This window comes from Solanum verrucosum, unplaced genomic scaffold (genome assembly GCF_900185275.1).
Source record: "Solanum verrucosum unplaced genomic scaffold, falcon-dt-bn FXZP01000118.1, whole genome shotgun sequence".
Lineage (NCBI taxonomy): Eukaryota > Viridiplantae > Streptophyta > Magnoliopsida > Solanales > Solanaceae > Solanum > Solanum verrucosum.
In genome coordinates, this window is record NW_026020568.1 from 709,122 (window position 1) to 781,210 (window position 72,089).

At 37.7% G+C, this 72,089-nt stretch overlaps 5 protein-coding genes and 1 long non-coding RNA gene across 6 annotated transcripts; 3 read left to right on the forward strand and 3 right to left on the reverse strand.

Moving 5' to 3' along the window:
- Positions 1 to 22,534: 22,534 nt before the first annotated feature.
- On the forward strand, positions 22,535 to 23,368 carry LOC125810448 (proline-rich receptor-like protein kinase PERK10). The gene has a single exon (XM_049489927.1). The coding sequence runs from the start codon at positions 22,535 to 22,537 to the stop codon at positions 23,366 to 23,368; it is 834 nt and encodes a 277-aa protein (XP_049345884.1).
- Positions 23,369 to 26,546: 3,178 nt separating this feature from the next.
- Positions 26,547 to 26,959, reverse strand: LOC125810543 (uncharacterized). Its single transcript, XR_007441874.1, has 3 exons — positions 26,917 to 26,959; positions 26,711 to 26,851; positions 26,547 to 26,560 (listed from the first exon to the last, which is right to left on the reverse strand). It is a non-coding gene; the product is annotated as an uncharacterized LOC125810543 (long non-coding RNA).
- A 6,799-nt stretch (positions 26,960 to 33,758) lies between these two features.
- LOC125810530 (pectinesterase-like) lies at positions 33,759 to 35,699 on the forward strand. Its single transcript, XM_049490002.1, has one exon. The coding sequence runs from the start codon at positions 33,878 to 33,880 to the stop codon at positions 35,678 to 35,680; it is 1,803 nt and encodes a 600-aa protein (XP_049345959.1). The 5' UTR covers positions 33,759 to 33,877; the 3' UTR covers positions 35,681 to 35,699.
- Positions 35,700 to 38,559: 2,860 nt separating this feature from the next.
- On the reverse strand, positions 38,560 to 41,790 carry LOC125810533 (uncharacterized). The gene is made up of 4 exons (XM_049490006.1): positions 41,500 to 41,790; positions 40,579 to 41,153; positions 39,242 to 39,757; positions 38,560 to 38,822 (listed from the first exon to the last, which is right to left on the reverse strand). Exons 1-4 carry the CDS (start codon positions 41,729 to 41,731, stop codon positions 38,694 to 38,696), a joined length of 1,452 nt encoding a protein of 483 aa, XP_049345963.1. The 5' UTR covers positions 41,732 to 41,790; the 3' UTR covers positions 38,560 to 38,693.
- An 8,662-nt stretch (positions 41,791 to 50,452) lies between these two features.
- Positions 50,453 to 52,283, forward strand: LOC125810540 (acyl transferase 4). The gene is made up of 3 exons (XM_049490017.1): positions 50,453 to 50,997; positions 51,101 to 51,566; positions 51,692 to 52,283. Exons 1-3 carry the CDS (start codon positions 50,542 to 50,544, stop codon positions 52,204 to 52,206), a joined length of 1,437 nt encoding a protein of 478 aa, XP_049345974.1. The 5' UTR covers positions 50,453 to 50,541; the 3' UTR covers positions 52,207 to 52,283.
- Positions 52,284 to 52,827: 544 nt separating this feature from the next.
- On the reverse strand, positions 52,828 to 61,821 carry LOC125810542 (uncharacterized). Its single transcript, XM_049490019.1, has 8 exons — positions 61,647 to 61,821; positions 61,498 to 61,572; positions 60,868 to 60,925; positions 60,700 to 60,755; positions 55,535 to 55,597; positions 55,068 to 55,131; positions 54,060 to 54,064; positions 52,828 to 53,178 (listed from the first exon to the last, which is right to left on the reverse strand). The coding sequence occupies exons 1-8, from the start codon at positions 61,704 to 61,706 to the stop codon at positions 52,876 to 52,878; spliced, it is 684 nt and encodes a 227-aa protein (XP_049345976.1). The 5' UTR covers positions 61,707 to 61,821; the 3' UTR covers positions 52,828 to 52,875.
- Positions 61,822 to 72,089: the final 10,268 nt, after the last annotated feature.

The window sequence follows — 72,089 nt, forward strand, 5'->3', positions numbered from 1 at the left end:
AGTTAGATATATCGATACCATGGCCGAATCGAGATCACAGCTACAAAGGTGGAGAAGAAGATAGATACATATTATAAATAATTAATCAAAATGTATTTCATTAATTTTTTATGATAGTTTAGATAAATATTCTTAATAATTTTGATATAAAAATATAAAATTGGGATAATTTAAATGTATTTTTGATCGTGCTAGTCAGCTACCATAAGAAGTCAATATTTCCGGCAGTATTTGATCCCCCAATCAGTGCATGATTTCTATGGCCTTCCATTCACTGTGTGTCATGCGTGATTATGGATAAAAAATTAGCTAATGACTCGATTAAAAGTTAAAAATTGATTCTCCAATTTATTTTTTATTTTATTTTAATTTGTTTAAATTTAATTAATTTAAATTTTGGAATTATTTGAGATTAATATATACCACAAATTAATTCATGAAAAATTATGTTAATACATTTTTTTATTTTTTATTTTGATATATCATATTTTAATTAATTTTTATTTGATGATTAAATCAATTATAAGAGCACAAATCAAGAAATTTAAAAATAACTACCAATATTAGCCAATATAATATTAAATATGTATATCTTTTATGTATTATAATTAATATACAAAAAATATTTTTGCTGACTTATTTCCTTTTTTTATGAGTTCTTTAAGTATATGATACATGATCAAATATTGACCGACTTATGTGTTGACCTTGACCATCTTGTCATAAAACATTTATTGAGAGTAAATATATTTTCCATAACGAAGGATAAGATGAGCCAGCAAAGAATAGGATAATAAATACTACTTCCTTAGTTTATTATTAATTTTACTGTAAGGAACAATAGTTAGTATGAATATTTTTTAATTATAATATTTATATTAAGTATTTTTATTTTATGTTTTACTGTAAGGAACAATAGTTAGTATGAATAATTTTTAATTATAATATTTATATTAAGTATTTTTTATTTTATTCTATATTAAGTAACTTTTAATCCTACTTATCAAAAATATTTAAGGAAAAACAAGTAATTATTATTGAGGGCAAAATATATATATATATATATATATATATATTACGCTAAAGCCTAAAAGTAATAAATAAAGATAGAAAAAATGTTTTTGATATATAGAGTAGACAAGTAAAAGTGAATGTAAATGGAATAGTGGAACATATAGTAAGGGCCCTTTTGAATATGTAACATGGAATCATACTTGAAATTGTTTTGAGATTGAAGGTTTGTCTAGCATATAATTTGAATTTTTTGAGTTGAGTTCTTTCTCAGAAATATAAAAATCTCACAAATTGTGAAATCTTTTAATATTTTCTCATTTTTTATAAAATTTTACCAATGTGTAAACTATAGTTTATAAACAAAATATCGAAATCATAAAGTGCCACATTGATAAATTGCATACCTCCATGTTTCTTTAATTTGACAAATAAATGTTTGTGGTTACAAAGTTTCAAAACACATACTTTTGTAAAAAATCACTAGTCAATAATAATAGTAACTAGTTATTCTTTGATATAATTTTTGGGTAACTTTCACAAATCCATTACATTAGAAGCTAATTATTTAGCTTCACGTTATTTTGTAATATTACGTTTTCTTATCATGATATGGGCCTTGTATACATGTATCTACCTCTTTCAGATACATTTATTCGAGATATATATAAGACAAATATGATGATCACATAATTTTTGACCCTTCCCGAGTTTCATCCCATTTTCAATTTTAAATATCTATTTTAAAATTTAATCTTTATTTCAGTTTTGTTTCAAAAAAAATTTAGCAGATTTTACTTAGAAAATTGAAAACCACAAAAATAGTTATTCTTAAGATAATACTTTTATTTTTTAAGAATAGAAAAATTACAAAAATATATTTCTTTAGATTTTTTTAATATTTAATATTAAAAAAAAATGTAAAAAACGATTCAAGAATATGAAATTTACCCTACCCACCCCTGTAGATGAGGAATCATTTGATTTTTTTGATGTATCTCATTCTCTGATATGTGCCGCAATTCCTCCGCGGTAACGGTACGCTTCAAGCACTATGGCATCCCTGTACATAACTTCAAAACGAAGTGCTCTTCCAGCCGGAGTATTTTGACCATACTTTCGATTCAATTTCGCCTTCCCATAATTGCGAATGAGACACTGGAATTTTGCAATTTGATTCAGAGGAAATAAATCCCTCTATCAACAATTCTCATTACAGTCTCTACCTTCTTTGGTACAAACGGCACAAACACCTCCGCCATCCATTCCTTTTCTTTTTCTTTTTAAGATTTGCTTAGTATCTCAAAAAAGAAAACACAAAAAAGAGCCAATAATTTTTTGCCACTTGACAAAGATTATATTGTTTATATAAAAAAAAAACTTTTTGTCACACCACTCACAAAATGGTTAGACCTTTTATAAAGAAATTTTGACTACAGAAGAATATTTTTGATCTTTAATTTTGTTCTTGATTTATTAAATTCATATTATTTTGGTGCTTCCTCCTAAAATTAGTCCAAATCTTCTTCTTTATATTTGTCATGTTGATCAAATGTGGTGGAAATTCTTTTCGGAGTTAATCTTATTCCTGTTTATTGTGTTGGGGCATTATGATGAAGTGTTATATTATTTTTAAGTGATCAAGAATGTTATAAATGAAAATTAGTGAGCTATTGAGATTAAAGATTAAAGGTGTGAATTATTGATTAGATAGTGGATTTTACTTTTAGACTAAGAATTAACTGAAATCCATATTAATTGATAAAAAACAGCATAACTTTGCTATTTCTTTACTATTAATGAGCAAACCTAAAAGTCAAGTTTATCTGGAATTTAGTAATATATTGATAAATAATGGGTTTAAGACTTAAAAATATTTTAGATGCTTTAAAAAAATACTACTGTTGAAGGTGCTATTGTGCTCTTGGTATTTACATCATTTTGTGATAAATTTATTAGCAAGAAAATTCAATAAGTATAGTTAGCAAATGAGAAGATCACATGTTTATTTGGAAATAAGTTTGAGTAGTTGGTTGCATATTTACACGTTGAGTATTTAATTTTTCTTTGTAATAATTCTTGTTGGATGTTTAATTATGGACAATTGTAAAATATTGAATTGTTGTCGAAGGCTTTAAGTTGAATAAATGTTTCAAATACTAAGCTTCAGTGAGAGGGGTGTTTTTAAATTACTTAATCAAGTAGAGGGTTGTTTTTAAGGTTGTCTATAGTTGGGGGACTAAATTAATAATTCATGCCAAGTTTAGGGATGCTTTCAATATTTATATCTAAATAAAATAATAGGGTCGTGTTTACGCATCTTGATTCAGATCTCCTTAAAATGATAATCTTTGATTCAACAAATGAGTAGGCTTAAATTTAGAATGTGATACATATGAGAGATCATATTTATGAGTCTTAATTTGTGTATGTCGAAGCTGAGGTTGCCACTTGGTGTCTTAGTTAAGAGTCTAGGGGAGGACCTAAGGGAGTTGTGGGTTCGGACGAACAAGTAGCTTTTCCGTAAATCATGTTTTTGTATTAGAAAATTATATATATTAACTTGTGAACCATCTAACAAAATTGATTGATGGCCTAGTGGTAAGGAAAAGGTTATGAAAATACTTTCCACACTTCTGTTGTGCGTGCAAACCCTACTATCAACAAATTATTATTATTTTTATATAAAAAAAAACATGATTTTCTCTTAACCTTGGATTCGCCAGTCCTAAAATTTTGAACTCCAAACTTGTAATTCTGGCTCCTCCTCTACTTAAGAGTTAAGACAAATAAAATTCAACAATTAAAACAAACCATAGGCAAACATTTAACCAAGTTTAATTTAAGTAAAATATAAGTTAATAAAACAACCGTGTTAGAACCAGGAGACTCAGGGGGGTGCCTCATGCCTTCCCCTGGGTCAACAAATTTTCTTACACGAGAACAATAAAAAGAGTCATATTCTTTTTATTAGGGATTAAAAAATGTGACTTGGAACATCATAACACAATTCCAAGTGACGACTCTGTACAAACTATAATCCCAATTCAAAATCATCACTTCAATTGGAAAAAACCCTTCATCTTCTTTGAAGATCGTGGAAAAAGGGGCGTGACAGATACATATCAATTAGTGTCTAATTAAATGATATAACTAAAAGTCATTAATTAAGAAATGTTTATGATTAAGGGATATAACTGAAAGTATTAATTAAGGAGAAAATCATGCTTATAACAACTTTAGAGGGTATAACATATCATAACTCCTAAAAGAAAATCAAAACAATCAACATCCTTCTTTTTATAGGCCATTCAACAAAGTTTAGATTTCTCAACTCAAAAACAATCTACACTTAAAATAGATTCATTAAATTTTATGTATATTTTGTCAGATATATGTGCACATAATTAGATACGTTGATAAATAAATAATGTGCCAAATACATGCTTTGTCTTGTATAAGAACTCTTACTCAGATACAAATATATATTTTATCAAATACATATTACTTAGTCAGATAATTAATAAAAACTAGATACATTATGTCTTTAACTCAGAAGCATGAACACTTGATCATATTCATCAACTCTAATTCATATATATACCTATAGATACATATACACTTAATTAGATACAATTAAAACAATTAAATATATATAATTTTAACTCGATAATGTGTCAAATACATCAATAATATATTAGGTACATGCGTAAATCTCCACTCATTATTTTCACAAATAATTATTCATTTTTACGAAAAAGCATACATAATTTTTGAAAAGAAAGATTACAATCCCACTGAACTGCAAAGAAAAATTTCATAGTAATCTTGAAGGAGCCATGTGTGAAAAGATTACTTGGGAGGAGACAACTTTGGATAAATTGATGTCATAGCCATTGCCATGACATCTTGGTTCCATGCTTATGAGGTATTTTGGGGGTTTTAAGGGGAAGAAATTGGAGAGAAAGTGGGTTGATTTGGAGTAAGAGATTAAATTATGGAGATAATTGAGTGGGCAACACTTTATTTTAGGTTAATTTTAAAGAGTGAACTATCTCAATGTAACTAATGTCAAAACAGGTACATAATCAATAAACAGTGGGATAATATCTAATTATTTGAAAGCATAGATTAAATTAATAGATATAATATGTATGCATATATGTATGTTTAATCATATAGTTTTTCCATAATTCTTTCATATGATACCTACAATTTTTTTACATCGAGCACAATTTTTTTACAAAATTAAAATAATAGGTCTTTTTAACGAAATATAATTTTTTAGATCAATCAAATTTCACATTTATTAAAAAATTAAAATTATAATTTGAAATCTCAAATCATATGTTCTGGAGAATTTTAAATTATGATTCTGATCACACATCTAAATATTAATTTGAAATCATAACTTTATATAGCATGTGTTACCCAAGTTAGTAATAGGTCAACACATGTATGTCCCTCATATTTTCCCGGTGCTTCATTTTACTCCAAAAAAGAAGTTTTAATGGAACGACATTAATTTGATTAACAATAATAATTACACCTTGAATTCACATTAATTGAGATCCCACTATAGGAGTACGTTTTGGGCTTAATTTTGGACGTATTAACAAAGGTTCTCCAAAATTTCAAATGAACCTAATTTAAGCAAATTATCATGAGTCATGACTAAACCTTAAATTATGCTAGTATAATTAGTGTCGGCAAATATCACTAAACTTGATATATTTATTATATGCACACTTAAAATACGAAAAGTCTTAATTTTAAAAAAATTTTTTTTTTTTGGTAAAATTAGAGCTTTCATTTATAACCAAAAACATGTACAATTTGAGTTCCAGCAGCCTAGACAAGCTGCTCCTACATACAACCAGCTAATTCACCAACATTTACAAAAAAAAAAGAGAATCTTATGAAATTCAACTAGGATATTGTGTTACTCTCTGCAAACACTCCCTCCATGCTATACTATTTCTCCCTCTTATATGTATGTGTATCACTATATCCTTAATGATCACTTCAGAGAGGAAAGGTTTTTGTTGGAATCGAATGAAATTTCTAGCTTGCCACACCTCATGCACAGTCATTGCAAACAGACAGCTAGTTATCTCAGCTTGACCTCCTCATCTTCTAGCAACTTGGCTCATCCAGAGGCGTATCTAGAGGGGGTGCCGTGGGTTCACGTGAACCCATGCTCTCCTCTCTAGATCATGTATAGTAGTGTTATATTTTTTTAAAAATATTTAAATATAAATATGTGAACCCATGTTGAAAGTATATCATATAATACTGCGATGATGATTGGGTGCACCTCTCTAAGTGAGGATATAAATTTAAATCTTATATCTATCTTGTCTCTGTGAGTAACACCTTTCCAAGTGGTTATCGGTTACACTTTAGACGTTTCAGCTAATTTTGCTTTTGTTTTTTTCCTTTAATCTTTCAAAATTTTCAAGTGTGTTACATTGAAAATTCCTAAAAATTTAACATTGTAATTTTTTTGTATAATTAAATCAAATGTGTATATTAAAATTTAAAACTAGTAGTATTATACATTTTGAACCTATAATTTTTAAAATTTAATGGTTCATATACGAACAAAAAGTCAAATTGATCAGATTTATATTTAAAATATATTTTTTTGTAATCGTGCACCCATCTAGCCGAAATCCTGGATACGCCTCTGGGCTCATCCACTTCACCTCATTTTTCCAGTCTTGTAGTTGTCTGTTATACCCCATCCATTGTAGCAACCTCCTCCATATCCTCCTAGTCACATCACATTCAAAGAATAAATATGAGAATGTTTCTAGGTGTTGCCCACATAAGGAACAATCAGGGGGGAACATTAATACCAAACTTTTGCAATCTCTCAATTGTTGCCAAACGTTTATGTATAGCCAGCCACAAGTTAAACTTGTATCTAGGATGTATCTTTGGATGCAGAACAAGATGTTTCCAAGTCACTTTGGGATGAACATGCAATAGGTTGACATACATTTTATGGACTGAAAATTTCCCTCCCTGCTGGACATTTCCAAGTTGTTGATGTATTGTTCCATGGCTTTGTAGTTGAGTGATCAATTGTTGTCTAGATTCCAATACCTTTCTCACCAACCAGGAAGCTGTTTTGGGGATTTGGACTTGGGTAATATCACCCTTCTTGATATAATAACTGTGCACCCATTGAACCCAAAGACAATTCTTTTTCCTGTTGATATCCCATAGTAGCTTAGAATTGCAGCTAAGTTCCAAATACATAGATTCACTATATTTAGTCCACCTGCAGCCCCTGGCAGGCACACATTAGACCAAGCCACCAAAGCTTTCTTGGACACTGTCACTGCACCTGTCCTAGTTGCATTCTACCAGCATATGACAATAACTTGGCAGACCAACAAGTAAATTTAGATGTTATCTTCTCAATGAGGGGCAAATAGGCAGCAACAATCAATTTCTTTGAAGAGAGAGGTACACCAAGGTACCTAAAAGGTAGAGTACCCACACTGAACCCCAATGCTTCTACAATGTCTTGCTTTGTTTGATCACTTACTCCACCAATATATATATGGAACTTTTATCAGTGTTAGCTTGTAATCCAGATGCCTTGGAAAACTTCATGAAGGCATCATACATTAATTTGATAGACACAATGTCAGCCCTGCAATACATCAACAGATCATCAGCAAAACAAATGTGTATGTTGTTCAACTTTTCACATTTAGATGATAGTTGAAATCCCATTTAGAGTCAGTTGGTTAAGCTCTTTTCCTAGGTATTCCATAGCCAAGACAAAGAGATAACGGGACATAGGATCCCATTGTCTAATGCCCCTTTGTGCTGGAAAAGGGGCCGTGAGTCCACCATTCATTAACAAGGAATAAGAGACAGTAGACACACAAGTCATAATCCAGTGCACAAATTTAGCAAGAAATCCCAAATCACTTAGCAGCTTCTCTAAAAATCCCCATTCCAAAGTGTCATAAGCCTTTCTCAGGTCCACTTTGAGCACACATCTAGGGGATATCCACTTCCTATTATAACTTTTGAATATTTCATGGCTGACCATGATGTTATCCACTATACTTCTTCCTTCAACAAATGCTTATTGAGCTTTACTCACCAACCCTGAAATCACTAACTTCATTCTCCTTGTAAGAACTTTGGAAATGATTTTGTATAAAGTGGTGCAGCAAGCTATAGGCCTGTAATCTTTCACTTTTGTAGGTGCTGGAATTTTAGGAATCAGTGTTACAACTGTGACATTGATAGCAGGATACAGATTGCCAGTCTAAAAAAGTGCTTAACAACAGCAATAACATCATTTTGGACCATATCCCAGTTTTTGGTGAAAATTTCAATTGGATATCCATCAACACCTAGAGCTTTATCTTTGGGCATCTCTTTAATAGCCTCCAAAATTTCTGCTGTGGTGACCTCTTTAATAAGGTCTCTCTGTTGTGCTATGGAAAGGCATTCTCCATCTATAACCACCTTAGTATTTAGACATGTCAATGCAGATGCTCTAGTCCCCATCAACCCCTTGAAAACAGAAAGAAACTCATCCTCAATTAGATTAGGTTCTGTCAGCTTGTTTCCTGCTTCATTATAAATGAATGAGATGGTATTATAGCTGGTTCTAATCTTTCACTGAGCATGAAAGTATTTGGTATTGGAGTCCCCATGATCTATCCATGTTGCCCTAGATTTTTGTCTTATTACAAGCTCCTTAATATCTATTAAGATTTTCTTCTCCTGCTCTATGATACTTTGATCCAAGTTACTTGTTTGCAGGTTTGTTTGTAAGATATCTAGTTGTTCCCTCAACACATTCAACTTTTGTTTATACGAGGCCATGTATGCATTCATCCCTTTGCTTTGATATTTGTATTTCTTAAGTTTCTTCCATATCTGCTTCATTGTACACTCCCTAGTACTTTCATCCCAAGCCTTATTCAGAGTTGCATCAAAATCAGGATGTTCCATCACATTAGTATAGAATCTAAAGACTCTAGGATGAATGTTATGATGCTGTCTACACTTAATCAATATTGGAGAGTGGTTAGATACTGAAGGATTCAAAAAATCAGCTTCCACATGACCAAATTGTTGTAGCCACTGCATAGTCCCAAAAGCCCAATCAATTATACTATAGACCATTTTATCACTTGCCTGTTTGTTACACCAAGTATAATGCCACCCAGTAGCTCTAATATTTGTTAGTTGCAGATGATCTATTGCATTCTGAAACCCTTGTGTCTCCTATTGTGTAACAGGGGATCCCAATCTATCTTCTGAGCTCAAGACACTGTTAAAGTCTCCACATACAACCCAAAGAAGCTGTTGTTGCAATGTGATCTGCATAATATCCTGCCACAATATCTCTCTCCTCTTCAAGTCATTCTTTGCATACACAATAGTAACATATAATCTAATCTGCACCCTCGGATCTTCCACTAAACATATATATATATTGTTCATGCACCTTGATGATTTGCACTTTCAGATGATCTTTCCATAAAATCCAGATTCTGCCATTACTGTCACCACCATTATAATTATGTGCATTTAGCCATCCTGGAGCAATTTTCCTTCTTATTTGGGGTGCTTTATGTTCCTTGACCCTTGTTTCCAAACAACCAAACATATCTACTCTATGTTTTTTCAGAAATAGTTTGATCTCCTTCTGTTTATGGCCTTGGTTAAGGCCTCTAATATTCTAAGTAGAGATGATCATGTGGGAAGGAATGGCATGTAGTTGCCAGCACTCTTTCTACCTTTTTGCATCTGATCATCTAGTGTACTGTCATGACATTCCTGCACAAGTGTCTTCCCACTCCCTTGTCTAGGCTCAATTTCAGTAGCTGCATATGTGTTCTCCACCACATGTTGCTTCCCACTCCTTTGTCCAGGATAATTCTCAGTAGGTGTTGCTTCTGTACAGATAATGTCCTCAATATGTTGCCTCTCATTCCTTCCAGGACTAGGCTCATTTATAGGTTGTGTCACCATTGCATTTTCATTTGCTTCATCACTGTTGCTGGTATCCTTTTTCTAATTCTGAACAGGTATCCATTTAGTAACCATCCTTCTTCTTTTACTTTCTTTTCTCTTACCCTTCCCTTAGTTCATGTTCATTCCTTCTAATTCAGTCTTGTCTCTTATTCCATCTGGGCATGTGTAAACCAACATTCATTTTCCATATGTCCCAGTTTAATACAATTATTACAAAATTTGGGTCTCCATTCATATTCAATAGGTTGGTTCCAAGGCCCAGAAGGGGTTTCAACAACAATAGTATCTGGTAGGACTTTCAAAATATCCACCTCAATCAGTACCTTCGCATATGAAATTTTCTCAGCTTTAGTAGTAAATCCATTCGTAACCAATGGAATCCCAATAGCACTAGCAACCTTGCTCAATGCCGTAACAGACCAGTATCCAACAGGTAATCTGGGAAATTTTACCCAAATTGGAATCTGACTAAACATATCAGCATCGAGTTCAAAATCCACATCCCAATTCCTCAAAATCATGGGTCTGTTTCCATAGAAATAAGGTCTAGCCTGCATTACTTCCTCATTTTCAACTATATTACGAAATTTAAAAACATAATATCCATCATCATGATATAGTACCTGGGGTTGTTCAACAAAACCCCATACCTTCTTGACATACTCTATCATTTGCAGCTCATACGGGTTATCTCCAATTATATATCCAATTAAAGCTGTTTCCCATTCCTTAATTTGTACGCAAATATATCCTCTTCCTCAATTGTCATAGTAAGTACACCATCTTTAAGCATAGGAGGAATAAAGTTCAAAGTCTTACCATTGTTGCGGTTGCCTTTAGCAGAATCTCCTGCTGGAGTAGGTTGTTTAGACGTTTCAGCATCAGAAAATTATAGTCGCCTCTTCGGAGAGTCTTTCCCATCTGCATTCTCCAAGTGAATTTCATCTTCCACACTACTATCTTCATTCTCTACAATCGCACGAAATTTTGGGGGGGGGGGGAGGGGGGGGTAAGAAGCTCCCAAAAGTAAGCGGATTCAGCTGATGAGCTTCACTAGTAGCAGGGGTAACTATTTTTGGTGTTTGTGTATGAGTTGTTTGACGGCGGCGAGTCATCGGAAAGCACTCTCAATGCACAGTTGCTGCCTTGCTATTGTGCGCTGAGAGCCCTAAAATCAGTGCTAAAGTGCGCCTACGAAAAGTCTTAATTATCTCTCAAACATGAATTTTTAATATTATTTACCCTCCTAAACTATAATAAGTGTTAATTATCTCATTAAACATGAATTTTTGAAACTATTTACCCCCTATTATAAAACATGGCACAAAAATATTACTCAGTCCAATTTATATGATCCATTTTTCTTTTTAGTCAATCACAAAAAGAATGACATTTTATACTACGGACATGGCTTCATAGACTCCCTAGGATTCTTGAACTTTGTGCTCTGATACCAAGTTTGTCACTCCCTGAGCCTACACCTTGGGCGGGACTGGCACTCGAGAACCATTGCTAGCCCCTAGCGAACCCTTGGCCTAGCTAGACTCTCAGCGGAAGACTTTAAGCATTAATAAGAGAAATCAAATGCAACTTTACTCAACTGTCTCAAAATAAACTTAGATGTTTTAGAAACAAACATTCAACTAGCCAAAGTGGCAACTTAAGTCTTATAACAAAACAACTGAAATGCAAAGACTAAAGAACTATAGCTATCTGTCTATGAAGCTTCTAATACTATGAGGGATGTCGGGACAAGACCCTGATCATCCTAACAACTGAAATACTGAAACAACATAAAAAGGGATCATTCGAAAAGTACGGAGGCTCACCAACTGACTCTGAATGCTCAACTGGATCAATGAAGCGCTGGCTGCTAATCCGGTTACCTGTATCTGCATGATGTCAGTACATTTAATGTACGAGCATGCGAGGGAAAAGCTAAACATGACATAAGCTTGAACTGAATTTTGAAAGAAACACTTACCTCAACTTTACTCAACTCATGGATACTCAACTCAATGCTAATTCAACCATAAAGATGTAGTTTATGTAAACCATTTAAAACAGTAGATAACATCTCAAAATATTGAAAAATGCAATAATATCTCAGTTGTATATAAGAATACAAAAATAAACTCTGTTTAGGAGATTCTCTAACTGACAACCATCACTATGAGCTATGTGATGATACAACGTCTCGCCTACGATGTCAGAACTGTCCTATAACTTGCCCGGATATAGAACGCCTCAACTAAGTGGATCCACTAGCCTATGCTTAAAATCATTAAAGAATCATCTAAAAAGTATGATCTTTTCTATCCACGTTGGCTACATGGTTTATGGAGACTTGAGTTATTATGAACTCGTCCCCATATCAGTGCTCAATACTACTTCCAAAATATACTCAGCTCATATGTTTAAAAATATAACTCTTTCTCTGTGGTTTGAGATAATTACTCAAAAACTAGCTAAAAAATTCTCTTGGAAATCGTTATTTCCTCTTTTGTTTAGATGTGAAAACATTTACTCTTTGGGAATACTTAGTTCCCACATAATCTTTTAAGAAAAAAAGAACAATCTTACTCTTACTCAACTCAATGCTCAAAGTCTTAAAACAAGTTTAAAACATTTGTAAAAGACTTTTGAAAAGACTTTAAGAACTCTCTGGACTTAGCTCTTAACTTTCCTTGAATTTGAATTTATGGATTCAAGATTATGATTCAGATTTATTGATGATTTCTAGATGTTTAGAAGTCATTTAAAGTAGTTAGAATCGATAGGAAGTGTTAGTACACTTTAGAAGGACTTAGACGGGCTAAACGACGACGCATTGCTGGCGCCCCCACTGCTTGCCCGGGGCGCCAGCCCCTAAAGTACATAGACTACTTTGTGGCGCACTTCTGGCGCGCCGCGCCAGACCTCCCTTATGCAACCCTATTGCGTCCAAATCACACACACAAGTGCACGTGGTCGTTCAAGTATTAAAGTGGATCTTTTTAAGAGCCGGGTATCGTACCCACAAGGACTTACACTTAGAATTACTTGACTTCTCTAACTTTCAGCTAAACACAAGGGTATTCTAGATTTCCAAAGTGATTTAGTTTCTACTTCTAAGATTATAACAAAATGTAACAAAAGTGATTCAATTTCAAGGGTTTAAAAATAGTGATTGGGTAAAGTCCAGAGCTGTTCCTGCAATTAATATCATTCAAATGGGCATTTATCAATTATCGAATCAATGAATCACATGGTTAAATGTATGATCATGGTCTCCCGACCTCTAATCGCCTACGATAAATAACACCCTAACTATATCACTGAGCGGGGATATGATGGATTAAGTACCGAGCATTACGATTTCTTCTTGTATGGTGACCCAAGCATGGTTTCTAGGTATATCTCTATCCTAGATACAAATTAACCCTAGTTATTTAGAATTAATCATACGCCTTATGTCCCACGTTCTATCCTCTTATTCCTCTCCCAAGATTAATTTGGATAATGTATATAATGGTGATCAGTCACGAAATACTTCAAGCAAGAACATAAGAAAGATTCATATGATAATTAACATTAACCCAATAACAAAATCAATAAATTACAATCATCCTATAGCCACAGCCCTAGAACTAGGGTATTTAGCTACTCATGATCCAAGAATCGATCAAACAATGTTCAAATAACATAAAAAGATCGAAAGGAAAAGAGTTTAGGAAAGAACCTTAAAAATGGTGAAAACATTCTCCAAGTCGTTGTTCTTCAAAACCCAGAAAAAGAATAATTAATAAAATAAAATAATAACTTATTTATACTAAAAGTCGAAATGGCCAAAAACTGGAGCATAGGGCGCAACACGGAAAGGCTTTAAATATTTGATTTCAGGCACAATAGCCTTCTCCGCGACACGGACACTCCATGGAGTGCTCTGCCTCTAACTCACTCGCGAATAAAATAACAACCCTTCTCCGCAACGCGGAGAGTACATAGAGGGCTCTGCTTACTGTTGACTCTCATGAGTTAATTTAAGACCCCCTCTCCGCGATGCGGAGAAGATACGACAATGCCTTTGATCTTCTTTTCTTCCCTCTTTCTTCCATGCTTCTCTTTGCCTTTAATCTTCTGTGTTCCCCCATTGTCCATTTTCGTGCTCGTTTCTCCTCTTAAGCTTACCTACACAACTAATCATGTTGGTTAGCTCATAAACAAATAAAAGATTTGATAAAACTATAAACGAACACATATTGAATTCAAACTAAGCTTAAATGCGGGGATAATTAGCTTTCTAGGCATATAAATATTCCTAAGATCAAACCCAAACGAATTTTTCAACTTTTTTTTTTTAATTTTAATTCGACTAAATTCGATTCCTTTTATCATTTTCTCTTTAGATTTGGTTACCCAATACATGTACCCAAGAATCTAACTCAAAACAACTCTTAAAATCGATAAGACTATCTCAAGAAACTCATCAATCCCATCCAAATTCAAGAACACAACTCAAGAACATCAAATCTTCAACTTTATAGGAGGGAAATACGCTGAAATTAACATGATTGGAGCGTGGGTGAACGAACCCAATGCTATGTGAACTCACATACCTCTTAGGGATCAACCCATGACTAAATCTGCAACGAAACCTTCAAGAACTTTATGAAATCTTGACCTTTTCTCCTCTTGAGTTCGTTCTCTAAAAACCCTAACGTGAAATTTGAGTGCGTAAACTGAACCAATTCAGTCTGGACCCCTAAGTAATTATTAAAAACGAAACAACTTAATTGGGTAAAGAAAAGACCAAAATATCCCTCTTAAATCTGGGTAACTTTCCTAATAGACCGACTTCAAACGAGAATATCTCTCTCATACGAGCTCGAAAATTAGCAAACTCAGTGGCATTGGAAAGATGATTCCAAGAACTTTCATTTGATATCTTATAGCCCACCTAACTCATCCTGTACTGAGAGTTATGGTCGTTTGAAATTGACCCAAAACTCATACTTAGCATAACTTGCCAAAATTTCCAAATTTATTCTTTCCAAAAATAGTTTCTTTCTAATTCTAGTTCTTTCAAATAACGAGGTGTTACAATTTTTTCCTTTTTCATACTTGTGTTATGCTTTATTTTGGTGTGAGGTTGATTGGCACGGTCCTCAAAGTGTTCATAGATTTAGAGGTTTTGAGACTTTTGGGGTGATTCATATTGAGAGAGTTGACTTTGGTTAACATTTGAGAATCGAGCGTCAGATGGTGATTCTCTCAGTTTCGTTGATTTTGGAACGTCGAGTTTAGGTTAGTAGGGTGGTTAGTTTGGGTCCCAAGATTATATTGTGTAAATGATAGTTAGGATGAAACTCCTAAAATGAGACACGAGGGATTATTTTGACTAAACGATCTTTTTTTTTAGAAATATGATGATTTCATTGGTTCCATTACATGTTTTATAATCAATTTACACTATTAGATCATGTATAGTTTACGAATGGGTTTCTAGGCTCAAGACAAGGTGTTTTACAATTGTTGTTTTTCTGGACACACTGTTTTGCTGACAACTTTCTTTCTGATGAGATTTCTTTCTCATTTTTATTGTTTCACTATTTTCAATACTTTGAGAGCTTGGGCGAGTTCCTAACTCAATTCTAAATCATTTTCTACCAACTCTATCTTCTAAATTCTTCAAAATCAAAGATTTCAAAATAGGATTTTGGGGTTTTCCCCTCAAATTGGAAAGTTAGTATTTCTTTGATTTGAGACTCAATTCTTACTTGATTTTGGTTGAGTTTTCACAAAAAAACTCCTTTACAGTTGGAAATTATGATTTTCAAATAAATTTTTATTTTTACCCTTTTCAATTTTGATGAGATTTTTGGACGATTTTAATCCTAGTTTCAATTTTGATGGGTGTCTTTGGAACTACTTTGATGAGTACTTTCCATTCTTGATAGTTGAGAATCGTTTTGGGGCTTTGGATAAAGGAAAAGCACCGATTAAGTGATTTCAAGTGAAGATTTGTGACTCGATACCTGTTTGACTTATATTTCTTTCAGACTGGGTTGGTAGTTAACCATGCTTATAGACTCTGACTATGAAATGGGATCGTATATGAGATTGTAATTTTACCCATTTCAGGGATTATTTATGTTGTTTTACCTATGTGGGGCTTATTTAAGTTGTTTTCCTCGTGTGGGGGCATATGTGTTGAGGAGGTTTATATGTGTTGTTTTTCCATTGAAGAAGTCTTTTATGATACTATTGCTTTGAGAGCATGAAATTCTTGGTTTCAATTACTCCACCAGCAATGACCTCCCCCCAAATGTCATGACAATGAATATGTAAAAAAATTATTTCTCAAATTTGTGTTGGCTTGTTGTCTAATAGTCAGTTCAATATCTTTAGTCATCTAACCAGTGTATTGACTTGTTGTCCTTACTTTATAGTCAATTCATATCTAGTATCAATGAACTACATCTTCTTTTTTTTTACCTGATCATTCATTAAGAATACTTGAAATTCTTTAGTACAATTGCTCATTCGATAAATACTTCGTCTATAGTCAGATACTGACTATGTTCACCTATGTAATTCTGAGATCTGTTTCAAGTCGTTCCATTTTATAAGGGAGAGTAGAATAAAAAAGAAGAAAGCACCTTGATTTAAGTACTTTTTCCATTGGTTGAAGTGCTGCCAAAATAAACTTGAAATTCAATTGTTTTCCACATTAGAGAAAGTGGTTGATCTTTCTTGACTATTTCGTGTTATTTTAAAATACCAGCACATAGCCGTTAAGTAATCCATATCAACATCTCTGCTGGGAATTAAAATCGAATACATTGTGTCAAAGCTAAATCCTTCCATTTTGAATAGAAATTAATAAGCGAAGAAATCCATAATTGCAAATCTGTATCTACCACATACTAAGTAGTCACCATGAAGAACATTACCTTAATTCAAGCATAGTAGCATAATCCCCTTCTCTTGTCCGTAATTAAACATCCCACTACCCCAATCAAGTAATCTTTTCTTAGAATCATATTTCAGCTCTTTACTCAACCTTGATGACCTATAAGCAAAAAAGTAGATAGTGTTAACTTCTTTACTCAACAAGATGCTCTAGCTCTTCATCATCAAATTTGTTCTTTTGTTGCCCTTCTAGTTTTAGAAGATCCTCACTTATGTTGTATCATGTATGTTTCAAATTAATTACCTCTTCGCTCATCTTGGCAACAACTTTATCAGGGCAGATATAAAATCAGTCAATTTGTACCATAAGTTTCATTCCATACAAAATTTCATAAATAGACTATTCCAATTGTCAGCAATTGCCAGAAACACAAATCTTAGAGAAACAACTTTAACAAAAAAAAAGATATAACATTCAGAGTTTACCGTTGGAGATTTCGGCACTTTTCACAATAGCCTAGATGAAAGGGAATGAAACACTTCCTTGTCATTAAAAGAAAAAACGTAACTTCCTTTCCTTTGAAGGAAAAGGGACACATGTTACAATATATAATTCACTGTGTACACATGTTTGACTCAAGAATTGATAAAGTTAATAATATTTGACGATATAAAACAGTTGCAACAACATTTTGGAGGATCCAAGCAACATAAGTCAGGTCGTGGATATAACACAATCTTTACATTTCAAAATTACCTTCATTAGTTGATGGATTCAGGTTCTTGGTGCTTTACTTTTAAAAAAAAAAAATGATAAGAGACTTGCATCTTTTCATGCCAAGTTGACAACTATTTATTGGGAAAGGGAACAATAACATAAATAACTATTCAGATAGTTATGCACTGAATGGTTTCCTGACAATTGAGATCTGGAAGGGGGATTTATTAACATCGGCACTGTTAATTAATTTCTAAACTTAAACATCTTATATGAGTTCAAGATAAAGTACAATCAGATTATGAACTTGCAATACTTGAGAAACAAAAATCCCTTCATAGTTAAGGAATGCCAACCCGACCTCTTTCATTTAACCGAAGGTAAAATGTATTACAAGAATACAATACTTTGGAGAGAACAAACAACACAAAAATTTGGTTCTATGTCAGCCCTTTCCTTAGGGGAGTTGGGACAAAAGAATGGTTGGGACAACAAACATTTATCTCCAAATTCGATAGATATAGCTTGATCGTATACTTCATTACAAGTTTACAACTATATGATTCAGAGCCGATACAGAGTGTCATTCATATTTTGATCCCTTTAACTTTCATATTCGAGTTGGTACTCTACATATTAGATGCAAAGTTCCCTCTATAACATTTTGGAACAGTCATTTGAGTATCAAAAAGTAATCCAAGTTCCTTCCTTACTATTATTAATCAGTTTTATTTAAAAATACAGATAATTTTATAAGTTATGCAAACATAGAAAATATAGATCAATAGAAAACCAACAGAAAATGTACGAAAATGGGAAATCATGCTTACTGTAAAGATATCTTGATGCTTTAACCGAAGCAACCTCAGAGGTAAACTGCTTCCCCAGAAAAGTAGCCAAGTCTCCATATTCTTCAGGTAGGCTTATGAGTTTAATAGCCAAATTTCCTGTGCTTGTACATTCTATTATGCCTTCCCGAAGCAAACTTGTTTCCTATATAAAATTGTGACATATCGACTCTCCATTCCATGGAGTTAAGGGGTCTAGATGTGCAAAACACAGAGAGTTCACCATTAAGACAACAGATTTAGTTATATAATGCAAAGGTTGAGAAAATTGAAATCTTTAAAATCATAAGCAAAACTAAAACATGAGCAAATAAAAAAAAAATCTGAGGGCAAAGAGCTCACTCAATACATGTTAACATGAGAAGTGGTACAAGACAACACCAGATCTATTGTACAATTCTAAACATTCATGGAATTTAAAGGAGTACACAAAATTCAAATTTTACTTAATAATGTAAACAAAATATAATTTTTCTAGCTAAGACATTTTTTTAAACAAGTGGTGAACGTCAAATATCCTTCAATAGAAAAACCACATATGCTTACACTATTAAATCTCGCTACAAATAAAAAATGAAGATAAGAAGAATGATCAGATCATTTAAGTGTATAGCAACTTAATATGTTTGAACAAATGATTGCATGTTTAGTCTCCTCCTAGTGTGGTAGGGTCGATGAACTTGTAACAAAAAAGAAAATACACATCCTGCGCAAACACTTGTTCAAAAGGCAGAAGAATTGAATGGCGAAACGAGGGGCAGGGAAGGAATGGAAAATTGTCAAAGATGATATTTGTTGACAGAACGATGGGCTAAATAGCGAGATTAATTCTTTGAGCCAGGCTGAATTTCTAACAACACTTTTCCCCCTCTTCCTTACTCTAGGGTAATCTTCTTTTATGGAAGCACCCCTGTCCAAAAACAAAGAATTTTAGCCCATATCTGATCCATTCATTCTGCAAGTAGGGAGGATCCAAAGTGTTGCCTTATCCTACATCCAGTTGCTAGACATTTTATTGGCCTGATCATTCTCTCATTCACTAGTAGGCAGCGATAGGACTGTAGCTTAGAACATAAGCAATACCTCACATAATATTATTCTTAAGAGATTGAATGCCTGTGGAGTTGGAAGATATGACAGAATTTTCTAGAGTGTTCTCCAATTGTTGAGCCACCTTGCACTAACCTCGACAATGCACCAACACAAGAATCTGATAATTCTACCTACCTACCTCAATCATCCTAGGAATATCCTTATGCTAAAGGGAAGAAATTATCACTAACATGGTGCCTCTATTAGTTGGAGGTTTTTCTTCCTAAGTTTAAATATCGACTCAGAACTACAAAATATATTTTGAACAAGAAAAAGAAAGAAGCAGTAAACCAACGAAGGAATGCACTAACTTTCATTAACGAACACATACATACACCCAAAAGGATAACAACTACTAAACAAAGTATTGGAATAGAAGTAGATAGTACAGTTAGAGATTTTGAAGTTCAGTTCATACAAAAGGGAATGGAAATGATAAAAATTGAAATAAATAAATAAAATATAGTGAAAGATGATTTATATAGCTTACCAAACACGAAGATTGCTGATGACCGAATCTGTCTTTTCTCTTTTGAATTTTTGTCAAACACCTCAGCCATCCCTTATAAGTTTCAAAAAAATTATCCTAATGTAGCTAGGGCATAGGCTTCCAAGCTCATCTTGATCACTTTGCCTACTTTGCTGTGTCATCTCATTCTCCCTTAATATATAATGTGAGGGGAAAGAAAGTTTCAACCTATGGAAAAAGAAAGATGGAGTATGTGCATTGCCCTTGAAGATGAGCATATTTACTACATTGCCATTGGTCGTCCATGGCTTGGCATTTCTATATAGTAGAAATATGCTCTGGACCGATCGTCTGAATCTGTATTGTCGTCTTTTGCTCCTCCGGTTGTTGAACAATTGGCTAAGAATTTTTATGGTTATAAACACTGTTTGTGAAAGTATTTCCATAGAAAACGAAAACACTAAAGTTAAGCACCCCTCCCCCTCAAGGTTCCGTGCCTTGAGGACATCCCCCGAGCCCCCTACCCCGAGACCCGCTTCTCCCACCTCGAGGCACCGGCACGCTTCGAGGCCCACCACCCCATCCCCCGCCTCGAGGTCCACACCCTCGCCTTGAGGCACCGCTCCCTGAGGCCCGCCCCACCCCGCCTCAAGGCACCGCACCCCGAGGACCCCCTACGCACGCCTCCGGCCTCAAGGCACCGCACCTCGGGGACCCCCTACCCCAAACTCCAGCCTCGAGGCACCGCACAACAAGGTCTCTCTACCTCTCGTCTCTCGCCTCGAGGTATCGCTCCCTGAGGCACCTCGCGTCTCCCGCCTCGAGACACCGCTCCCCGAGGCACCCCCCACCCCCGCCTCGAGGTCCACACCCTTGCCTTGAGGCACCGCTCCCTGAGGCCCGCCCCACCCCGCCTCAAGGCACCGCACCCCGAGGACCCCCTACGCACGCCTCCGGCCTCAAGGCACCGCACCTCGGGGACCCCCTACCCCAAACTCCAGCCTCGAGGCACCGCACAACAAGGTCTCTCTACCTCTCGTCTCTCGCCTCGAGGTATTGTTCCCTGAGGCACCTCGCGTCTCCCGCCTCGAGACACCGCTCCCCGAGGCACCCCCCACCTCCCGCCTCGAGGCACCACTCCCCGAGGCACCCCCCACCTCCCGCCTCGAGGCACCCTCCCCGAGGCACCCTTCGCTTTAAGGAATCGCTCCCAGAGGCACCCCCCGCCTCCCGCCTCTAGGCACCGCTCCCCGAGCCTCCCCAATCCCCTTTCATCAAGGCACCGCTCCCCGAGCTTCCCCAATCCACTAGTGTCAAGGAACAGCTCTCCGGGACTCCCCAACCCCCTTCTAGCCCCCTCTCCCAACCCCTCCCACCCCACCGCCTCGAAGCCCCCCTCCCCCCAATTCACCGCCACAAGGCTCCGCTACCCGAAGCTTTCCCCACTCCCCGCCTCAAGGCTCCGCTCCTCGATGTTTCCCCCACCCCCCGGCCTCGAGGCTCCGCTCCCAGAGACCCCCCCTCCCACCTCGATACTCCGCACCCCGAGGCCCCCACATGCCCCCGCCTTGAGGCTCCGCTCTCCGAATCCCCTCCACTCACCCTGCATCGAGGCTACGCACCCCGAGGCTTTCTTCAACCCCCGCCTCGAGGCTCCGCACCCCGAGGCTTCCCCTATTCCCCACCTCGAGGCTCCGCACCCCGACGCTTCCCCCACTCTCCGCCTCGAGGCTCCAGTCCCCAAGGCTTCCTCTCTGTCCCCGCTTCGAGGCTCCCCCTCCCAATCCCGTCCCCAAACTCCCTTTCCCACCCCACCGCCTCGAGGCCCCCCCACTCCCTGCTTCAAGGCTCCGCTCCTCGAAGCTTCCCTCACTCCCGCTTCAAGGCTCCGCTCCCCGAAGCTTCCGCCACCTTCCGCCTCGAGGCTCCGCTCCCCGAGGCACCCCCACCCCCGCCTCAAGGCTTCGCACCCGAGGCCCCCCCACGCACTGCCTCGAGGCTACGTACCCCGGGGCCCCTCTACCCACTGCCTCGAGGCTACGCACCCCGAGTCCCTTCCACCCCACTGCCTCGAGGCTACGCACCCCGAAGCTTCCTCCACCCCCCCGCATCGAGGCTTCCCCTACTCCCCGCCTCGAGGCTCTAGACCTGGTAGCTTCCCCACGCCTTCTTCGAGGTTCCGCACCCCGACGCTTCCCCTTGTCCCTGCTTCGAGGCTCCACTCCCCGAGACTTCCCCCACCCCCCGCCTCAAAGGTCTGCGCCCCGAGGCTTACCCCACCTTCCGCCTATAATCTTCCCCACGCCTTTCTCGGGGTTTCGCACCCCGACGTTTCCCCATGTCCCTGCTTCGAGGCTCCACTCCCCGAGGCTTCCCTCACCCCCCGCCTCAAAGCTCTGCGCCCCGAGGCTTACCCCACCTTCCGCCTATAAGCTTCGCGCCCTGAGGCTTACCCCACCCTTGCCTTGACTCCCCCCCTCGATGCTTCCTCCCTGTTCCCGCTTCGAAGCTCCGCTCCCCGAGGCTTCCTTCAGCCCCCCGCCTCAGGCTTCCCTCACCTCCCCGCCTCGAGGCTTCTGCGCCTCAGGCTTCCCCCACCCCCGCCTCAAGGCTTTTGCTCCCCAAGTCTTCCCCCACCCAGGCTCCGCTCCTCGAAGCTTCCCCTACTCCCGCCTCAAGGCTCCGCTCCCCGAAGCTTCCGCCACCTCCCGCCTCGAGGCTCTGCTCCCCGAGGCACCCTCACCCCCGCCTCAAGGCTCTGCACCCGAGGCCCCCCACCCACTGCTTCGAGGCTACGTACCCGGGGCCCCTCTACCCACTGTCTCAAGGCTGCGCACCCCGAGGCCTCTCCACCAATTACCTCGAGGCTACGCACCTCGAGTCCACTCCACCCCCCTGCCTCGAGGCTCCGCACCTGGAGGTTTCCCTACGCCTCCCTCGAGGTTCCGCACCCCGACGCTTCCCCTTGTCCCTGCTTCGAGGCTCTACTCCCCGAGGCTTCCCCTACCCCCCGCCTCAAAGCTCTGCGCCCCGAGGCTTACCCCACCCTCCGCCTATAAGCTCCGCGACCTGAGGCTTACTATGCCTTGCCTTGACTCACCCCCTCGAGGCTTCCTCCATGTTCCCGCTTCGAGGCTCCGCTCCCCGAGGCTTCCCTCATTCCCCCGCCTCAGGCTTTCCTCACCCCCCTGCCACGAGGCTTCTGCGCCTCAGGCTTCCCCCACCCCCTGTCTCAAGGCTTCTGCTCCCCGAGGCTTCCCCCATCCCCCGTCTCAGGCTTCCGCTCCCCGAGGCTTCACCCACCCCTCGCCTTGAGGCTTTCACGCCCCGAGGCTTCCCCCTTGCCCCCCGCCTTGAGCATCCGCTCTATGAGGCCCCCTTTCCCCCGCCTTGAGGCTTCTGCGCCCTGAGGCTTCCTCTTTGTGCCCACTTCGAGGCTCCGCTCCCCGAGGCTTCCCCCACTTCAAGCTTCCCTCACCCCTCTGCCTCGAGGCTTCCCTCGCCTAAGGCTTTCCTCACTCCCCCGCCTTGAGGCTTCCCCCGCCTCAGGCTTTCCTCACCCCCCGCCTCGAGTCTTCTGCACCTTAGGCTTCCCCTACCCCCCGCCTCGAGGCTTTTGCTCCTCGAGGATTCCCCCACCCCTCGCCTCAGGCTTCCGCTCCGCGAGGTTTCACCCACCCCCCACCTTGAGGCTTGCGCGCCTCAAGGCTTTCCCCCTGCCCCCGCCTTGAGGCTCTGCTCCCCGAGGCCCCCCTTCCCTCGCCTAGAGGCTTTCGTGCCCCGAGGCTTCCCCCACCCCCTGCCTCGAGGCTCCGCACCCTCTATCGAGGCCCCACCGCCTTGAGGCTTTCACGCCCCAAGGCTTCTTCCTTGCCCCCCGCCTTGAGGATCCGCTCCATGAGGCCCCATTTCCCCCGCCTTGAGGCTTCTGCGCCCCGAGGCTTCCTCTCTGTGCCCGCTTCGAGGCTCCGCTCCCCGAGGCTTCCCCCGCTTCAAGCTTCCCTCACCCCCCGCCTCGAGGCTTCTGCGCCTCAGGCTTCCCCTACCCCCCGCCTCGAGGCTTTTGCTCCTCGAGGATTCCCCCACCCCTCGCCTCAGGCTTCCGCTTCCCGAGGTTTCACCTACCCCCCAACTTGAGGCTTACGCGCCTCGAGGCTTCCCCTCTGCCCCCGCCTTGAGGCTCTGCTCCCCGAGGCCCCCCTTCCCCCGCCTAGAGGCTTTCGTGCCCCGAGGCTTCCCCCACCCCCTGCCTCGAGGCTCCGCATCCTCTACCGAGGCCTCCTTGCCTGCCACAAGGCCTCGCACCCCGAGGCTTTTCCCACCCCCCCTCCGAGTCCCTCCACCCCTTGCCTCGAGGCTCTGCACCCCCTACCGAGGCCCCCCGCCTGCCTCAAGGCTTCGACCCCGAGGCTTCCCCCACCCTCTGCCTCGAGGCTCCGCACCCCTTACTGAGCCCCCCCGCCTCGAGGATCCCCACTACCCACCGAGACCCCCCTGCCACCCCACCCTGCCTCGAGGCTCCGCACCCCGAGGCTTTGCCCTCCCGCCACCGAGGCCCCACTGCCCCTGCCTGAGGCTTCCGCGCCAGAGGCTTTACCCACCCCCCGCCCCGAGGCTTCCCCCACCTCCCGCCTCGAGGTTTCCCCAGCCCTCGCCTCGAGGCTTCCCACTCCCCACTGAGACCTCCCCACCCCGCCTCAAGGCTCCGCACCCCGAGGCTTCCACCACTCTCTACCGAGTCCCCCCAGTCCCCCTTGCCTCAGGCTTCCGCATCCCGAGGCTTCCCCCACCCCCCGCCTTGGGGCTTCCTTCTCCGCGCCTTCGTCCCCTTACCTCCCACCTCGAGGCTCCGCTCCCCGAATCCCCCCTCCCCCATCGCTCCCAAGGGCCCTCCACCCCACTCCCGCCTCGAGGCACCGCACCCCGAGGTCCCCCACCCCTTCCTCTCGCCTCGAGGCACCACACCTTGAGGCCTCCCCCACCCCCCGCCTCGAGGCACCGCACCCCAAAGCACGCATCCCCGAGGCCATCCCCCACCCCCCGCCTCGAGTAACCACTCCCCGAGGCCCTTCATCACTCCCCGGCTCGAGGCACCACTCCCCTAGGCCCCCACCTCTACCCCCTACCTCGAGGCACCGAGGCCCTCCCCCACCCCTACCCTTTGCCTCGAGGCACAACACCCCAAGGCCCTCCCCCACCCCCCACCTCGAGGCACCGTATGCCTCCCGCCCTCGCCTCGACTCCATTTTCAACACCTGCATAATAGGTAAGTGTTATATGTTTTCATTAGGAAAGGTGCCACTGCAATGTTTAACTACTGTTTATGTTTTCATTAGGAAAGGTGACATAATCTGACAAGACTGAACAAGAAAAAGGTTTGGTGCTAGAATCTGAAACCATGTTTGTTTAAGTAGCTATATAGACTAACCGCTCCTTATGTGTTATGATCAATAATTATCTGATTGGACTGATCATGTACATCTTATCTCATTACATATTCTAGAATTGCAAGTGTTCAGTCTGAATGTGGAGTTTCTTCAAGTTTTAATATATGATAATAATCGTGTTCACAGTTTAATATTCATAAATATTTAATGAATATTTTAATAGTTTTAGCAAAAATTATTGGTTTATCATGAACCCGCAAGCAATTAATTGTTGGATCCATCCGAGATAAGTCCCTTTTATCTTTAAACAGAAAAATATTTATGTTCAAATTTTGAGAATGAAATCAACTTTGTTAGATGATACTTAATTTTCTAAAATATTTTTTGGTGCAAATTAATTAACTAACCCAGAAACAGATACCAATCGACACTAAGTAGAAACAAAACAAAAAGTATTCATTTTATTGTTCAACTTATGCAAAACATTAATGTTCCAGAAGAGGATTGTTGAGTGTCACAAAGTGTGGATTTTGACTCATAAAAGTGTGACCCAATTCAGCAGTTTAAGTTGACTTAGGTTTCTATATTAGGATATGATATGATCCATTACTCTAACTATCCTGATCATAGAAAATTAATTTTATACTCCTTTTGTCTATGGATCTTTACTTGTCTACTATACAAAGAAAAAGATGCCGTAAACATCGTGATGCGGTCATCATGCAAGCTACTCACCATAGCATGATCATAAGGAAAAAAATGTTAAGATCATGGCAAAAACATATGCAGTAGAGGTCAGAAGGTAGTTTCTTACGATGATGCGGTCATCATGCAAGCTACTCCAAGCAACTGTAGTCGTTGCGCCTATCCATCAATCAAATGCAGAGTGTCTGGGCCTGTACTCATTGGCAACCTATACATCAAACAAGCTCCACATCAAGGTCATCATGCAAGCTACTCCAAGCAACTTTAGTTGTTGCGCCTGTCCATCAATCAAATGCAGAGTGTCTGGGCTTGTACTCCTAGGCAACCTATACATCAAACAAGCTCCACATCAAACTAACGAATTACTGAGCTCATCGATATTTGTTCATAAGTTTCAGTATGCTGAAAATTCTATCTGCAAAAAGGCGTGGTTTTGTATTGAGAAGGGCCATATGCATTAAACCTATGGACTCTGCATCCCAGAGGATGGCAACTTAAGTTCACTCGAAATATGCATAAAATATAGATCACCACGCATAGGAGTGAGTCAATTTTACTGAAGTACCTCCGGAGATCCGTCTTCATTATAAATAGAGCTATCTGGTTGCTTTGAAGACTCATCCTTAGTACAAATGACTGGAAATTCAGCTACTGGCATCAGTAAAACTCTATTTGCTTCAGAATTATATGACGATATTTTCCCAACCTACATTAGAAGGGAACATCAAATTCACAAACAGAAGTACATAATATGATGGAGACAACTTATACCCGATAGGAGGAAACTTCAGGGGTCCAGGTTGATGATAACTCACAAGTATGCAATCACAAGACCTTCTTGCCAAATTTAAAAACTGTTTTTCTAAATACTAAAATTGTGGTCACCCAAATCAATACATCAACCACCACCCAATGTCCGGAGTTTTGGGTAGTGTAGATTGTCAATTGCTTTGTGTGAGTCTCATTAGTCTAAAGTTAGCAGCAGATATCAGTGCAGCAGATATCAGTGCAACAGATACTGAAGGCTACAGATGCATTAAAAAACAAGAACAAACCTTGGGCAGGCCAGAAGTTCTAAGTATGGAAAAAATCATGTTGGGAGCGTCAATTCCGAAAGGACCCTACAATGCGCGATCTAAATTTATTTGAGACACCAATGCAGACTCCGAACATCGGATGGAAATTTTTTTTTAGGTTGTTGATTTAGAGAGTGCAAAAGATAAATAAGAAATCATTCATTTCATCGCACTTTCTTAGTTTTCCTGAATTCTAATGAAACTAAGTTTAAGAACCCTACCACAAGAAGTGTTTGAAGAGTTAAAACCTAAGCCTAAAACAGTACTTTTATAACTAAGTTCCAACTAAAAGCCCCAAAGAAAAGCTTATTGGTGAAAGAGCAGAAAAAAGGTCACTTTTTGGAGTGTTTAGAAGAAGACTTTTTCCTTGGGATGCATTTTCCTTTTACAGCCTTCAACTCCTCCTCTTCATCTTCTTCTGTTGCTACTTCTCTTAGCCCTTCCTTTGAGCCCTACATATTAAAGTACTGTAAATACACATCCAAATATTAAAGCCTGATGACAAGTCTGTCTATTCTTACTTTTTTTCAACTTAGACATACCTTTTTCACCTAAAATAAGAAAGTTGAGACAAACTTTTACCAATGTAGTAACAAGTTTTTAAAACTATTCTACTAAAATGAATGACCTTACATTGACAAAATAGTAATCCATCAACTCCACTTTATGTGGACAATTACTATTTGCATATTCATAGGACTTTTTATCTTTTCCTTGCCATTTTTCTTAATATAGTTTAACTATTTTGAATTATTAATTAGTGTGACTTATATATTATTTATGTCATTTCTATATGATGATAACTGAGTATACTATCCATGGAGAGTAATGATCCATCTGCAAGTGGCAGGAAGAGGAATAGCAGTGATCTTAGTTACAACTTTAGATACAAGAAACAATCTTTTTCAATTTACTCACATTGCAAAACAGCTTATTAAATAAAAGGTTCATAAAACTGTGATAACTCAAAACCATCAAAAGTTGCTTAACTTCTTCTACTCATTTGTTTAAAGATAAATCTTTTCCCTAACAAATTAAGAACAGTACTAAAATCATTTAAGAAGACAAAAAGCATGAATTCATGTTAACACTGAAAATAATAATCTAGAATGCCACTGGTCCACATCATAATTGTCCGATGATCCTATGTCCGGAGAATTTTGATGTGTGGATGCTGAAAAAGCCTACGGTCTCTCAAAAGATTAAAGATTGCTGAATTTCGAAGTGATCTTTCCCTGTCTCTCCATCCCTAAGCTTCCAACGCTAGGGGTTCCTTTCTCTTGGTCGGCCTCCCTTGGAGTGGAAGGCTGCCGAGCGTTATGGGACATGGGAAAAATCAACTTCTGTTTCTGATTACTCTGGAAAAAAAAAGCTTTGGTTGACGCAATCCTATGTGTAACCCACCTCTTTAGTACATGATGAATTTAATTTCTTTTCTGCAGCAAAGCTTCTTAGAAGAGTTGGAGAAGACTGTTGCACTGTTGGCCTTTGAAGATGTATCCAACTGCCCTATTGGAGAGCTTCTGGATGTATCACAGCGGCTAAAGACCACTAGTAGCTTCATGGTATGAAATGTTATTTTTTTTATGATTAATCTTTGATTTAAAAGCTTCCAAAGCCTTTTGTAGATGCTAATATGGGCACAAAATCAGCTTGGTAAAAAAGCCATGTATCCGCGCATAAAAGATTAATCGACTGCTAAACTGGAAGATCCTCTTGTTTGAAGGATAACCAAATCTTGACCAATTGCTTGAAGATGATGTATTGTTCGTCTTTCAAGACCTATAGTTACTTTCATTTTTAATCAAATTATGGATTCTTCGATTAATGTTGTGTTTGTTTATGATCACAATGTACAGTGAACTTGTTTATCACAATAAACAAAGAATTCAACTTCCAAATATCACAATCTCGACCAAAAAACAAAAATGAAATCCCTCAGATCTTCACTTGATTTTATACAAATTGATTTGTACCCAATATCTTAAACATTAACCATTTTACCTATTTTATCCAAGAAAGAAAAACCCACCCCACAAAACACACCTACACTTTCCTTGCATACGCAAATTTACGCAAGAAACCCCATAACCAACATACAAAAAAGTGAATTATCAAACCAGTAATAAAAAAAATACAAAAAAAATAAATAAAACCCAATACTCCAATTATTTTCCTACAGTAAAAAAAAAAACAGAGAAAGACTCACAAGTTTGGAGGAAGTAGAAATCGAGTTGCGGGCAGATATAGCTATATGATTCGAGATCTGTCTGATTATGGAAGCTCCAGCATTCAATTCTCTTATCTGATTATTCTCCAACCCCGATAAATTACTTGTCTCTTTACCGCCGCACTCAAAACAGAGGAACACCTATTCTGGGTCGTCACTCATATCCTCCTTGTAATGTAAAACGATCGAAAAATTAAACCCTTATCAACTCTTCTTCAAGAAAACGAAGAAGAAGCCGTTACTCTGTAATTCAAAGAGGGCGATTTGAATTTGATTTGATGTAGGTGTTCGTTAGGAGCGGATAAGGGTTGGGCCCACTAAATAAAGTCACTAATAAGATGACACACGTAGGTAATGTGTATTGTGGGTTTAGTAATTTTCTTGTAAAGGAAGTCTATTAAAGTCAAATTATGAGTAAGCACTGAAACAACGTATTCGGTAAAATCTCACGAGTTAGCTACATTCAAAGAAGATGGTGTATACACATTGGGTAAAAATTCTGTTTAAAGTTTTGTGGGCATTTGGTCATATTTTATTGTGAAGTTTTTTAAGAAGGTAATTTTTGTTTTTAAAGTGAAAACTTATATTTGGCTATGATTTTTTTTAAATTCAACTCGAAGTTGTATTTCAAATTTGAAAACGGGTTATGGCATGTTTTCCAACTAACAGTTTACTTTTATGAATTGTATTTAAGTACATGCATGTATGATTTATATGAATATTAGTATTGTTTTAAGGGTAAATGGTCAAATATGCCCCTAAACTATTCGAAAAGGTCTAGATATACCCTCCGTTTAAAGTTTGGCTCACTCATGCCCTCGCCGTCCAACTTTTCGTCTAAATATGTCCTTATGGGCGTTAGTTGGTCTGCTGGACATATCCAGCTCATTTTCCATTTCATTAAATGCCACGTGGAATTGCCATGTCATTTTGACTTTACCACATGTCATTTATATGAAAATGGAAAGGCATCAATTATGCCCCTAAAAAATTCGAACCCAAAAACACCTAATCCAACCCATAAATCAACCCCCTCTTTTAAATAAACTACCCGACCCATTTTCAACAATTTTGTTTAAATTTTTATTTTTTTCGGTAAATCCCGAAAATTAGTAATTGATTAATGAAAAATAGGAAAAATATGAAAAAAATATAAAATTAACGCCAAAAATTCACAAATAAATATTGTAACCTTAAATTCAACAATTTTTTTAAATTTTTATTTTTTTGGGTAAATCACGAAAATGAGTAATTGATTAATAAAAAATATAAAATTAACGCCAAAAAATCACAAATAAATATAGTAACCTTGAATTCAAAAATTTCAACAATTTTTTTAAATTTTTATTTTTTTTAATAAAATACTCATTTTCGAAATTTGCCGAAAAAAATAAAAAAATTTTAAAAATTGTTGAAATTTTTTAATTCAAGGTTACTATATTTTTTTGTATTTTTTGGCGTTAATTTTATATTTTTTATTAATCAATTACTCATTTTCGGGATTTACCCAAAAAAAATAAAAATTTTAAAAAATTGTTGAATTTAAGGTTACAATATTTATTTGTGAATTTTTGGCGTTAATTTTATATATTTTTCCTATTTTTTATTAATCAATTACTAATTTTCGGGATTTATCGAAAAAATAAAAATTTAAACAAAATTATTGAAAATGGGTCGGGTAGTTTATTTAAAAGGGGGGTTGATTTATGGGTCGGATTAGGTGTTTATGAGTTCGAATTTTTTAGGGGCATAATTGATCCCTTTCCATTTTTAATATAAATGACATGTGGTAAAGTCAAAATGACATGGCAATTCCACGTGGCATTTAAAGAAATGGAAAATGAGTTGGATATGTCCAGCAGGCCAACTAACGCCCATAAGGGCATATTTAGACGAAAAGTTGGACGGCGAGGGCATGAGTGAGCCAAACGGAGGGTATATCTAGACCTTTTCGAACTTTAAACGGAGGGTATATCTAGACCTTTTCGAATAGTTTAGAGGCATATTTGACCCTTTACCCTTGTTTTAAATACTTTTTGCAAAAAATATAACTAAGCACAACTATTTTTAACTCCTCCATAAATTCTAACTAAAATAAAAAATATTTATAATCTACAACCATACGTCTACTAAGACTATTAATTAATTTGAAATGAAGTTCGTTTTTTATCCATAGATTTTGTTTCAAAATTTTGAAATTATATTTGGAGATTATTTTGAATTAGTTTTTGTTTATTAAACTAGCCACATATGAAGAAAAAAAACAAAGCTTTTTGAAGCTCATTCACAAAAAATTAAACTATATTTTCACGTTCAAACACAATTAAAAGAATAACATATTTTATGCCTTATCTCTAAGTAGTGTATTTTTCTTGATTGACAAATATTTAATGATTTTTTTTTTCATATTAGGTCTCACTTATTTGACAAAAAGTTCACAAATGTTTTCCTTCTATTTAAAAATTCATTTCTTAAAGATAGTTTTGAATAATTCATTTTAGTCAATTTACATATATTATATAAATTGAAACATATGAAGTAAAGAATATGTAATTGAAAAAAAAATTGGGACATGATGAAGTGGAAAGAAAAAAATGGATAAAGAAGAACTACCTCTTCAATAACTTTGTCACGATTCACACTGTCATGATTGGCACCCCCACAATCCACAATTCTGTATTGAGTTCGCAAAAGAAAAATTTTAAAAAAATTTGTTGTTAGTAATGGTGGAGTTTCATTGCATAAAAAATAAGTGATGTTGGTAAGTGGATTGAGATGGAAATCAAAGGTGAATTATTAGATGATTTTCGGAATTTAAATTCAGTTCCATAGAATTGGGGTAGCTGGGTCTGTCCAATTTTTCATGATGATAGAAGATAGGAAAAACTGAATGAATTCTATTTATTGAATCTACTCGAATTTACCTTCAAAGTCATTTAGAGAGCTCATTCAAGTTTGAGGCTTATTTGGAAAAATTCAATCACGCTAGCCTAAAGTCCTATCTTTCACCTCATCAACAATCATAATAGACTCTATAGTTGGATCACGCATGCTAAATACACAACGGATCAGAGGGGATAAGATGTTCCACTCATCAAAGTGTGATACACAAAGCTTCTGCCTAGAAGTAAGCTACCTTCTTTGTCACTTTCAAATCAGTTCCACGAAACTCTTATCCATTCTCCTTAAGAGATGTCGGGGGAGCAAATCCAGCTAACATTGGAATTGGAGATAATTAGGCTCGAACTGATCACTTCATTTAATTATGTGTTGTGATTAAAGGAAACCAAGTGCACATTGCTAAAAGACAGTCAAGCTAAGAAGTAAAACATAAAAAATAGATCGTACATAACAAAATATAAGACATAACGACCTTTAAGCATAGGACAAACAAAAAGTTTATTTTTAAAGTTATATACATTGGTTGTGTAAATATTTTTCTACATAATTATCTTGTACTTTGACCTATTATAAAAGGTTGGTTACTACAATTTTTTATATGTCCTCCTATATTTGTCCCAACTATTTTGCTTGTATTTTATATATTTTTTAACGTATAACATATTACTTTCCATTTAAGATATATATAGTAGGGAGGGCCAAATAACAATAAATCTTAGTGCTAAAGACCAATGTGGAGGTTCGAGTCCACTAAAAGGCATAATATTGACGATCACAATGTAAGCTCTTGAAATAGAAATACACTTATGCTTACAAAATCTTATTGATCATCTCGTCTATCTGATGAATGGAGCGCCTATTTTAAAATCGTAAATAGAGAACTAATAATTTAGTATGTCAATTGCATTCTAGGCATGATAAAAGAGGGATGAACATACTTATTAAAGAAAAAAAACAAGTGAATAAAGGGTACACAAATTTGTACGACTACATTCTAAAATATAGTTGCCTCTGTTTAAAAAATAATTTATTTTATTTTATCTAAATAGTAGTAAAATCTTTTCTATTTTTTACACGCACAAAAAAATAAATCAATATTTAATTATCATTTTTTATATTCTACAGCTTACGTTAATATCAACGTACTATTAACTACCACTAGTTTTCTATTTTAACGCTATAATTAACATTGAAATCTCTGATAAGAACATTTCTTCAAATTTAGTTACATTCAAAGCCACTCAAATAAGCATTTGAATTCTTGGTCATTCCATAATTTTAGATGGTTATATTTAGTATAACAACGTTAATTTTTCCTACATGTTCGTGTTGCCATGCAAATTAAGGTTACTAATCTCTTTCCTAATTACTATAAAAAGCTCACCTTAACATCATAATTCAATCATCTATCTTCTCTAAGTTTATTAATAAAACATCTTTCCTTTTTTCCTTGTTACAATTGATTGATAGGAAAGAGGGAAAGAGTATTATCAAAACCAAAAAAAAAAACAAAAAAAAGTTAAAAATGGTGGGGAAAATCGTGGTTTCGTTAGTATCTTTGATACTTCTAGTTGGTGTGATAGTTGGAGTTGTGGTTGTTGTGAACAAAAATGGTGATAGCAAAGAAGATGAAAGCACAAAAGTTCAAATGAAGAAAGTTCATGAGTTTTGTCAAGCTACTGAATTTAAAGATCAATGTGCTAAGTCACTTGAAAGTGTTGCTAAAAATGAGTCAGCTACAGTTCAGGATTACCTTATGGCTGCATTCCAAACCACACTTGATGAAGTGAAAAAGGGTTTGGATGAGGCTGGAAAGACTACTGTGGACAAAGAGGCTGATCCTTACAATCATATGGCTGTTGATGATTGCAAGCAGTTGCTGCAATCGGCTATCGAGGAGCTTGAAGGTGCACTCAGCTTGGTTGGTGAGACTGATGCTGAGTCAATCCATGAGTATACTCTTGATCTGTTGAATTGGATTGGAGGAGTTTACGCGTACCAAAGCATATGTCTTGATGCTATTGAAAAGCCAGAATATAAATCAGCAATTGAAAAAGGATTAGTGAATGCTACTCAGCTTACCAATAACGCTATCAGCATTGTAGCAAAGATGTCTGATGTGTTGAAATCATTCAACATTCAAATCCCGGAAGGTTTTCTGGATGGTAACAGCAACAGCTCTCCTCATCGTCGTTTGTTGGATGCAAACAAGGTTGATCAGGATGGTTACCCAACATGGTTCCCTGCTGCTGACCGTAAGCTATTGGAGAAAAGCTCCAAAGGAAAAGGAAAAGGAAAGGGAAAAGGCGGTGCTGCTCCAGGAGGAGGACCACCACTTCCCCCAGTAGGATCAGGACCATTAACTCCTCATGCAATTGTTGCCAAGGATGGAAGCGGCAAATTTAAGACTGTTCTCGATGCTATCAAGGCTTACCCAGCAAACCATCAAGGCAGATACATTGTCTACGTCAAGGCTGGTGTTTACGTTGAACAGGTCACTATTGACAAAAAGCAACCAAACGTTTTCATGTATGGTGATGGTGCAGGGAAAACCATCATTTCCTGTGACAAAAATTATGGAAAAATGAGAATCACCACCATGAATACTGCTACAGTTGGTGTTAACAGCGAGGGATTCATAGCTAAGGGAATTACATTCCGCAACACTGCTGGTCCAGATGGTGAACAAGCTGTTGCACTTAGAATCTCTGGAGACAGGGGAGCAGTATTCGACTGCAGCATAGAGGGAAACCAAGACACCTTGTACTATCAAACATTCCGTCAATTCTACCGCAACTGTGTAGTATCTGGTACCATTGATTTCATCTTTGGGATGGGATCAGCTGTGATCCAGAACAGTGAGATCATATTGAGGAGGCCTAGAGGCACTAGCAAGAACACCATCACAGCTGATGGAAGGGACGTAGAAGGCCAAATCACTGGGGTAGTACTTCAGAACTGCAAAATTGTAGCAGAACAATCACTCTTTGCAGATAGGTTCAAATACGAACACTACTTAACGCGCCCATGGAAGAAATTTTCCACCAATGTTTTCATGGAGAGTGAGATCGGTGACCTCATCAGGCCTGAGGGTTATCTGATTTGGGCGTCCGACAAGCCAAATTTTTTCGAACAGACATGTGAAGTGTATGAATATGCAAACAGAGGACCTGGTGCTAACACTAACGGAAGGAGCAAACTCTTCAAGAAGTTCAAGGTTCTTAGCCCACAGGAAGCTACTAAATACACCGTTGGCACTTTCCTTCAAGCTAATGCATGGTTGCCTGGAACCAGTGCACCTTTCTACCTTGGTCTTGGTGGAAAATAGATCATCACAAACAAACAAACATCATTTTACCTACTTCTCAACACCCCTATCTCTACATACCAATCAATATTCTTTCATTTTTTGTTGGAGAAGCTAGAGCATCCTTTTTAAAAAAAAAAACAATAACTAGGAATAATACATACTTATGTTTTTTTGTGTATGTAACCAATTCTTTTATTAATAATAAAGTCAAATTCAAATTTCAATGTTATTTCTTCTTCTTATAGTATGTATTTTTTACGGGCAATTCAGGGAGATAATAGGACCTGCTATGCCCTTGTTTCCTGCCCCTTATTTCAAACTCAAGGAAAGCCTTGATCGATATGAGAAAGATGAGAATAAATAATATGGAAAAACTAAGTTCAAGATTGGGGAAATAACACATTTGCATAGTTTAGGTATGTACTAACAATTTCACCATATATAGTTCAAAATGCAACTTTAGATTACAACTCTATAATTAAAGGGACTAACTCAAGTACCTCACCTCAACAGTTCACTAAAACTGTTCAACACTTAACTATAATCAAATACTCTACTCTACAAGAAGTCCAAACAATTCTCACAAGTTCTCTTCAAGAAGTCAAACCCACTTCTTGTTACAAACCTAGGAATTATTACAGCTCAATAATAAACCTAAAACAAATCAACAAAGACTAATAACCCAACACTTTAATTGATCAGACTTCAACATTAAATAGTTCAGACTCGAACACAACTCATGAACCCGGTTTTAGTGTTGCTGTGATGAAACCTTGTAGTTTTGCTCCAATGGTTATTGCTCTCAAGATGATGACTTTTGTGAATATGCAATAGGTGTCGCTCTGCCTTTGCTGGAAAATTCTCTCAATTTGTGACTTGCAAAAGCCCACCTTCTCTTCTTTGACTTTGTCCTTTTATAGAAGTGGATTAAGCCTCAGTAGAATCCTACTAGGAAAGAAATTAGTTTTTCCTAGAAAAATAGTCGTTTTCCTCATAGGATTTGTTTGTCTCTTTCCTTTTCCGCATAGAAGTCGTCTGCTATTTTTCGTCTCTTTATTTGACCTGGATTTCTGTTTAAAACACGTTTTCTTAATCCATTTATGTAGGTGCGAACTTTTCCCGCCTTTTTATTATATGTATGATACATGTGTGTGAACCTGGTTCATCATCAAAAGTTATTTTTAGAGCTTTGTCAGGTCATCAATAGCCCAAATATGAAATAGACAAAAATAGACATCTAACCTGAAGGGAAGTAAGCGAAAAAACAATAGGCCTAAAAGCAAGCTTGGAGTGCTAAGCTAGGAGGATGATCTATGGACTTGCAGACAAAACCTTAAGATAAGTCTTGGATCAGGGCTTGTTTCAATAGCCTTTTGGAAGAGTAAAACATCCAGCATAATGGATACTGAGTTCAGGTAGGTTATAGCTTTGGAACGAGACAGCTCGTCAGCATTGGTGCATGATTGACCATTTGGCTATCCAAGTTATGTAAAAGAACACATTTTACAGTTTTTTCTTGTCATACGAGGGCACATTTAAGTCCCAAACTTCCTGTCTGAAGCAAATCTTGCAAGTACAATAGAACTATCACTTCTTAAAGTGGAGCAACTTGCTATCATGAAACACCAGCTTTTGCCTTTCACACAGTATGGCTCTAGCCTCTAGGCTCTAAGGCATGTTAGTGCTCATATGTTTTTGTACTACTTCTGCTGACAAGAGCAGATTTCCTCATGAATGTTCCCAGAAGGAAACTGCAGGAGAGTAAACGCGTGGAAGCCATGAATCAGTTATCAGTCTACCTAAGTGTGAGGGAGTTGAGGCAATAAATGTCCATTGCTCATCCACTTCATCATTCATAGAAGGGTTGACGTTAGTATATTCTACATGCACTAGTTTAAGATATTGATTCCACATGCATAGCTCCATAATTCCATTCAAGATGGTAGCCTGAAAGTGGCTAGTTCTGCAGAAACATTACGAAATGCATTTGTTTACTTTACTTTATATCTGTCATAGGCAAAGAGTTTTTCTCATAGTAACCTTTGATTTCAAAAATACCATACAAGCATTTGATACTACACAGATATAACACAGTTTTTTCATCATGAAAGGAGTATCTGCATTACATATAAGGGCATGTTAGAATGACAGTACTGAAGGATTTTGAGCATGAATAACCTTAACTTGCAATAAAATCAGAAAGATTGAACCTGTGAGTGTGACTATTTGAAGTTCCATTAGCACTTACTACTGTCTTCCACCCTCTTCATCAATCACTTTCCATGAAATATTTTCAACCTGCCACAAACATTTAAAAAATGTTAAGCACATATTTCTCTGTACCATTATGGGTTTGTGATGGTATATAGCATGGCCTCCAGTCCTTGACAAAAATTAAATTATCAAAAAGTACAATAAAGAAGTGAAGGAAATCTCTTCTTCAAATAGCCCACCACTTCCATAGATCAATAAGTAGTTAAACTGCAGCAGTTGAATCAAATTGGCATACTGCAGGAGGGGAGGATTGCTTCATGGCCAAAGAACAAATATAATCTCCAACATGGTTTGGATTTGTTCCTTTTCTGATGCTTATAGAAACAGTATGCTTTTTTTAACAATAGACATCACAAGAAGAAGTACATAGATTTTACACTTCATGTTCATCCATAAAGTACAGAACTATCCGGTTCATTTCCAAGGTCATTGTGCTATAATTTTCATTCCACCAGAAGCAAATGCTATCAAGGGAAAGTCAACATCCAGAAAATCCATGAAAATAAAGCAAAAACAAAACAATTTTTTTTCTTCTGTTCCAGTCTCTTCTAAGTCAGGGAAATAAAGAAACAAGAGTTGCCCCCCGTCAGATGCAGATCTAGTATAGAAATATGAAGCTTTGCACAAATCGTTGTTACAATGTTACAGTTACTTGGGGTAACATAATTTGGCTACAGGTACAATATTACAGTTACTTGGTGTAACATAATTTGTCTACAGTTACAATGTTGAATGGAATGGTAACATAATTTCGGTTTTACGAGGTAAGTAAAACATCAAAATCACTCAGAGTCCATTCTGCCACTTCATCTTTGTCGCTAACAAAAATTTCTGTTCCCACATCCAGAGATGTCCATATTCTTCTAGCAGGAGGTGTACCTGGATCCTGCAGCCAAAAACAGCAAGGATGGAATCATGCAGGTTGGTTGGGCCACTTGTTATTCAATCTTTAGTGTTTGTGCATTTATGTCTCATTCAAACATGGATTTTGCACACATTTAATAAAGTTAATGTTGAAGTGTGTGACCGTCTCATCTAAAAGCTTAAGTTGTTAGAGAGAACACACTTTTATTAGTTAATTATATTCTCAACACACCCCTCACGTGCAGGCCTGATTGTTTTTCATGAGCCAAACACGTGGAGATTCTTTTTGATATGTGTTGCGTTGAGATTCGATTCCAGGACCTCTGCCTGCTTTAATACCATGTTGAAGTGTGTGACCGTCTCATTTAGAAGCTTAAGTTGTTACAGAGAACACACTTTTATTAGTTAATTATATTATCAACAGCTAACAATCCCACTTACTTGATAGAAGTAAAGTCTGCTAGAAAGGCCACCGACATCAAGCTCCCAGGTTCTTCCATCCCCAACCCAGCCGTCTCCTTGTTTGGTTGGATATCCATAGTCTGCCCATATTGGATGAGGCAGCAACTGAAGTAGCTCCTGTGCCTGGGGATTACTGTAAGGATCACATGTGCTATATGGCTTTTCCAAGTGCTCGGCATTCCCAGGTGCACAATAATAGTGATAAGCTGAATAAGGGAAGTGAGAGGTGTTATTCCTGTAGATTTTGGTATTGTTTGGTGTGATGTGGAAAGGTGGGCAGTTGCCAATATTTGTGGGGCTGCACCAAGCTGCAGTTTCTGGATTAATAATCATTTCACTGTATCTGGTAACATCAGTGATAACATCTCCATCACATGGAGCACCATTGTTCTTCCAGCAACTGCCAATATCTATCAAGTAAAACTGACTCTTGGGTCCTCCTCCTACCTTGACATCCAAGGTCAATTTGACCTTAAAATTAGGTGACTCTGGCAGCTGAAAGAAAAATAATCGTGCTGTTATCGGGAATAGCATTAATAAAATATCTTTTTCGTCTTTGTATTTTCATTTGTGACAAATGGTTTAGAAATATTCTCATTACCCAGAGACCGGCATTCTTCAAAAGACATTTTAGTAGTATCCTCAGTTCTTTGCTAATACTCAGGATAAACTATTTGTATAACTAACACCCCCTGCCTTCTACCCATCTTTTTATGGTAACTAGAGTTCCCCTGAATCATTATGAACTATTAGTACTGTCTAATGTACTCAAAACCATCTTACTAATCAACTTCCAAAAGTGACAGCAAGCAAGTGCGACCCCGGAAATGACATTAGCTTGTAAATGATAATAGGGGTTTAACTGTTGAATACCCCTCAGGTGTCTGGTGACCTACCACGGAGGTTTACAATTAAATAACCTGTTGTGCTCGAAATTTAGTGGTAAGATAAAGACATGATAAAATGACAATGGTGCCAAACAAACATTCAGGGCAGGCCTAATTTCTCTAATGTGGATATCATGTGGGTGACCTCTACTAATTCAACTTTTCCATCACTTATTTTTTCTCTTTGCTTTCTTAATCCACCTTTCATGCGGGCCATCGGAGTTGACATCACACCAAATTAATAGACAGTGTTTAAAGAATCATGATTAATAATCCTAATTGCAAATGGAACTTAAAAAGGAACTTCATGCTCCATAACAATGATGCTAGTAAAGGCAAATACAACTTGGAAGATATTTACAAGGCCTTTTATACAATTTGAATGGAGAGAATAAACACAAATTTGAGTATAAAAAACAGTGAGCTTACAATTTTTAACATTCCTCTGGTATCATAGTGGTAGCCTCCAGAGAACCCTTTAGTCGCATCAGCCCGAAGATACAACATCAGCCATGGATACAATTTGGATGTTCTGAGTTTGTGCTTAAATACCCAACCTCCTTTGCCAACTTTCTTCTCCCAAACTACCTCAAAAAAAGAACTACTACTACTACCAGCTGTAGAACCCAAATCATAAGTACCATTAAAACCTCCCATCATAGTTTCATCATCAGATAAATAAGTAGGCTGATGAAACAGTATAGGCTGATTCATACATCCCTTCCCAAAACACGGAAATCTTCCCGGCTTAAAAGGGGGCACTTTTTTCCCATTCTCTGGACAAAGACCAGATTTCGAGTCATAGTTTCCGTTCTTCAACATTATCATCCAAAATTGCCATGGCCTTGGGGTATCATCAACTTCACACAATGAACCTAGATATAATTCCTTCTCAGCAGCATACAAATCAGGATCATTCTTAGCCTTAGGACTCAGCCCAGGAAATGACTTCCCAACCCCAAGCTTATTATCAGACTCAGTTACCTTATGACTCAATGAACTCTCTGCACATCACACAACCATAACAAAAATAGCTCAAAAACCCAATAAATAGAAAAAAGGGGTTATTGCTATTTATCAATTTTTGTACAACTATAGAGCTGGTTTGGGGTTTCTAAATTTTAGGACAGAAGATTGATGGCAGAGTTTGAACCCACAACACTAGTGTGAAATGCATTTCCGCATCCCCTTTCAACTAAGCTGTCAATCAATTTTAGTCAGGGTATATTTATTTAATTTTCTAATATAAATATCGAGTCTATAAAAAGCTAATGGATTCGTCCAAACCCGAATCCCCACCTAGCTCCAGATACAAGTAATCAGAAGGAAAAGGGAAAAATGAGATTTTACCAGAAAGATCAAAGCAATCTGCAGCTCTAGGGCTACCCATTCCAGGAACTTCTTCACCAACTTCATTACAGAAATTCCAAGCTTCTAAACCTACTCTGAGTCCATCTCTTCTCATTCCCGCATCTCCGACAGCAGATGAATAACCACTATCAGCTCCTTCACAACAAATTAGAAGTACTGTCCAATTCATCGTCAACAATACCAAGATAAATAATGGAAACAAAATTTCCATGTTGCATGGACAAAAGCAAGAAACTAGTAAGAAAACTTAAAGCCCACTGTTTATGCAACCAACCAAAAAAATAAAAAGTGCTTGTGTATTTTTAGTACAGTAGTGCTTTATTTAAAGGAATTTTTTTTCACTTTTTTCCAGATTCCACAAATCACAATCTAACAATTTGAAAAATAACAAAAAAAAATAATACTATTCATGAAAAGCTAAAAATATAACTTCAATTTATATTTACGATTTTTATTTTTAATTTTCACAATAAAACATGATCAAACTGGTGAAAAATACAAAAAAGAAAAGGTAGAGAGGGCGGGAGCCGAATAAAGGAAAGGAAAGGAAAGGAAAGCGCGTAATTTAACGTTTGGCAGCTGAGAATGATAGTGACACTGACCGGCCTCAATAGAGGGTCGGTTATAACTTTAATTTTGACGCTTGTTTGGCCAATTTTTTTTTTATTACTAATAATAGAAATGCATTTTCGTTAAGTAATAAAAAAATAAATAAAAAGTGTTTTGGAATAATAGTGATTTTTATATTTATTTAAATTATTTGAAAAGTATATACAATATAAGTCTCACTAAATTAATACAGGTGAGATCATGAAATATTATTATTTTGTAAAAGTATTATTTAATTGATAAATTAATATTTATTAATTTAAAAAGTGTTTTGACATCGCAAAATTTGTTCGGGAATGAAATCTTAGAGAATGTAAATGAACCCAATTGTAAAAATGTCATTCATGAACTTGAGGTCATGATTAATCATCTCGGTTACCATAATAAAATGGACTTTAATAACTTGTTCGATGAGTGAAAATCATACATATATAGTCTCATTAACATAATAGAATCATATTTCACTTAATTGTCTTAGATATATTTGTGCTTTTAAAGAATTATTAATTTATAATATTAATGAGATCGTATATTTATAAAGAGGTCTTCTGAAAATATATTATCTTATTATCTTTATCGAAATGAGTGATTTTCTTCATTGGCCCAAATCACAACTGGAGAAAAATATTATCTGAAAAAAACTATTAATTAAGCGAATATTAATTTAGCGAGGTTTTACTATATATGAAATTTCTGTTATTAGAGACTTTAATTTATTGTAATTTTATTTAATTAAAATGTCAAGCAATACTCCCTTTGTCCTCTTTTGTTTATCAAATATATTAAACATAGTTATTGAATTTTACTTGTCTAATTATAAAATCTATTAGGTTTCAAAGATGTGAATGAAAAATGAAGAGTTATGACTTTTACAAAGAATTGTGACTTTTATGAAAATTTGTGATTTTTTCATAAGATTGTGACTTTTTCGAAGGGTTGTGATCTTTTCGATAATGCATAATAGACACCTATTCACACTATTTTTTGTTGTCTATAAATACAAGGATTTCTTCTCATTTTAAAAAAAAAACAATTTTCTATACTTTTTTCTTCTACCACTAAATCTAGCAATCCAAGTGTACTTTATTACCGTTGAGTGATTCGCTAACACCATGAGTATAGGTACTGATACATCGGTGAGTAAGATCGTTCTATCCTGGGAGGATATATTCCATTAACCTCGGGTACTTGAGGGAAATAATTTTCTTAAGGACACACTAAGCATTCAATGAGCTCGATTTTCTTCTTGAGAAAAATATTTTGTATATTATTTCTAATCTGTTTTTTATTCTATTGTTTTACTAGTTTTAATTTTCTAGTTTTGAAAATACTATTTAAACTTTGTTATTTCTTATCAAGTTCTTCAAAATTATTGTTCTAACTATTTTAGGAATACAGATTGAACAACAAAACTTAGTGATAATTTATCATTTTGTGCTTGTTTTATTCTTGTTATTGAATAATGTTATTCATTTCACAATACTTTAATGATATAATTAATAAGAGTATTATAGTAAACTTATACTTTCATTTATTTTTTTCTCTTAGAAAAATGTGTCAAAGCAATTTAACATGAATAAATAAAAATGGAGAGACGGAGTATGTTTATTACTACCTCCGTTCACTTTTAATTATTATAATTTTCTTTTTTAGAGTCAAACTATAAATTTTTTGACAATCATTTTACGATATATTTTTTTCATCATATTGATATGTACAAAATTGCATTGTATAATACTTTTCGTATAGTTTTTATAGTACTTTTCTAAAAAATAATAATAACTTTACTATCCTTAGGGGAAATTATATATTTTCAGTTTATTACTTAAAACGGAAACTAATTTTCATTACGATCCAAACACAATAATTAATTTGATCAAACATCTTGACTAAAAAAAAAACAAAATAAAAATGTTAAGCTTCCTAAAAGCGTGGCCTAGTACTACTACATGTTTGTTTAATATATGTACTACTCCATATTAGATGCAATAAATAGATATTTAAATATATCAAATATATCGTTATTAACTTGTTGGTAGTATTTTTATTTTATCTTTCAAAAAGAATATATATATATGACTTTTTTTGAAAAATTTATACCAAGCTTCATTCTATTCCAACTTGACTCATTTTGCCTAGTATCACTATCTTAATTTCTTTTATGTTGAAATTGAAAGTTTTTTTTTTGTTTGTTTTTAAGATGGAAAACGGGGCTTTTTCAAAAGTGGGATGTAATAAGAAGATTCAAATTATATTACTATATATAAATTGTTAACGTAAGAAATCTAAAGAGAATTGATTTATTAAGCTACTTATTAAAAGAAAATGTATTTCTTTATATAAGAGACTTACAAATTTATACATAAGAAATTTGAAAAAATCATTATCATATTATCTTTATTTGTTGTAAGTACTAGTTTATAGTGGTTAATCTATCTAAACCTTTTGATTTCATCTTAATAAGTAATATATTTTCTTCAACTATAATACTTCCTTGTCTTATTTTACTTTTTAGTCGGCTAAAAAAAATACTTTTTTTATATATTTAGTAAATTTTCCAACTTCAATACATGTAAGTTTAAGATAATTTTTTTTTTAAAAATTATACACATATTTTTAATTTAAAGTCATGAGATTAAAAGATCTGTTTTTATTTCCTAAACTTTATACTTGTCAAATTAACACACTTAAATAAAAATGAGAGTATATAACCAACATGAGTTGTGGTTCAGTGGTGAGACTACTTCACCCTTAATCAGAGGATTCGAGTTTGAGCCCCTGGGTATGGAGAAAATCTTATTGAGAGCGTCACTCCTGAATGAGCCCTGCAATGTGCGATTCAAATTTAATTGAGGCTCTAATGTGGACTCCAAACACCCGAGTGGTAAAAAACAAACAAACAAGAGACTATAAAAATAGGACAAGTCCGGTGATTGAGGAAACTGAAACAAGGTCCCTGTTTTTGCTTGTTATCCAACAACCTATGAAACTTTTACTCTCCTATGGAACAGACAATTTCCTCGTGAATCTTGTGTTCCCACCACTACTTTATTAAATAAGTAGTTGTTTTTAAAAAAAATAATATTTTATCGATTAATATTAAACAATTTTGACAAATTTAATTTAATTAAATTTTAGTACGAATATCTACTTAGAAAAAAAAGAGGAAAGAAATTGGAGCAAAGTGGATGCTTTTAATTAGGAGTGTTCATGGTTTGGATAAAAATCGATCCAAACTGAAAAATCGAACCAAACTGATTAAATAAACTGATTTTGTTTGGGTTAGGTGTGGTTTGATTTTAGATTTTTAAAAACTGATAGTATTAGGTTTGATATGGTTTTGTTCAAAAAAAACGAAGAAATAACCGAACCGATAAATTATATATAAAAAATATTATTCTAATAAACAATTTTAAAGATCTTATATGTGTTTTCATAAAAAATTATTTATAATTTACTTATGAAAGTGAAAATGCCAATGTGAGAATATTTATCTTATTGATTCATGTACGCGAGTGTCTATAACAATTCTTTATGAAATTGAAAATGTTATTGTCTCTTCCTTCTAGAGCAAATAATGATTTTTGAAGTTTTATTCATAGTAAATTCAATGATTGAAAGTTATGTAATATTAGTCATTCTAACTATTTTTCGTTTTTAATGAATTGTTGTCATTTTTTTTCACGTTTTGAATGAATTGTTTCTTTTATTTTTATCTATGATTAATAACCGAATAACCAAATCAAACGGAACCAAAATCGATAACAACCAAACTGATAGATATATATTATATTTGATTTGATTTGATTTTGATAATTTTAAAACCGAATAAATTAATTTAATTTTAATTTTGACCAATAACCAATTTAAACCTAGCCATAAACACCCTCACTTTTTATTAGTGTAACTAGTACCGACAGACTAGTGGGCAACCTTAAAGATATCATGGTGAATGAGAGCTGACAAAGACATCATCATCAGACAAGAATTTTTAGCACGAAAATCATTGTATTTAGTCATCTAAACCATTAACCACAAAATCCTTCCATTTCACTACGGTGTACAAAATCGAATCGAAAACCGAATCAAACCGCAAATCGAGTCAACCCGAAAAAATACCCGACTAGTGATTTGGTTTGATTTTGGAAAAAAAAACCCAACTATATTTGGGTTGGTTTGGTTTTAACTAAAAAAAACCAACCCGAGACCAAACCAATCCGAATTTATATATATAATTTTAAATTTTATTTTATACATAAAAATATTTACTTTGATATAATTTTTAAATATTTCTTATACTTTTCCATAGTTTTTATCTTTTAATATATTATTTCAAGTTTGAAACTTAGAATTATGAATGAGCCAATAAAGATTATAGTCCATAGATGTTGGTAATTATAATAAAGCTTAAATCAAAATCAAATTAATACTAATGCAAAAAGAAAATCAATTCAATACTAAGAATGACAATAATATTGAATATTTTTTTTTTAGTTTTACATTGATTTAGACAATTAAAATACATAATCTAATTTTAATTTTCTTTAATATTTAGTCATGTAACTAATACTTATTAAAATTAATTTTAGCATGATTTAGTACTTTTAAATTATGATAATTTTCATTATGACTTGTTAATTTGTAATATTTGTTTTACGCAATTTCATTATTATTATTTTTGTTGGATATTTTAGTGTCATTAATCATATTATATTTTTAAGAAACAGCTTAGATAGTTGTGTTTTGGTAGGACTAAATAAATATTTGAAGTACAAGTAAATTATATGTTTGTATGAATACTTTACCGGAAAAATCCGAAACAACCCGAAAAACCGAAAAACCCGAGGTTGAAAAACCCGAGTTTTATTGGTTTATAAATTTAAAAATCTGACACAAATGGTTTGGTTTGATATTTGAAAAACCCGAACCAACCCGGTCATGTACACCCTACATTTCACTAGTGGAGTGGTAAGGAATTATAAAAAAAACAGGTCTGTTACAAAAGAGTGAATTTAATTTTAAAATTTTTAGGGATAAGGGTCTGAAAAATACCTTAACTTTGGTCGAATTTGTTGTTGCGATACTAAACTTTCATGAGGACCTATAACCTCCCTAGACTATTTAATACCGTATTTTTTTACCCCCTGAACTATTTAATAGTGTATTTTAAAGGTATATATGTGCCCATGTGGACACATTACTATTTATAATTTTGTATTATTTTTTATGTCCACGTGGGCAAATATATATGTTTAAAATATGGTATTAAATAGTCTAGGAGGTAATAGGTCTTCATGAAAGTTTAGTATCGCAACAACAAATTCGACCAAAGTTGGGGTATTTTTCAGACCTTTATCCCAATTTTTTAACATAAATTTGTTATATTTTAAAATTATACATTCAATTTTTTTAATAGTTCGGCCGTTATTATTTTATTGTTTTTTAAAGCTAAATATAAATTTTACTTCTTTGAATTTAAGAAGTTATCGTTAAATTGGTTAGAGTTTAATTACATTTTATTACTAATTAAATAGATAAGTTAATTTTCTATCAAATTATTTTGTATCTAATATGTTTGCATAGTAACTAAGTAATTAGAAGTTTAGAATTAGAAATCAAGCTACAACATTTTCACTATTCACATTTTGTTAGAATGTTGGCAAGATATTGTTTTGTACTCCCGAGTCTCAAAATGTCTATCACAATTCACATGGACATATTTAAAACTCAAAGAACAAGAAATTATAAAAGTAATGATACAAATATGGAATAATGAGTAAGACAATGTTTAACTACCTATTAACTTTCTACTATAATTCATGTTATCGTAGCCTCTCATTAGCGGCAGATCCAGGATTAGCTTCTCAAGGCTTTCATATAAAGTCATGTATCGTTAAGCTGAAGTTGTGTCATATCATGTTTAATTACTTCTTCAGTTTACATTTACCTCTTATGAACAATCCATAGTAAACCTCTCACACCTCCGCACAGATATACATCTTCTCTTCATATGTCTGAACCATCTCAGTCTTACTTCCACCATTTACCCCCCACCAATGTCACTCCTATCTTAACTTAGTCTCAGATATCTTCATTTCTAATTTGATCTCCTTCCTAATTATTAACTTGATCTCTCAATTGCACAAGGCCATCCCACCTTAAAAGGGTAATAACGTCAAAGTCATGCCCAATGTTACCATTAGGTTAGGCTTCAGTTCATCAATTTTTCTATTGAGGTTTTATTAGCTGCTTTTATTGCTACCACTAACATTTCCCAATGCTCATAATGTCACCCAAAAAAAGAAAGAAGAGGGGATGGACAGACATTTATGTCAATTTCACTCCAAGTTGGTCAAAAAAGCTTCGCAATTTATTCCATTGGTTCAACAATAGTTGTCTATTATATTAAAAATAGTTATACAACAATACTTGTTCAATTTAAAAATTCAAGAAATAATTTAGCTATTGTGTCTATTTTACCCTTACTATTAAATACTATGTATCATCTAACATATTTCTCAAAACATTAAATTTAATAAAGCCAAAGGATAATATAGTATCATTACACTTATTATTTATTATTTCTTAAAGAGTGTGTCGATCAATAGTGGACAAATATTGTTGAACAAAGGGAGTATTTGGAAATACTAACTGGTGTATTGAATAATCTGACAAATTTAATATCAGTCTATATTAAAAAATACATTACCATTTTTATTTATACTTTTATCATATAAAAAAACATGTTTTTCTTTTCTTCATATTTTACCTTCAATATTAATTATTTATTCTTCAACTTATTTTTAATATCTAAATTAAACGTCAATAAATATAAATATTATGATAAATATTTATGTCAATTATCATTTTTTAAAGTAACTATAAAGTTTAAATTAGACGAGTAAAAGCGAACATTAGCAATAGGCAAACAAGTAAAATTTGTACTGAATTCTTTCCAAAATGCAGAATAAATTTGGACGATACGTCAAGGACGAATTTATGCCTGGTAATTAAGAAGAACTACATAAAAAAAAATAAAAAATTAAAAGCTCCATCCCAATTGGATTATTTTGGTTGCTCATGCATGTGATTTAACCAATAATGGCCACAATATATATAAAATACAGATTCATGAATCTGACTTAAATAATTTTTCACTAGAATAAATTAAGTATTGATTCTCTAATTATGAATAAAACAATTTAATCAATTAATTAGTTGAATCATGAAGAATAATTTTTTTTTCTACCCAGTAAAAAAGTAGAGAATAATGTCTTAAACACTACCACTTACCATTTTTAAAATGGAGTAAATATACGAGAAAATGAACTTTTTCTGTTGGACTTTAAATTTATTAATTAGAATGACAACATTAAGTAGTTATAACAATCGATTCTAAATTTAATATTTGTACATATTAATATATTTTCTTAACACAAATATACCATTTGGGTAAAAATTATTAAATGCAATCGAATTTGTGTCCGAACTTCTAACTCTAGCATGGATTTTGATGTATATGTGGTTTTCGTATAGGTAAGTTATACATTTATAATACATAGTCACCTAACTAGGAAAGAAACAAATATATATACATGTAAAATAAGTGAGATAAGCTTATAATATTAGTGCTTCATTCCCCAATGTGAAGCCAAAGTTTCAGTTTCATGGACTTACAAGCCAAGCAAACTTTTGTGTTACTTCAACCAGCTATAAATCTGCCATTACCCTGTTATTGTGTTGGATAAATAAAAATATAGAATATATCCTACTGTTAATTTGCTAACAATTGAGGTGAGGCTCCATTTTATTTTTGTTATAAATTTACATTTTTCTAAACTTTTATTTGTTTATGAAAAAAACACTATTTGGCTTGCCTATTTGATATAATTCCAAGATTTCTCTGAATTTAAAAATGATCGTTTTGCAAGTTTTAATATCAAGGTTCATTTCCATTTTTCTGAATCTTTATTTGTTTTCGGGAAAATAGGATTTGACTCCGGATTCACACATTGTCTTAGTAGCTCAGTTGGTCTATTACTTGAATTTCCTTGTTGATGAAAGTTCGATTCCCACCTTGTAATTCCATCCCCTACTCCCATTTTTTAATAAGACTTCGGATTTCCCATTTCTATTAATTCTAGGATTTATCTAAACTTGAAAGCCATTATTTTGTAACTGTTGAAGAATGAAAAAGTCTCACATTGATGATTGATGAAAATGAATTATCTCCTTATATGAACTTGGATAATACTCTTCTCAAAAGCTAGATTTTGGGGTTGAGTTAGGCCCAAAGTCCATTTCTTTACGTAACTGTCCTTTATTTGTTCTCGAAGAACAGGATTTGATTCAGGATTGCCCTGCCAATTACCTATAGCAAGGCTCAATCCTGTTCGTAGTGAATCAGAAGCAATGGTGATGAACTTTTTGGTGACTACAAAGGGATCAGAAGGAGGCAATTTCATAACACCATCAGGACAAACTCCAAATGGTGTGCTTGATCTGTCAGTCATAGACAGTTTAGCTGTTCTTCGATGCAATGCTCGTACACTACACGTCTTTAAAGGAGGAAATGCTATTGTCATTCAAGAGGCATTTGGAAAAGCTTTGGTTCCTTATTACCCACTAGCAGGTCGTCTGAAATTCTCAGCACACAATAACCAGCTTCTCCAGATTGATTGTTCGGGTCAGGGAATTTGGTTTGTTGAGGCTTCTGCTGATTGTACTCTCCTCGATGTCAACTACTTCGATGAAGCTTCAGCTTTAGATGACACTACTTTTAATAAACTTCTACCTCAACAAATTCATTCTTCTACTCCACTTCCTGTTGGTTATGACTCTTTCATTGACCCACTGGTGCTTGTGCAGGTAAACAACTAGCTATATATATATATTAGTGCACATATGTTCAGAGAGAACTAGGTGATAAAATAGTTAACGATACGATTGTCATTGTCATGATCATGTACAGGTAACTGAATTTAAGTGCGGTGGATATGTTATGGGACTTACTTTCTGTCACAGTATATGTGACGGACTGGGTGCTGCACAGTTTCTAAAAGCAGTGGGTGAGTTCGCTAGGGGTGTTGAGAAACTGAGCGTTGCACCAGTGTGGTGCAGGGAGCTTCTCCTCCCACCTCCACAAAAAGGAGTTGCAGAAGACAACTCGTCAATGCCACCACCACTCACTATTCCAGTACCAGATCAGCGGCTGGAGCATGCTAGTTTCAACATTCCCCTGGATGAGATCAATCAGCTAAAACACCAAGTGATGCAAGAGTTAAAAATGGATCAAAATGTGTTTTGTTCCTCCTTTGAGATTATAGCTGCTACTTTGTGGAGGCACCGAACCCGAGCAATTTGGAATATAACAGATGACAAGAAGAATCCCTCCAACTCCTCGTCGAATACAAGCTTTATTGCTGCAGATGATGCAGGTCAGTAGCAGAGTTACAACCATCAGAGGATGGCCAATTGACCCCCTCATCAGATGATTATACTCTATATACATACTCAATTTTGAATACTCTCAGTGAAATTCGTGATTTTGCCACTAATGCAGGTGATGAAGAAGTGAAACTCGTGTTCTTCGCTAATTGTCGACAACTAGTGCCGCTACCAGAAGGGTTCTACGGGAACTGTTTCTTCCCGGTGACTGTAACGGCTTCAAACAAAGTAGTGGCAGAAGCATCTCTTGCTGAGGTAGTGAAGCTGATCAAAGATGCCAAGGCAAACCTACCAGCAGAATTTTCACAATGGCTCAATAACAAGACTAACAAATCTACGAATGATGATCAATTCAACGATCCATTCGCACCAGGACCAGGAGTGGGCTACAACACATTGTTTATCTCGGAGTGGGGACGATTGGGTTTTAACGAGGTTGATTATGGATGGGGCAAACCTGTGCATGTTATACCAGTACAAGGGTCTGCTGTGATACCTGTAGGCATTGTTAGCAAACAGCCTTTGCCTAAAAATGGCATTAGGCTCATGACTTGGTGCGTCCACAGCCACCATCTTCCTACATTTCTCAACATGATGAACAAGGATCATGATGATGCTCTAACTAATTAATGTCTCTCCTGCTATCAAAAAGTGTATTCATTAACTTGTGTGATTTCTGTTAATATATGTATTTGTTGCCTGTGTGACTTCTGACATTTTTTACACATACAAATGTGTCAAATCTGTCCCCAATATAGCCCCTCCGTAGAGCAGCACAACCTAAACAACCCCAAATTTCTTGATAACAACAGATACGTTAATTGTTTTGTTCTAAGAAGTAAACAAAATCCTAACTCATCGACTTCATCCTTGCTCCAAAGAAGCAAAAACCTAGCCGAGGGATGACTGCACTATTTAAACCATACTCTTACTACTACTACTACAAAAAAAAACATGTTTTTTTTATGACTGTAGGCCAACTTTCACGCACCTCGATTAATTCCAAGGGTTACTTGCCACCTTCCACCAGCAACATGTACCAAGTAACTCTATCCACCAAGGCTAGAACAGATGGAAAGAATCACCTAGTGTTTTTTGATGACCGTGGTGTCTGGGCCACCTATAAAAATCATGTTATCTTCTACAGAAATTTAATATTGTACGTGTTTGAAGAAAGCAGTTTGTGTCTGTGCTAGAACACATAAAAGAGGATGTGACAGTGAGTTTGTTTGGTTTTAGTTCCTCTCGAGATGTGGTTAAACCAAGGCAAATTCTCATTAATATATGAACATGCCACAGTCAATCATCGTCACTTTCATCACTATATGAAACCAAACCACCTATTGTAACAGGTTCGTGGTTGTCAGCATTAGCACTAGGTCTTTTTGTTAATCTCTGGGATTCTTTTGTTTCAGATTTGGATACGTTATCAACATCTGATGAAGGCTGTTTTTTGTCATCATTGGATGCTTTGGTAGCTGTTGTCAAAGAAGAGACGGAAGATGCCAGATCCATCTTAGCTTTCTTAGCTTGTGGCTTGATTTTGACAATCATTCCCAATGGATTAGCTGGAGGATTCTTCCTCTTAATTAATTTCGGCTCCTGCATCAACCAACAATGCAATGCGTTACATCTTGCCAAATGTTGTCTCTTAATGATATTGATATACACCACACACAAAATTCAACATCAATTATATTGGTCGTGTAACAAGTACTCCCCTTTCCCTTCCCTTATAGAATGGCATAGTTAAGAGTAGAATGACTGAGAAGGCAATTTGTTTATTGTATAAGACAGGAACCCTATGCCCACAGGAAAATGTGAAATACGGAAGATATCCAGCAAAACTTACCATTCATCTAAAATTGGAAACTTACTATTGATATCAAAGAAAGAAGTTTCAGATTCTAAATTTAATTAACTGAATCTTGAATAGTTGACAAGAAGGGGTTGTTCAGATGGTAAGCCTTCTTCCACCTCTAACCCTAAGGTAGTGAGTTCGAGTCACCAAGGGAGCAAAAAGAAAAATGGGAGCTCCTAGGCAGCAGTAAAAAAAGAATATTGAATAGTTTGATCACAGGCTTTTCAAGTTCTCGCTAGTAAATCAATAGATGTTGCAGCATGTCATTTTTGCTTACCTCCTAGCTGTCACTTGCCAACCAACAATTCCTCTTCTTTTCACTGATTAATCAGCTTTATCATCTATATATTTTTGATTCCTTCAACATTTTTTTTTTTGGGGTGGGGATGGGGGTGGGGGTGGATTTCCTTCTTTTTCATTATTGTTATTTTTATCGGGGAATTTCCTCTTCTTTTCACTGAGTAATCAGCTTTATCATGGGTAAAATTACTGATTCCTTTTATTAAAAAGTTTGGTTGGGGAATTTATCTCCCTTCTGAATTTACTTATTCCTTGGTGCTAATTTTCTTGTTAGTTGGTTTGCTGTGTGGTGTAGAAATTATCACTTATCACCAACACGAACTTGTACTTACATTTCTTGATAAAAAATGGATTTGTATATAAGATCAATTCCAAGATATTGACAGAAAGACTAAAAAAGGTGGTGCACAAGCATTAAATGACATTCGGAGACGGATAATGGATGCATCTTTGATCACCAACAACTGTGAGGATACTAGTTTGAGGGGTCAAATACCAGGAGTTCTATGTAAATTGGAGAAGCATATGACCATGTCAATTGTAACTTAACTAATTCTTGAAGGATATGGATTTGGGGAGGAAATGGATTAAATGGACGTTCTTCTGCATCAGCATTGTAAGGTTTTCTATTCTTATTAATGGCTCTTTTGTTTTTACAAAAAAAACAAAAAGGTACAAAAGACCACTGTCTTAAAATCGATCATTGCCAATTAAATCAACTAAATCACCTACTTCCCCTCATATATTTTGTTACACCAAAAAAAGAGCAGACTATGACAATTTATCCTAATTTTATGGATAGAACTGCTAGTGCCTTCAAAAATCTGGAATTCCTTTCTTTCCACACACTCCACCAGATGCAAGCAAGAATGATTTTCCACCTAATCCCTGAGGAACTGGTTAGGCGATGAGACACATGCCCTAAGGCACTGGCTAGGATGATGAGACGCATGCCCTGAGGCACTTCCTAGGCGAAACGCCAGCATGACCGCCCTGACGTGCACCTAGCTTTGTCATTTTTCAATGTTTATGAAAGACCATTGGTATCTCAGTTCAGAGAGACTATGAAATCATTAAAAAGAAATAACATTGTTGATAGTTCAGATAAAAGACCAACAGCCATTTTGGTATTAGTTCCACATACATGTCACATCATTTGACCATTTATTAATATATCATAAAACTAAGGCCATACAGCAGAAGTGAAGGCAGAGAATTTCAAAAATTGGGCGCGATGCTGATAAAATGGTGGCTAAGAAACAATAAGACACGATCATTAAAAATACAGTACTTTTCTCAAGGCATAATCAGTTTAGAGACTAACCTGGACTTTGGGAAACAAGAGGCATCTCCTTGATTTCGTGTACTATCGTAGACTTTGCAGCAACAGCAGCCTAAAAAACCCAAGAATAAGATCAGCATTCTTCATAGACCCTAGAGAATGCTCATCTTCTTGAAAACGAGCTAAAAGGGACATATGAGAGTTGGAATGAAGGATAAGGGATTTTCATTTATTTTTTTATTTTTATGGTTATAATATTTTAATTATGCGAAATGGAAGTTGGATTAGAATATTTGAAAGTTTAGGGTTAAAATTAAAAAATTTATGAAACCCACCAAAAACCCCAAAACTTACCCTTAATTTTAACCCTAAACTTTCAAATATTCTAATCCAACCCCCATTTTGCATAATTAAAATATTATAACCATAAAAATAAAAAAATAAATGAAAATCCCTTATCCTTCATTCCAACTCTCAAATGCCCCCAATGAAGTTGAACAATGACACTAAATTACTTGAAAACTTCGCAGCTGCTCATCTTCTTCATCAGCCACTTGCTTCTCATATTCTCTCCTTGACTAAATGGATCAAAGAGTTAATGAAAACTATCAAAGGTATGATGCATGCATAAATACGTCTGTGTTCACACACACACACAGAGACATGTACACATACACAAATGCATTGAACAATGAAGAGTCAACAAGTTAGAGAGTATCAAATAGTTATATCTTTATTTCCTTCTAATGCAAATAAATTGAGCCTAATACCATTTTTCTCGGGAACTAGTCTGTCCATTGCAAACCAATAGTGGAGTTCACCATCATTGAAGCGTTTTCACACACAAGGATATCAAGAACACACTAAGTGAGATTTTCCTAAACTAATAAGAAAGATAAGAGATTGAAATAAACATATTCATATAAGTACGTAAAACCAAATTTCCATGTATGAACTACAAAAGAATGTAATCATTTTCTTTTGCAAAACGAAGATAATCACTTTGGCACATAGAATTGAATAACTTTAACCTACACCAGATGGGAAGTGCCATACAAACCAACAAGATAAGCCTTATAAAAAAGAATATGGAAAGGGGAAGTTCTAGAGATCGGGACATATACCCTTTACCTGTAAATTTGAATCACAGGTGCAGGACTTCTCATGCCATATAACAGGAGTATATGCTCCAAATTGCTATGTGGAAAGAAGACTAGTATGGGAAGAAATTGGCCCTATCAGAGGTTTAATAGAAGGTCCATGGGAAGTTTATGGTGATTTTAATGAGGCTAGATATGTCTCGGAAAAGAGGAACTGTATCAGGAGAACAATAGGGATGCGAGAGTTCTTTGATTTGATCGAGGATCTAAACCTAGTTGATCTTCAACTAGAAAATGCAAAGTTCACCTGGTTCAAAGGGGATAACCACCTGATAACTTCAAGAATTGACAGGGTCTTGGTATCTCAAGAATGGGATGATGCTTTTAGCAACTTGAAACAGTACACTATGTAGAGAATATTATCAGACCACTCTCCAATCACACTCCAAGGTGGTTCCTGGAAGAAGAGCAAGAGCTATTTTAAGTTTGAGAACTGGTGGTTAGGGACTGAAGGTTTCATTGACAGAGTAAGGACATGGTGGAACTCTTTTGATTATACTGGGAGGCCTGATTACATCCTTGCATCCAAATTAAAAGCGCTAAAACACAAACTGAAGGAGTGGAGCAGAAGTGAGCAAGGGAATCTAGGCCACAGAGGAAATCTTTACTTGAAAAGCTGGCTGCTATGGAAAACATTGCTACTGATAGAGGTCTAACTGAGGATGAGGCAACAGAAAAGGCAAGGTTACTTCTGAACTTGGAGGATCTGATAAAAAATGAGGAGATCTACTGGAGGCAAAGATCAAGATCAATTTGGTTAAAGGAAGGGGATAAGAACACCAAGTTCTTCCATAAGATAGCTAATGCACACAAGAGGTACAATAACATAGACCAACTGCTAGTCCAGAGGAACATTGTCCAAGAACCAAAAAGAATCCAAGGGGAAATAGTGGAGTTCTATAGAAGCTTTATACAGAGGAGTTGCAGTGGAGACCTGCCAACAATTTTTTAAATTGCCCAAGGTTGACAGGGGAGGAAAAGGAGGATCTTGGAAGAAGCTTTCATGAGGAAAAAGTTCTAAGGTGTTTAAAGCAGTGTGCAACTGATAAAGTACCAGGACCAGATGGCTTTACTATGGGGTTTTATATCAAATGCTGGGAGGTGGTGAAAGGTGACATAATGGAGACTTTTCAACACTTCCATGAACAAGGGAGGTTTGAAAGAAGTCTGAATTCTACATTCATAGCCCTAATCCCAAAGAACAAAGGTGCAAAAGAATTGAGGGATTTTACACCTATTAGCTTGATAGGTAGTATGTATAAGATCTTCTCAAAAGTGCTTACGGAAAGGTTGAAAAAAGTGATGTCCAAGCTTGTCGATTCACAACAATTAGCTTTTATTAAAGGGAGACAGATAATGGATGCCGTCCTCATAGCTAATGAAGTTGTAGATTCCAGGTTGGTCTCAAAAAAACCAGGAATTCTATGCAAATTAGACATTGAGAAAGCATATGACCATGTCAATTGGGACTTTCTTATGGGTATGCTAGAGAAGATGGGATTTGGTCACAAATGGAGACAGTGGATTAAATTTTGCATATCTTCAGCGAACTTCTCAGTATTGGTAAATGGCTCTCCAGTAGGATTTTTTAGGTCACAGAGAGGTCTTAGGCAGGGTGATCCCCTATCACCCTTCCTTTTCATACTAGTCATGGAGGGACTCAACAATATGATCAAGAATGCATGCAATGAAGGATGGCTGAGAGGTTTTGAAGTTGCTAGAGCTGGAAGGGAAAGTCTAGAGATCACTCATTTACTATATGCAGATGACACCCTAATTTTTTGTGATGCTGAGGAAGACCACCTTAAAATATTGAGACTGATTCTAGTTATTTTTGAAGCTATGTCTGGGACATGTCAACTGGAGGAAAAGCTTCTTGTATCCAGTAAATGAAGTACCAAACATGGAAATTTTGAAGTCAATATTGGGAGGTGAAGTGGGTGTCCTCCCAACCACATACTTAGGTATGCCTTTGGGGGCAAAATCCAACTCTATGGAAATCTGGGATGGGGATGGGGCGATTGAGAAGTGTGAGAAGAGGCTAGCAAGGTGGAAGTCTCAATACCTTTCACTAGGGGGAAGACTAACTTTGATTAATTCTGTGCTTCATGCACTTACAACATATATGATGTCATTATTTCCTATCCCACCGGGAATCATCAATAGGTTGGATAGCATCAGGAGAAATTTTTTATGGCAAGGGAACAAGGAAAGGAGAGGATATCAATTAGTCAAATGGAAAACTGTGATCACTGAAAAGAGAGTTGGGGGTCTGGGGATCAAGAACATGAAGAACTAGAGTAAAGCTTTGAGGATGAAGTGGCTTTGGAAGTACTCAAATGATAATCAGAATCTGTGGGGCACAGTCATAAAGGCAAAATATGAAGAGAGTGATAGTTGGATGACAAAGGAGGTTACCACCCCTTACGGTGTTAGCTTATGGAAATCCATTAGAGAACTTTGGAATGAATTCAAACCTAACACCAAGATCAAAGTGGTAGATGGCATAAAAACTAGGTTTTGGAAGGATGATTGGCATGCAGAAGGAAATATGGAGACTCTCTTCCCTGACATCCACAATTTATTTCTTCAGCAACAAAGTACTATAGCTGATTTATGGACTCCTCAAGGGTGGAATTTTGTATTTAGAAGACACCTCAATGACTAGGAAATTCCAAGAGTAACAAAATTTTTTAGAAGCATTGATCAATTTAGTGGTCTGGAAATGGGGCGAGACAGATTGCAGTGGTTGGGAAACAGTAAAGGGATTTTAAAAGTAGGTGCAGTGTACAGGAAGTTGAATCATCCAAATCTGTAGCTACTCAAGTGGCCCTAGAAACATATATGGAAAGCCAAGATCCCCTACAAGGTGTCTTGCTTTGTATGGTTATTGGCTAAAGAAGCAGTATTTACACAGGAGAATTTAATGAAGAGGGGAATTACACTTTGCTCTAGATGTTTTTTCTGTGGGAAAACTGCAGAAACAGTCAATCATTTGTTTATCCAATGCAAAGTCACTGGCCAGTTGTGGAATCTGTTCCTGAGACATAAAAGCATCTCCTGGTCCATGCCTAGGAGAATTTCAGAGGCTCTATTTAGCTGGGAAGAAGCAGGGACACAAGCAAAAAACAGAAGTAACTGGAGAATTGTCCCTAACACTATTTGGTGGACAATATGGAAAGAGAGGAACCTTAGAGTTTTTGAGAATAGGGCTGAATTGCATTTCGACTCTGTGTTTTTGGTGTAATCAAATTTACTCTAATGATACCGTCTCTATCATTGATGTCTTAGACTCATTATAGGGATAGGTCAGTATTATTAGAGTTTCCTTATGTAAATACGGGTTTCAGTACAACCTATGTACTGTTCTGCAGAAATAGAAACAATTACCATTTTCAAAAACAAAAAAAAAACAAGAGAACAAGCTGAAGAAAATACTGGACTTTATGTATGTGTACCAACACAACTAGGCCTTAATCCTAACTATTTGGGGTCGTTTGGTTGGAAACAAGTTAATCTGGTTAGCTATCCTGGGATAACTTATCCCACCATGTATATGGGATAACTTATCCCATCACTATGATATAAATGGTGGGATAAGTTATCCCAAACATGGCAACCAAACAACATAAAACATTTTTATCCCATCACTATTATTTTTAATCCCTCACACCAAACGAGCCCTTAGTATCACCTACAAGAACCATTTGCTTCTATGTTGTTCTTTTCTTCAAAAAGTTCACATGGATTCAAGAGATTTACGTCTTTTAAGACAATTTCCCATCATGTTATCTCACGTCCTCCTCCCCTTTTAACATATTTAACCATTACAGTGTCGCAACTAAGGGCAAGGACAAGTGCTTTTGGCGCTTTAGGACATGGATATGTAATACTCACGAAGCTAGCTTACCCGTAGGCCACAAGCTTGAATGCTATACATCTCAAACAAACTTCTAGTATTTTAATCCCAACAATTAGTTCTGGTATCTTCTGTTGGATGAGATTGTTTCTAATTTTGTCTACTTTCGTCGATTGTACCTCCATCACAACCTCCGCATACATACTACAATCAACAAATTTTAAATAGTGAATCATTATCCATAAATAACCGTAATTTTGAACTTCTCCATTTATGGGATCACATTGGGTATGTTGTTGTTGTTGCGTAACCGTAAGTTTGAACTCCGTGATCAGAGGGGTTCTCACTTGCAAAAGAACTATAAGGAACCTTAAGATGAAATAAGATTTGAGATAGTTATTTACTAATACCCACCGCTCACGTAAACATTAAATCTCAACTTCGTCCATTAAATGAGCCCATGAAGAAAAATTGAACTTTCCCCACCAAACGTGACAGAAAATCGTGGAAATAACAAAGCAAGTGTAGCTTATCTATTGTGGACAGGACATCATATAAGTGCCTCAGCAACAAATATTAGTGAATAACTATCTCAAAGCATGTGTAGATTATCTATTAGTTGCATCCCAAACAAATATAAAGAACTTAAGCAACATCTAACCATTTCAAGCTTCTCAAGAAACTCGGTCTCGTCCTCATCTAAGGCTTTGGGTGGTTCTGCAACAACATTAAGGAGACCAATTGTAAGCAAATAGAGTAAGTAGAAAAATAATAATCATAAGCCATTCACACAAGAAACCAAGAAGAACAAGGGACCTCAATTACTCACGGTGTTTAAAGCGTTCATTAAATTCAGCATCTTTCTTGTCCTTGTTCTCCATCAAGATCTGTGGTTTCAATGAAAAATACAACTCAAGCAGGAGAGTTTGAAAAATTCAGTGCACATACATACCAGAGGGCAGAACACATGACCTAGAGCACCTTCGAGATTGAAACTGGAAAGGATAGTAAGTGAAAGGAAAATTAACAACAATAGTGTTGCTATTCAATTAGCTGAGAATGAGATACACCTTCACCTAAAAGTTCAGCAGACTTGGTAGTTTTTACTCAACTCTGTATTTGTGTTTAAAAATCCACTTAATATGCATAAATAATTTATAAATAACCCCATAAGCTGCATTGTCTAGAATACAGAATTCATAAAGTTAAAGTCCTAGCTACACCTTTGGAGATACCAATCACTAAAATATATGCTTTACTACCAAGTTAGGATAGTTGCATACAGTAAGTATCCCGATTCCCGCATGATACATGCACTTTGTTGCTAAATTTTAGTGTATTCTGAAGAATTAACACAAATTACCCAAGTATCCACACACACATTTGACACGGGTAAATGATATAGATGGGAGGCAAATAAAGCAACAAGAAATGACAAGCACAAAGGGAGTTGTTGGACCTCATAAAGTGGGCGATCTCTCTGAGCAGTTCCGTCTTCAACCCGAGCACCCCGAGTTTTCTTGGATTCTGCCAACTACAAACAAACACACGTTTAAGCAAAATAACATTAACCCTTGTGGAGAGAGAGGTATGGGGTTCCGATTTTACCTGTTCTTCGGAGACAAAATTCATCAACCTCACCGCAGGTGGGAAATCTTCGTCCGCCATTGTAGATACACCCACAAGCAGGAGCTCGAGTGCAAAGGTGAAGTTCGTAGCAATATGCTGCTTCACCTTTTCAGGCAACTGTGTTTTTCCCTCTTTCTTTTCCAATTTCAATCCCTAACTCTTGAAGGCTGTTTGGGAGGAGGGATAAAACTCATAAAAGGCATGAGTAGTCTCGAATTAATTTTAAAACGAGAAATCAATTGGAATAAAAATACGAAATAATTTTCCTTAATTTAAAATTATAGTGTTATTTTTATTTTACAACGAGAGTGGTGGAATAATAATTCCCCAACAAGTTGTTCTCGGTCAAGTGAACCCTAAAAGCTATATTTTTCAATTTTCATGCATTGTATTCAAAAATTATTTATCTTGTACTCAATAATTATTGTAATTAAAAGTAAAAATATATATTACTTAATTATAATTAAATAAGAAGTTTTATACTCTATGTTTTTTTTATTCTAAAAGCAGATTCAAAATTAAATTTAATAGTTTCAATTTTGCTTTATATGAATCAGATTCAATATTTATTAAAATTTTAATAAGCTTTTTACATGGGTTGGAAAAAACTACATCCCTCTTTTTTCGTTTTGCTCTTGGTGAATCACTTCATCTTTCACTATCAATGGTAAATCCTCTTTGCTTAGCCTATTTTCTTTTCCGAGCAATTTATTTATATTTTCATATTAACCATTTAATTTGAAAAAAAAGATTTGATTTGTTTATTTCTTTGAATTTGTACTTTTTAACAACTTAACATCTTTATCATGAGGACATAAACATTAGTCTTTGTATATCACTTAGATTTGACACTACACACAAAACGGAAGGGTAGCACAAAAAATTGTTAGAGAAGTGTGCAGAATAGTATAGCAAAGAGCCAACCAATTAGGATGACTGGCACAAGTCACAACAAACTAAGATTAAAACCATTAACACAGCATTGAGGGGAACTGAGGAATAACAAAGAAATAGAGCATCCAAATTGTTTGTCTGGTACAACCATCTGACTACTTATCTTTACATAGCTTCTGTATGTTTCGGTGTTTAAAAAGCACTAAAAGATTTCACAAAGTACAACAACATACCCAATACAATCTCACAAGTGGTTTAGGGAGGATGGTGTGTGTGCAGCCTTACTTACCTTGTGAAGATAGAAAAGTTGTAGACCGTCGGCTCGAGTAAAGCCAAAAAAAAAAAAAAAAAAAAACTCACAAAAGTGAGGACCAGAAATTGTCAAACACTAATCAACGAAATTGACATTTACTAGCTCCTACAGAAGCTTAAGAGTCCTTGCTACTTTAGTAAAGCAACATCTATTCCTTTCTTTTCTGTCAACAGATCATGGTGTGTGTTGGATAAAGGGGTTAGCTCAGCAGTCACAAACAAGATGAGAACAACAAATTGATATATCTAAATATCAAATAAGAATTAACTTCCAACATCTCGGTCAGACAACAACAACATTTTCAGTGTAATCCTACAAGTGAGTCGGGGGAGGGTAGGATATACACAGACCTCACCCCTACCTTTTTGGATATAGAGAATGTTTTCGATAGATCCTCAACTTAAAAGAAAACAACTTAGAGAGGGAGCAGTAACAGGTCAACAGAAACTCATTAAGAGATAAATTAAGACCCCAAACACGTTAAAAAAGATACATTAGCTATTATTCTTAACATTTTATGTGCATTTCTGAATAAGATTTTTCAAAAGTCTATGTGTTGTTTCTTAAACTCCATTCCAGTCCTTCACATAAAATGAGATAACATTCCAATAACTGACAAGCAAATAAAGAAAGAATACTACTTCTTCTATTGCAATTTATGTAACATAGTTCCATTTTCGATTGTCAAATTTCTCTAAAGTCAGAGCAAGTGTTATACTGAGAAAGAGGGACATATGACTTATACTGCTATTACTTGCCTTATGAGCACCATACCATACACCAATCAATGCAACTTACTGGATGTAATTTACAATCATTCTATGAAAAGCTTGAATCTTTGAGAGTTATTCTGGACAAACCATGGAAAGTAAAAGCCGATCTCGAGGTGTTGATAGGCTTCGAAGCTCAAATCTAACACAGTTAGCATACAGAGCAGAAGATATGGTTGACTTGAAATCAAGAAAGGTTTTCATTGCAAATTACCAATATCATGAAGGATAGCTATTTGGAAACTTCGCTCACTCCTGAAACAAGAAGTAGGGCGCATTGGTTCCAGCACAAAGCAATGGATAAGAATGTTGGACAGGTACACCAACAACAAAGATCTGAAAGCACAAAATTTGACTCTTGTCGGTACATCCCAACATACCTTAGAGCCCGAGTGTTTGATGGTTGGCCATGAAAATGAATTTGAGATGATGCAGGATCAACATGCTAGAGAAGCAAGAGAACTAGAAGTTGTCTTAATTGTATGGATGGGGGCATTGGCAAGACAACCTTGGCTAACAAAATTTATAATGATCAATTCATTATGTCTCGATTTGAAATTCGTGCAAAAGTTACTGTTTCACTAGAGTATTGTGTTTTAACTTTTAACACAGATACGAATCCAAATGTGGTTGTAATTGCAGCATCTGCAAAAATAACCTTTCTTCCGAAGCTAACTTCTTATAGAGTCTCTGTTGATGACTCATGAACTCCAACAAATAATCTTTTGCCTGGTTTGTTTTTCTGTATGCTTCATTTCCTAAGTGAACTATTATCAAGTCTTGGCAGATACTTTTTGCCTAATATATCCTACACAATAACGGAAGACGCAAGGGGGAGAGCAGTCAGCCTCAATAAACTGAAATCAAACATTTGATGTATATAATATGAAACATCATAAGAAATCACATGTTCAGGGCTTGAAGCTCCTCAATAAGTTTTAAAAAAAATTAAAAATTATTTCCTGCAATCCTTCAAGTATTTAATTTGTATCTAGACTAGTTTGTCCATTCAAGACTCCACCACATATCACATCAAATGAAACCAATTTCACCTTATCAGCCTAAAATTTCACTTTTTCTTTATTGTAAGGATATCTTATTTATTTTCCTTATGGCTTCTTCATTGCTGTATTTCCTTTCCACACTTGATTTTGATTTACTTTACTTGAGCCTGGTTATCGGAGACACTCTACCTTCACATGGGTACATGTTTAGTATGTTGTTGTTGAAGGACTTCAACAATTATGTGTGAAAGAACATTTCTACATTTACTACAAATAAATTTGATTCTTAAATCTTAAGAGCAATTGATCCCACATTCTCAGTTCTCCTGTTATCTCGCAGTTAACGTCAATCTAAGTTTGACTAGTGACAACTGGGCATCCAGTTTTTCACTAGTAACGAGTAACTTCAGATATGCATGCTTCTAGATTATCAAGAAACTTATATATGATATTTTCCAATATGTTGTCTACCAAACTCATTTGTGAAGTAGCACTGACAGTAGAATGTGCCATGCTGCATATCTAACAATTATGGCTCATTTGTAGTCCTACAACCATTATCAAATCTAACCAATAAATGGTATGATTATTACCTAGGAACTGTACATTAAGCTCCCAAGCGATGTCTTAATCATGGATTGTCTCATATCTCTTTCACTTATAACCTCGGCCTGTAAAAGGGAAATGGAAAAAAGTAAATTACCCATAAGGCATTCATCAATCTAGAAGACATGAACATCATGAAAATTCGACTCTTAAGTGTTAAAATGTATTGGATCTACACATTCAACAAAAATTATAAAGCCATATTTAAGGATTTCAGAATATCTGAATTACAGAAGCATGTTAAACTACATTAAAAAATAAAGACCCAAAATAGTGCACACAAAACCAGAGTGTTGCACTTCCTTTCCAGCTCTTTCACCTTTAAAGTAGATATTGGGGGATGATAGAATAAAAAAAAACTTTCCAACTTCTGAAAATGAGAAAGAAAAACAAAAACAAATAGTGCCTCAATGAACATGACATTTTTTCAAGCAACCGCTAGTTAAAAATTGGGAAATAGTATGTGTGGCCTAATTTGTACATATCAATTGTGGACACCAAGGCTAGCTAGGACAGATGGGAACAAGTCGCCTAGTGTTTTTTTTGTCTTTGCAGGGAATTGAACCTGAGACTTCATGATGGTTCATAATCCACTTCATTGACCACTAGGCCACACACTGCGGTGCTGGGGAACTTTCTTTTGCGTCTGTTCTTTCTTTTAATCGACTATAATATGACAGACCGGAACATAGGATCTTGAAATACCTATATCACAGGAACTCTAAATGGTAAACAACATTGAGTGTGAAAGGGAAGTGCATTTAACAACATTTGAGCAAGAAAAGAAGTAGCATTAACCAGAAGTTGAGGCCAAAAGTAGCGTTTCTTTGAAGCAAGTTTGCAGAGTAAAACGAAGTTTTCAACTACGTATAAGAGAAATCAGGAAAACAAAATAGTGCAGAATGCATAGAACTTCAAGCAATCCCCGAAAATAATTGGGTAAATAGCATATGAAACTATATCTTTAGTCTAGAGAGATCTTTCAAAAACGATCCCAACAAGTCACCAAAAGTGTAGCAGTAGTACCTAACGTCAAATTTCAGACTAATAAATACCATCTATAGGAACCTTTACAAGGACTAAACCATTTCAAATGTTGTGCTTTTCTTTAAACATAAGATGGATACCATTCTAGAACCTCTAGTTCAACTTCGGATCAGTTTTGATTGTCAGTGAGAGAGAGAGAGTCTAACTGCAGATGTAGCTTAAATATCAGCAATTCGGGTGTCCAAATTGCAGAAGCACCTATTTTATCAATAAAGAAATTGCAGAAGCAACTAAAATCACATGTCATTGAGCAAGATATCACTTTCACCAAAGTAAATTCAGGACCAAAAATAGGCTTATGCTACTGATGCAACCACAGAGCAGGCCTCAAACAAGTGGTGTGGCTGAATTTTACTAAGGTGTTTTAGCAAATCAGAAGCTCAGGAAATGTAAGCATGCCATACTACAATTCTTTTTCCCAAAAAAATGGAAAAATAAAATAAATTGAGAAGACAAGCATGCTTGATAAAACTTTACATCATGAATTTACATGCAAGACAAACATGTTTGATAAAACTTTACATCAGCGCTATCTACACATCTAAAATAGTTCAAGTGGTTGGTATAATTGTGGCATGGAAGCTCTTCTAAGTAGAATATCCAAAAAGCTATTTAGCAAGTTTGATCCACGCCAAGCATGATATTTAGCTGAATGAAAATGTGTTTTAGCTCATAATCTGTATATAGACAGGAACCAATGATTCTGATACCCCCAAACAAACTCTAACGGGAGATGGATTTGTTTTTATGAAGTAAGCATCCAACAGATGTGATACGAAGGGGGATCTTACTACCTACAAATTGAGTTAAAACTCCATCGACAAATATCCTATTTTCATTCCATATACAAAAAAAATAGGGGTTGTGGTCATGATCCAGATTTTTTTGATGGATTTTCTAACGAGAGATAGATTCTAATAAATACAAGTCTAATACATGTGGTAATGGTATGGAACACATGAATGAAGCCAAACTATTAATAATAAAAAGATGTTTTCACTGAAGACTAAGAACGTAAAGAGAGAAGGTTACAAAAAGATCAACAACTATTAATAATAAAAAGATCTTTTCAGTGAAGGCATTAGAATGTAAAAAGAGAGAAGGTTACAAAAAGATCAACAGCTACTTAGCAAGGAGACGAATTCTGGAAATGTTCCTTCCCTTTGAGGACACAACAAGGTGTGTTGGATTGTCCAAAAAAAAGGTTTATTTTTTTAAGCTTCTCTTCACAATCTACCACAATAATGCCTCGTGCATAGGGCATATGATGGGCAGGGGAAAATATATGCTTGTGACCAATCAGAAGTGTGCTTATGTATGAGATTTCTCTCAAAGTTCTCGACTAGCATAAGCTGGTAATTTGAACATTGCCCTCCTAGATCTTTATCTCATCTCAGTGCCTGCTATAGTCTGTTGCTGCAGTTCAAAATGAAGAGCTTAGAAAAAATTGCAATTACCACATTGTAACAGGTGATGGAGTTCCGTAGCACACCTTCTGTTGTGCATCTCACATCAACCGCATTCATGGCACTGCTAATCCCCCTACAAGGAAAGGAAGATGAGAATGTCTTGCTCAGATGTAGAAGTTGACTTGCAAGAAGATTTTCTGAGTTTCTGGTTTGCCAATTCAAATGAGGGATATTTTAAGATCAACTTGGGTTGTGCCTTTTATGATACATAACCTTCAATTCCAGAATTAGCCAAGTCATCCTTTTTTGGGCCATGAAGCCAAGATCAGTACGCGTGCTCCTGCTCCTCCACGCCCCGTCTCGAGGCGCCGTGCCAGCCCCATAAAGCTAGGATAGTACAAAGGTACATACATACTCCTACTCCTACCCCGCCGCCTCCTATCCCACTTCTCGAGGCACCGTGCCAAGACCCCCTCGCCTTGAGGTGTCGTGCCTCAATCCCCTCGCCTACGCTCCGCCTTGAGGTGCCATGATCCTTTTTTGGGCCATGAAGCCAAGATCAGTACGCGTGCTCCTGCTCCCCCACGCCCCGTCTCGAGGCGCCGTGACAAGACCCCCTCGCCTTGAGGTGCCGTGACTCAATCCCCTCGCCTACGCCCCGCCTTGATGTGTCGTGATTCAATCCCGCCCCCCACCCACGCCGCGAGGCGCTGTACTTTGAGGGTCCCCCTACCCCTCACCTTGTAGTGCCGTGCCCCGAGCGAGGACCCCTACCCCCCGCCTCGAGGTGCCATGCCACGAGCGAGACCCACCAACCCCCCGCCACGAGGGCGTCATACCCCGAGGCCTCCCGGTACCCCATACCAGGCGCCACATATCGAGGACCCCTGCCACTAGGCGCCAAACATCAAGGCCACCCGCCACGAGGCTCCGTGCTCCGAATCCCACCTAGCCCCGCTTAAAAGCACCTACCCAGAGGCCCCCTTCCCTAGCGGGGCCTTAAAGAGCCGAAGCTCCCCTGACCCCGCGCCTCTAGGACCAAAGGCCCCCCGTAATAGGACCCCTGGGGCCACACATCGAGGTCCACTCGCCACTAGGACCCCAACCACCAATCGCCAAACATCAAGGCCCCCCGCCACAAGGCGTCGCGCTCAGAATCACACCCAGAGGTCCCCCTCCCTAGCCCCACGCCTCAGAGAGCCGAGGCTCTCCCGAACCCCCACCTCGAAGACCAAAGGCCTCCCCACCCTCCTAGCCTCGATGCGCGTTGACCCCCATCCCCACCCTCAAGGCGCCGCGACCCGATGCCCCCCCACCCCAGCCTCGAGGCGCCGCTCCCTGAGGCCACCCTTCCCAGACTTGAGGCGCTGCTCCCCGAGGCCACCCCATCCCCAACCACGAGGCTGTCGTGCCACGAGGCCCCCCCCCCCATCTTCAACCTCGAGGCGCCGCTCCCCGAAGCCTCTCCATCGCTAGCCTCGAGGCTGCCGTGACCCGAGGCCCCCCCACTTCAAACCTCGAGGCGCCGCTCCCCGAAGCCCCTCCACCGCTAGCCTCGAGGCCCCCCACCCCAGATCTAAATGTGTCGTACCCCGAGGCCCCTTTACCCCCGCCACTCGTAGCCTCGAGGCGCCGCACCTTGAGGCCCCCAACCTCGAGATGCCGAGCCCCGAGGCCCCCCCGTCCCTAGGCGCCGTTCCCCAAGGCCCTCGCACCCCAAACCTCTAGGCGCTGCGCCCCGACGCCTTTTTCACCCCAAATCTCGAGGTTCCGCTCCCCGAGGTCCTCCCACCGCAACTTCGAGCCTCGAGGCCCCATCCCACCCCCAGCCTTGAGGCGCCGGTCCTCGAGGCCCTTCCACCCCAACTTCAAGCCTCGAGGCCCCATCTCACCCCAAGCCTTGAGGTGCCGCTCCCCGAGGCCCTCCACCTCCAACCGCGAGGTATCGTTCCCCAAAGCCCTCCCTACCTATCCCATGCCTCGAGGCGCTGTTCCCAAAGGCCCCCCTACCCGCCCTCAACCTCGAGGCGTCGTGCCCCGAGGCCCCTACGGCCCTATCCCTAACCCTCATCATCGAGGCCCCTACCCCTTACACCCACCCTCGAGGCGCCGTTCCCCGAGGCCCTCTACCCCTTACCCCCAGCCTTGAGGCGCCATGCCCCAAGGCTCCCCACTTACCCCTTACCCTAGCCTCGAGGCGCCATGCTCCGAGGTACCCCCTACCCGCCCCTAGCCTCGAGGCGCCGTTCCCCAATTCCCCTTGCCCCCTTACTTCCCTCCTCGAGACGCCATGCCCTGAGTTCCCCCTACCCGCCCCTCTATCTCGAGGCGTCGTTTCCCGAGGCCCTCCCTACCCATTACCCCCCAGCCTCGAAACGCCGTGCCCTGAGTCCCTCCACTACCTCTTAACCCCCAGCCTCGAGGCGCCATTCCCCGAGGACCCCCCTACCCTCACCCCAGCCTCAAGGTGCCGTACACCGAGGCATCCCTACCCACCCTGCAGCCTCGATTCGCCGTACTCTGAGGCCCCCCTACGCCTGCCCTCCACCTCGAGGCCCTCCCTACCCATTAACCCGCAACCTCGAGGCACCGTGACCCGAGTCCCCTTACCTCTTACCCCCCAGCCTCAAGCTCTCCCTACCTACCCCCAACCTCGAGGCGTCATTCCCCAAGGCCCCCCTACCCGCCCCCCAGCCTAGAGGTGCCGTTCCCCGAGGCACCCCCTTACCCGCCCCCCAGCCTCGAGGCGCCTTACTCCGAGGCCCCCATATGCCTTCCCCCCACCTTGATCCCCCCAACCCGCCCTTTGCCTCGAGGCGTCGTGCCCGAGGCCATTTCTACCCTCAGCCTCGAAGCGCCGTGCCTCGAGGCCCCCTACCTCAAGCCCCTCTTACCTACCCTAGCCTCGAGGCGCCATTCCTCGACGCCCCCCAGCCTCGAGGCGTCGTGCCCCTTACCCGCCCCCAAGCCTCGAGGTGCCGTACTCTGAGGCCTCCATACGTCTTCCCCCCACCTCGAGGACCCCTACCCACCCCTGCCTTCAGCCGCCGTTCCCCGAGGCCCTCCCTACCTCCAGCCTTGACGTGCCGTGCCCCGATGCCCCCTACCTCCTACCCCTCAGCCTCAATCCCCCTACCTACCCCCAGCCTCGAGGCGCCATTCCTCAATGCCCCCTTACCCTCCTCCCAGCCTCGAGGCGCCGTGCCCTGAGACCCCCCTACCCGCTTCTCAGCCTCGAGGCACCGTACTCCGAGGCATCCCTACGCCTTTCCCCCCACCTCGAGGCCTCCCTACCCGCCCCCTGCCTCGAGGCGCCGTGCCCCGAGGCCCCTTACCTCTTGCCCTCTAGCCTCAAGCCTCCCTTATCTACCCTTGCCTCGAGGTGCCATTCCCCGATGCCCCTCAGCCTCGAGGCGTTGTTCCCCGATCCCCCCTTACCCGCCCCAAGCCTCGAGGCACCGTACTCAGAGGCCTCCCTACGCCTTCCCCCCACCTCGAGGCCCCCCTACCCGCCCCCTGCCTCGAGGCGCCGTACCCCGAGGCCCTCCCTACACCTATCCTCAAGGCGCCGTGCCTCGAGGCCCCTTACCTCTTACCCCCCAGTCTGTCACAACCCGGGAGCACCCCCTAGTCGTAACCGGCGTACTCGACCTTGAAGAGGTCTAATACAAGCCTCTTAGCATTCATTCATCGCATAGACACAAAAAAACCCATAAGGAATTTAAAACTTTCTTTACCAAGAAAACATTTCATAAAAATATATATATATATATATAGCAAGCGGAAGACTTTCTAGACTTTATACATGATGTCTCAAAACCATCTAATACTTTAGAGTACAAAATTCGGGACCAATCCCATACACAACTTAAACAATACTAAAAAGACATAAAAAAACAAATGGGGTATTGTCCTCGAATATATGAGGACTCACCAAGTCTTCATCTTCAACACTTAGAAACCTATCAAATAGCCATGACATGTCATCATCTCCAAATCCCTACACTTTAGTCCAAAAAGGGAAAGAAAGGGGTTAGCACAATTAAGTACTAAGTATGGAGACCATGCAAAAACATGCCAAAAAGGACATTTTCAAGGAAGTAAATGCTTTCATATCATTTGATAAAACCTTTCCTTTATAAGTATAAGAGACATAATACAAATCAACATTAACATATAAGACCATAGCCAACCATACATATACTCAACATATGTCCATATACAACCCATGCTTAACTCTAAAAGAACACATGTCATTTCATTACCATAGGACCTCTACCTAATATAATCTTAAGACACACTTGAGTGAGACAAGAAGTGACCGCCCATACAACCTCTTCAAGCACACTTAAGTGTTCCCTAAGATTACATTAGATAAG

What these genes read in the sequence shown, in the direction of transcription:
- LOC125810540 (XM_049490017.1), top strand. Translation starts at nt 50,542, where the DNA reads ATGGTGATGAACTTTTTGGTGACTACAAAGGGATCAGAAGGAGGCAAT. An exon ending in ACCCACTGGTGCTTGTGCAG is followed by an intron (nt 50,998 to 51,100) that starts GTAAACAACTAG and finishes GATCATGTACAG; the next exon opens with GTAACTGAATTTAAGTGCGG. An exon ending in TATTGCTGCAGATGATGCAG is followed by an intron (nt 51,567 to 51,691) that starts GTCAGTAGCAGA and finishes CCACTAATGCAG; the next exon opens with GTGATGAAGAAGTGAAACTC.
- LOC125810448 (XM_049489927.1), top strand. Translation starts at nt 22,535, where the DNA reads ATGCTTCCTCCCTGTTCCCGCTTCGAAGCTCCGCTCCCCGAGGCTTCC.
- LOC125810533 (XM_049490006.1), bottom strand. Translation starts at nt 41,731, where the DNA reads ATGGAAATTTTGTTTCCATTATTTATCTTGGTATTGTTGACGATGAAT. An exon ending in AGATTGCTTTGATCTTTCTG is followed by an intron (nt 41,154 to 41,499) that starts GTAAAATCTCAT and finishes TGTGATGTGCAG; the next exon opens with AGAGTTCATTGAGTCATAAG. An exon ending in GCAGACTTTACTTCTATCAA is followed by an intron (nt 38,823 to 39,241) that starts GTAAGTGGGATT and finishes TTTTGGCTGCAG; the next exon opens with GATCCAGGTACACCTCCTGC.
- LOC125810530 (XM_049490002.1), top strand. Translation starts at nt 33,878, where the DNA reads ATGGTGGGGAAAATCGTGGTTTCGTTAGTATCTTTGATACTTCTAGTT.
- LOC125810542 (XM_049490019.1), bottom strand. Translation starts at nt 61,706, where the DNA reads ATGGCGGACGAAGATTTCCCACCTGCGGTGAGGTTGATGAATTTTGTC. An exon ending in GAGATCGCCCACTTTATGAG is followed by an intron (nt 60,926 to 61,497) that starts GTCCAACAACTC and finishes TTGAAACCACAG; the next exon opens with ATCTTGATGGAGAACAAGGA. An exon ending in TTCTTGAGAAGCTTGAAATG is followed by an intron (nt 55,598 to 60,699) that starts GTTAGATGTTGC and finishes TGATCCATTTAG; the next exon opens with TCAAGGAGAGAATATGAGAA.